This window comes from Canis aureus, chromosome 13, assembly GCF_053574225.1.
Source record: "Canis aureus isolate CA01 chromosome 13, VMU_Caureus_v.1.0, whole genome shotgun sequence".
NCBI classification, from domain to species: Eukaryota; Metazoa; Chordata; class Mammalia; order Carnivora; family Canidae; genus Canis; species Canis aureus.
In genome coordinates this window covers 9,112,006-9,181,735 of record NC_135623.1, presented here as the reverse complement: position 1 = coordinate 9,181,735, position 69,730 = coordinate 9,112,006, and the positions used below count along the sequence as shown (strand labels likewise).

General features: G+C 40.9%; 4 protein-coding genes, 1 long non-coding RNA gene and 1 pseudogene across 21 annotated transcripts in view; 4 read left to right on the top strand and 2 right to left on the bottom strand.

Annotated features, from left to right (window-relative positions):
- Positions 1–10,076, top strand: part of ZFP69B (ZFP69 zinc finger protein B) — a 12,282-nt gene extending 2,206 nt beyond the window's left edge. For 3 of the 4 annotated variants that reach the window (XM_077844538.1, XM_077844540.1, XM_077844539.1), the window contains exons 3-6: positions 2,800–2,885; positions 4,802–4,928; positions 5,191–5,286; positions 8,749–10,076. In XM_077844538.1, the coding sequence (XP_077700664.1) occupies positions 2,800–2,885; positions 4,802–4,928; positions 5,191–5,286; positions 8,749–9,914 (1,475 nt within the window). In that variant the 3' untranslated portion in view covers positions 9,915–10,076. The remainder of the gene's footprint in view (positions 1–2,799; positions 2,886–4,801; positions 4,929–5,190; positions 5,287–8,748) is intronic. The other variant, XM_077844541.1, reaches the window with a different exon arrangement.
- Positions 10,077–18,527: 8,451 nt separating this feature from the next.
- Positions 18,528–35,468, top strand: ZFP69 (ZFP69 zinc finger protein). 10 transcript variants are annotated; one of them, XM_077844546.1, is made up of 8 exons: positions 18,528–18,751; positions 19,102–19,207; positions 19,497–19,627; positions 19,796–20,267; positions 21,539–21,621; positions 27,702–27,828; positions 28,127–28,225; positions 32,702–35,468. In XM_077844546.1, exons 4-8 carry the CDS (start codon positions 20,141–20,143, stop codon positions 33,832–33,834), a joined length of 1,569 nt encoding a protein of 522 aa, XP_077700672.1. In that variant the 5' UTR covers positions 18,528–18,751; positions 19,102–19,207; positions 19,497–19,627; positions 19,796–20,140; the 3' UTR covers positions 33,835–35,468. The 10 variants fall into 10 exon arrangements, with proteins under 10 accessions (XP_077700672.1, XP_077700670.1, XP_077700668.1 ...); XM_077844544.1 differs by lacking the exon at positions 19,102–19,207; XM_077844542.1 differs by having other exon boundaries at positions 19,102–19,627.
- LOC144281799 (uncharacterized) lies at positions 31,465–37,376 on the bottom strand. Of its 2 annotated transcripts, none has more exons than XR_013350198.1 (2): positions 35,885–37,376; positions 31,465–32,998 (listed from the first exon to the last, which is right to left on the bottom strand). It is a non-coding gene; the product is annotated as an uncharacterized LOC144281799 (long non-coding RNA). The 2 variants fall into 2 exon arrangements; XR_013350197.1 differs by having other exon boundaries at positions 31,465–31,662.
- Positions 37,377–38,636: 1,260 nt separating this feature from the next.
- Positions 38,637–42,432, bottom strand: LOC144281797 (adenylyl cyclase-associated protein 1-like; annotated as a pseudogene). Its single transcript, XR_013350193.1, has 3 exons — positions 42,217–42,432; positions 39,307–41,811; positions 38,637–39,113 (listed from the first exon to the last, which is right to left on the bottom strand). The product of XR_013350193.1 is annotated as an adenylyl cyclase-associated protein 1-like (transcript).
- A 300-nt stretch (positions 42,433–42,732) lies between these two features.
- On the top strand, positions 42,733–48,755 carry EXO5 (exonuclease 5). Its single transcript, XM_077844556.1, has 3 exons — positions 42,733–42,891; positions 43,458–43,630; positions 47,218–48,755. The coding sequence occupies exon 3, from the start codon at positions 47,229–47,231 to the stop codon at positions 48,357–48,359; it is 1,131 nt and encodes a 376-aa protein (XP_077700682.1). The 5' UTR covers positions 42,733–42,891; positions 43,458–43,630; positions 47,218–47,228; the 3' UTR covers positions 48,360–48,755.
- A 9,454-nt stretch (positions 48,756–58,209) lies between these two features.
- LOC144281794 (uncharacterized) lies at positions 58,210–69,296 on the top strand. 3 transcript variants are annotated; one of them, XM_077844553.1, is made up of 5 exons: positions 58,210–58,367; positions 59,868–59,906; positions 63,969–64,095; positions 64,430–64,525; positions 67,736–69,296. In XM_077844553.1, the coding sequence occupies exons 2-5, from the start codon at positions 59,892–59,894 to the stop codon at positions 68,638–68,640; spliced, it is 1,143 nt and encodes a 380-aa protein (XP_077700679.1). In that variant the 5' UTR covers positions 58,210–58,367; positions 59,868–59,891; the 3' UTR covers positions 68,641–69,296. The 3 variants fall into 3 exon arrangements, with proteins under 3 accessions (XP_077700679.1, XP_077700680.1, XP_077700681.1); XM_077844554.1 differs by lacking the exons at positions 58,210–58,367; positions 59,868–59,906 and adding an exon at positions 65,586–65,629 and having other exon boundaries at positions 63,963–64,095; positions 64,338–64,525; XM_077844555.1 differs by lacking the exons at positions 58,210–58,367; positions 59,868–59,906 and adding an exon at positions 65,586–65,629 and having other exon boundaries at positions 64,054–64,095.
- Positions 69,297–69,730: the final 434 nt, after the last annotated feature.

Below are 69,730 nucleotides of genomic sequence, written 5' to 3'. Positions count from 1 at the left end.
AATTTAAAAAAATAAAGGCAGATGCTCAACCTCTGAGCCACCCAGGTGCCCCTACGGTGAGGAAATGTGAATCAAATGAGAGCCCTGTGCAGGCACTTAGTGGCTAGGTCAGGAGTAGAAGGCAGCAGGGAAAGACTAGGTGAGCCTGAAGTGTCTTGTGCTAGAAAGCAAGGAAGAGTGCAAGATGGACATGTATCAGCAGGTTGGGCAGTTTGGACAGACCTTTAGAAGACTGCTAAGTATCCAGATTGATTGTTAACACTGGAATAAATAAAATTCCATAAGTTCATGATGACAAAATAGAGGAAGGGGAAAAACTCATTTACTGACAGTGGTGTTGATTCATATGCTGATTTCTTACTTTGAAAATAAATTATTGTGGGAACAAGGAATAATACATTTACCTTGCTTTTGAGATCATTTTCAGTTGTTGAGGCAAAGCTTTTTACAGAAAATAGTCTGCCAATAAAAATGGAAGAATATTTATGATAGAATATTATGATAGAATATTTTACTATAAATGAAATAATGGGGAACAGGGTATTCACATGGTGCCAAAGTATTGCCCCCATAAATTACTTGCTAAATGCCAAGGAAAGAACACACCTCTCCAGTGGTGGTATCTGGGGGTCACTGTCTTAACCAAGTGTGCCACTAATGGGATAAGCTCACATTTTGTGCCTTCTGGATAATGTAGTATAAAGCACATGGTATCACCTATGAAGAATTCCGCCAAAATGTTTAACATGATCCTAAATTGAGCTTTAAGGCTGAACCTTTAAACCTTTTAAGGTTTAAAGAAAATACAAAGGATAGAGAAGGTAAACGTAGCACCATCAGACTGTTGGTCTCTTAAAAAGTCAATGTCATGAGAAAAGGGGAAGTACTATTCTAGAGAGATTGGAGATAACAGCCATTTTGAATGTGTGAATCTTGGTTGGCTCCTGGGTCAGAATAAATCCAGAATAAAAGATAATTTGAGAAGAGTTGAGGAAATCTAAATATAAATTATTAACTTGCTTAGATGTGATAAATGGTATTGTGGTTATGCAGGAGAAGATCCTTATTTGAAGTATTTTGGGGAGCGGGGGCACCTGGGTGACTCGGTTAGTTAAGCATCTGCTTTCGGCCCAGGTCATGATCCCAGTGTCCTGGGATGGAGCCTATATTGGACTCCCTGCTCAGCGGAGAGTCTGCTTCTCCCTCTCCCTTTGCCTGCTGCTTCCCTGCTTGTGCGCTCTCTCTCTGTCAAATAAATAAAATCTAGAAAAGAAAAGAAAATGAAATATTTAGGGATGAAATATCATAATGTCCGCAACTTTGAAATGGTTCAGAAAGGGGATCCCTGGGTGGCTCAGCGGTTTGGCGCCTGCCTTTGGCCCGGGGCACGATCCTGGAGTCCTGGGATCACTCCTGGCATGGAGCCTGCTTCTTCCTCTGCCTGTGTCTCTGCCTCTCTCTGTGTGTCTCTCATGAATAAATAAATAAATCTTAAAAAAAAGAAATGGTTCAGAAAAATAGATGAAGAAAATATGGCAAATATTAACAGTCATTGAATGCAGGTGGTGGATGCATGGGTGTTCAAAATTCATGATAAGAAGTGAGGGAAAAATACCAGGACAGCAATTCGTGTGCCTTAATTCCTAGTTTATATATATATTTTTTAATTTTTATTTATTTATGATAGTCACAGAGAGAGAGAGAGAGGCAGAGACACAGGCAGAGGGAGAAGCAGGCTCCATGCACTGGGAGCCCGACGTGGGATTCGATCCCGGGTCTCCAGGATCGCGCCCTGGGCCAAAGGCAGGCGCCAAACTGCTGCGCCACCCAGGGATCCCCCTAGTTTATATTTTTAATACCTCACGTTCAGCCAATATTTTGGAATTCTAGCAACCTGGCAGAGTATTATGCCTAACACTTTAGTAGATTAAAAAAAATGAACTGGATAGTTTCTACCCATATATTCATACTAATATTCAATTGAGGGAGATAATTATATAAATAAATATAATAGGAGGCAGTCTGAGAAAGATAGCAGAGTAGAGATAAAAACAAGCCTTGGAAGAGTACAGGGAAGAGAAAGCTTTCTTCGCATTAAGAGTGTTTGAGAAAACTTCACCTAAACTGGTCCAGAAGGACATCTGTTTTTCAACGAGTAGGATGTATGTTCAAGAACAGTGACTAGTTATGTGGGTTGGGTGTGTCTAGTGGATGAAGAAGGGTGTTTAGAAGGAGATAATACTTAGAGAAGCAAAGATGGACTGGTTATGGAGGATCTTGAAATCCATGGGAAAGTGTTTGGATTTTTCTTTCTTATCAGTGGGGAAGCTTTGAGGATTTTTGAACAGAGAAGTGGCCCAGTATGTCTGTGCTTTTGGACCAGTGTTGACCATTGGGAAGTATTAATATCCAAAGAAGTACACTGTAGCTCCTTTTTATTAAGGAAGCTCCAGTCAGGGCAGCCCGGGTGGCTCAGCGGTTTGGGGCCGCCTTCGGCCCAGGGTGTGATCCTGGAGGCCCGGGATCAAGTCCTGCATCAGGCTTCCTGTGTGGAGCCTGCTTCTCCCTCTGCCTCTGTCTCTGCCTCTCGCTCTCTCTGTCTCTCATGAATGAATAAAAAAATGAAATGTTAAAAAAAACGAAGCTCCAGTCTGCTCTGAGTTGCTCTAAATGTCCCTATTTGTGAATGTTTTGAGAGAGGAGCCTGAAGTTCAGCAGGTCTGCAAGCCGGTTTTCTGTTTTCGGTGGTGGTGTGGGGGGGCAAGGGAGGCAAACCTTATGGCTCTTTTCCTTTCTCAGTTTTGCTCTCTCAGGATGCTGATGAGACCCAGGGAGAAAGTTTCAAGGATGAAGTGACCTCTGCACCCTCGACAGTGGAATCTCAGGTGGGTTGCAGTTTCCTGTCACTTTAATGAAATTGTTTCTCAGATTTTAAAAGCCTTGGACTTTGATATTCTTTGACTCAATTTGCTGGATTGGATTTCCTTAGCCTGTTCCAAACCAGGCCACATTGGTTGATTTCACAGGTAAGTTTCCCACCAATAGTAAGAGGTTCCTCATAATAGAAGTTCACCATAATAGAAGGTTCCTCAGGAACCTTCTTGTTTCAAGCAAACCTCTGGCCATTTATCCAACACAATTAAAAATCATGGGGGATAGGCTAAATGGAGGATGGGCATTAAGGGGTGCACTTGTTATAAAGAGCCCTGGGTGTTATATGTAAATGATGAATCACTAAATTCTCCTGAAACCAATATTACACTATTTGTTAACTAACTAGAATTTAAATAAAAATTTGAAAAAAAATCATGTGGGTGCGTGTATGTGTGTGTAAAAGTAATGTAGTCCTTGCCCTGAAATGTGTATGTGTGTAAAAGTATGTAATGTAGTCCTTGCCCTAAAACCTCACAGATGTCTTCTGGGGGGAAAGATAAAACATTGTAAAACAAAAAAAAAAAAAAAAAAAAACATTGTAAAACATTTTAAGCGGCATGTAAAGATCAACAGAATGCAGTTCTGATATTCTTGGAGATGTATATGCTTCTTTAATGACCTTTAAGAGAGGATATCTGGTTATGTTTTGGAGCAGAATTGTAGATGAAAAGGGAAATAAACTATTGGCAGATCATGAAGGGCACAAGCTAAATAGGCTGACCAGAGAAGGAGGGAAAATTTCCAAGAGCAGTAGGAAGTGTCTGTGTATCATAAATGAACTAATCATAAAACTATTGGCACTGGCAATGGACAAAGCTCTGTGCTACCAAAACCCAGAATCAGGGAAACTCAAGAAAAGCATAGATCAGGATGCCTGGGTGGCTCAGTGGTTAAGTGTCTGCCTTTGGCTCAGGGCATGATCCTGGAGTCCTGGGATCGAGTCCCACATCAGGCTCCCTGCACGGAGCCTGCTTCTCCCTCTGCCTGTCTCTCTCTCTCTCTCTCTCATGAATAAATAAATAAATAAAATCTTTTAAAAATTAATAGATTAATCAGAGAAAATCGATATAGGAGATATTCTTAGAGAACAGAAGAGTTTTATAGTGGAACGATCTTAGCTTCCAAAATAACACAGTATAGGGTTTAATCACCTGTCTTTAACATTTCTCAGATTCAGTTTTCTAATGGGTTAAATGTGGATGCTCTTGTCAGCTCATAGGCCTGAAATGCCTTCCAGAGTTATTTATAATATATAAAAAGCATTAGAATCATCTTCATACATAAAGAATGTATTGTTATCTTACTCTTCTGGGTTCTGGGTTCTTTTTGCATTTGGTAATATTTTTAAAAATAACTGCAAGGTGGTTATGTAACGTATGTAGGTCATACATGACAGGCTCTTGTACTTCACAACACAGTGTCTGCTTTGGTCAAATCTTCCTTACTGGGCAGAATCCGTGCTCCCTCCAGAAATGCGCTGTTCTCACATACTTTGCTCACTAACAGAAACACCTAGCTAATGCTGCTTTACCCATGCTGAAATGTTCTCATTTTAACAATTCATTCTCAGCCCAACCAAAGTCCCTGTCTTGAACTCTCCCCTCCCTCCAATAGTTTTGATCTTTATTGTCCTTAATCCAAATTACCATAGACTGTTCTGAGACCTACTTTAATATTTCATGAGTATTTCTCCTTCAGCCATATCATAAGTTGCAAAAGGCAACTTAGATGTTTTCTGCACTGTGTTGTAGTCTCCTGCAGAGAGTCAGCCAACTAATTTTCAAGAGAGTGTCCAAGAAAACTTGGCTAGAATCTCTTAGCATGTAGGCAATGTTAGACCTGAAAAGGAACATATTTGATATTCTAGGAACTGTTGACCTTCAAGGACATATTTGTGGACTTCACCCAGGAGGAATGGGGGCAACTGGCCCCTGCTCACCGGAATCTATACCGGGAGGTGATGCTGGAGAACTATGGGAATCTGGTCTCAGTGGGTAAGGATAAGTTCCCCTTATAACTAGAACCTACCTGTTGTAAGAAAATCTTTATTTCTAACCAAATTACTGTGCCCAGGCTTTGGGTTGTGATACAGGTTTCTAGTTCCTTCTAAACAGCAAGTCAGGATTGCTGTGGTCTTTTCTGCCTTGATCTTTCTGCCCTAGCCCTCAGCAGGCCTGAATACCAAAGAACTATCTTTTAATTCTTGGGTTGGTTCTTTGACCTCAGCACATGCAATATTTTCTTCTTCGTGAGCAGGATATCAGCTCTCCAAACCTGGTGTGATTTCCCAGTTGGAGAAAGGAGAAGAGCCATGGCTGATCAAGAGAGTGATTTCAGGAAGTCCTAGTTCAGGTAAGAGCAAAGCAGGTGGGGCCTCTGTCATGTTTGCTAGAGAGCTCCACTTGAAGCCTTCTCCAGGCTTTGGGGAAGACCATGCCACCCGGATGGGACCCACAGGAAACCTGATTACTACTCTGCACTTGCCTCTTCTCATTAGTTTCCCTGGAATAGGGAGAAAGAGATGCCTTTCTCATCAGAGTTAGTTTTCTTGACTAATTCTCCTGTCCCAACTTTCAAGATTTTCTTGCTTTCTCCCCCATTCTGAATCTTGCCCTCATCATGGTTGCTTTCTCCTGTCCATCCAGGTATTCATGGGTCACTCCTCATTAAGTACAGCACCTTTCACCAGATTCTCATGTTATTTTATCATGGATTTCACTCTTTCACAGTTCCATTAAAATTTCTTTTTGAATCTTACTTTGTAATCCTAGCTTCAATTCTGATTCTCTTTTTAATTTGTGTAATTTAACTTTTTATTTCAGGTAACTTAGGACTCTGTGAGAAATCCTCACAGAATTCCTTCTTACCAAATCAAATAGATTTTAACAGTCTCCTTCATCTAAGAACAGCAATAATGACAGCTCTTCATCAAGCTGGCCTCCATGAGTCCTGTGCATATGTTAGCCTCATCTTACAGAGGAGAAAAAGGCGGCTCGCAGGTTAAGAAATTTGTCCAGCATCACTTAGCTACTGGTCAGTGGAGTTGGTATTTGAATTCTAATCCTTCTTATTCCACAGTTTGTGTTTTTAACAGCAGTACTCTACTCGACAGCATTGGGTTCATAGACCTGGCCACCTTCTTGGTATCTATCCTTTCCTCCACCAGCCAGTTTATAATTTTTATCTCCTCTCTCTTTCTCTTCCTGCTTTTTCAGAGTGCTTCTCATCAATATCCTTTTTAACGCAGTTATGTCATTTCCACCTCTATTAGGATAGGCTAAACTACTATAGCAGATAGACTCTAAAGTGTGGCTCAAGCAGAAGAGGAATTTCTTGCTCATAGGTCTGGAGGAACTGGTCAGTCCAATAGATAGTTCTTTTCCACCCAGTGAATTGGGGATTGATATTTCTTCCACATGGTGGCTGCACCATTCCCTAGGGCCTCTTCCTCATCTAAGTGTAGCCAGCACAGAATAAGAGCACACAGGAGCTCATCTGGGAGGTTTTTGTGGGCCAGCCTGGAGTGAGTGGTTCACATGACTTTCACTCTGAGTCACTTATGGGAGAAACCTTTGTCACTTTGCTCAAATCAAAAAAAAAAAAAAAAAAAAAAAAAGAAAGAAAGATAGATTGGGAAATATAGTGTAGTTGTGTGTCTAAAAATGGGAAGAACTGATTTTGGTGAATATCCAGTAGTGTCTGCCACAATCCTTGAGGGGCTGCTATTCTATATCTGCACAAATGCATTGTGATGGTTTTGGCTGTTCCTTGACACCGATATTCTCTATATTTTCATCTTTGTTTTATACATCCATATGAACTCTATTCCTATATATCCCTGGCATTTAGGACATTTCTGTCTGGGTGCTGTTGTCACTTCAAACCCAATACATCCGAAAACAGACCATCTTCTCTCCCAAGCAAATTTCTTATCCTGATTCCTCTATTCTTTCAGTCTCAAAGACCACATATTATGGTATCAGCAAGACTGTATCATGTTTTTCTACTCTCAGTGCTTCCCTAATTTTTCATGCTTCTCTGATATTACCTGCTAGAAACACTTCTCCTCTTCATCTTTGGTGATGCAGTGCCAAGCCAAGTCCCAGCGTCTCATGCCTATTACTATGATTTTTCGTTGTATTTGTTAATGTTTTATTGTTTTTCTGAACCATTTTGAATGTCAGATTTGACCTCTTGAAATATGACATTTATCTTGTTCTTAATGCTGAAAAGTTAAGTGACTCCTTATTCCCTATAATAAGTAGTGAAAACATTACTACTTGTTTTTTTTAAGGATTTTACTTATTTATTTAAGAGAGAGTAAGAGTGAAAGTGGGAGAGACGGGGAAGAGGGAGAGAGAGAATCTCAAGCAGATTCCATGCTCAGCATGGGATTTATCTTCACAAGCCTGAGATCATGTCCTGAGCCAAAACCAAAGTGCTTAACCAACTGAGCTGCCCACCTCTCTCTTGCTTTTTAAGTCCACCCTAAGACTTACCAAGCTATTCCCGAGCATTTTGTATGTGCTGATCCTAAGGTGAGGTTAGAAATTCCGGGGAATGAGTTTGTTGTTGTGAACAGGAAATATTGGTGGTTTAGGATGGCAGAGTCCAAAATGGATGGATGGGAATGGAAAAAGAATAAAAACTAGAGAAACTCCCTCATCTCAAGATATTGTCCCATATATACTATGGATAGACTATATAGTCTCTATCCTTAAGATTAAGATTTCATAGTATAGTTAATAATATGTCACAAATTAAGAAGACCATGTTTCACCTCCTATAGGTATAGGCAAAAATTATGAAGATTGATAAAAATCCAGTGAACTTGAAGGGAAGGGCACCCATATTGAGAGGACACATGTCTCCTGAGAGCACACATACCCAGAACCGAATAATTCCTCTTTAGTAAGTTCTATGAAGTATTGACAGGAATGTAAACAAATGTTTCTATAATGATAACATGAAAAACTGGAGACAACTTAAATATTTGTCAGTAGAGAAGTCAAATTATTATATGCCCATCAATGGAATGCATGTACTTGTTAAAAATAATGAGATAAATATAAATATACAGACATGGAAAGGGGGCCTGTAAGATATGGTTGGGTTAAAAAACAAAACAGATAGATAAATTATATATATATATATATATATATATATATATATATATATATATATATATATATATATATTTAACCTTTTTTGTGCAAATGTATATTTGTAACCATACATACATAAATACATTCACATGTACATACTTTTGGGAATATCTAAATGGATATATTCCAAAATCCTAGGAAACTAAGGGAATGGAGATGAAATGGAGAGAGGCTGTCCCTCCTATGTTATTTGATGTTTTCTTTTAATGTGTAGAAAGTATGAGATAAATACTTGAAAAAAAAACTATTTTTATTATAGGGAAGATTTTGTCATAGAAATCTGGACTTGAGACAATATGGTACAAGAATCCTGTGTTCCTTAATCTCATCTCTTGCTATCTGCCCTTACAGTGATGTTCTTTTCTTAGTTGACTTCCTTCTGGAATTCACATGGATGAACTCCTCCCAATTCCTGAAAGTCAGCCCACATATTCTAACAGCTGCTTTCCTTTGACAATTTCTTCATTTATTTTTTTTTTCCTTCATTTATTTTTATATTACTCTCTAGGGGGCAGAACTACATTTGAAGATAGCCCAAGGTTTCTATGCTTAGTACATGTTAATTTTTCCCCCTCCTATTCTCACTATGGCCATTTATTTCTTAAAGTGCACTGAATATGGGTCATTTGTATTTTGGGATTTCTTTCAGACTTGGAGAATAAAACAGAAACCAGCAAGTCCTCCTTAAAGAATGATATTTCATGGGAAGGATTACACCATGGCCTCATGATGGAACAGTCCACAAGAGGAAACACCTTATATTCCACATTGGGAAGAGTCTCCAAATGTGATAAGTTAGAAAGCCACCAGGAAAACCAAAGAATGGGTGAGGGGCAAATTCCCTTGACCCACAAGAAAACACTCACTCAGGAGAGAGGCCAAGAATCTAACAGATTTGAGAAAAGTATTAATAGCTCAAAAGTTATTCCAAGACCAGAAGGTCCTCTGAGAAAAAAAGACCGTAAATATAAGATACCTAGAAAGAGAAATAGATACAATTTAGATTTGATTAATCATTCAAGGAATTATACAAGAATGAAAACCTTTGAATGTAATATTTGTGAAAAAATCTTCAAACAGCTCATTCACCTTACAGAACACATGAGAATTCATACTGGAGAGAAACCTTTCCGATGTAAAGAATGTGGAAAAGCCTTTAGCCAAAGTTCATCCCTTATTCCACATCAGAGAATCCATACTGGTGAGAAACCCTATGAATGTAAGGAATGTGGGAAAACCTTCAGACATCCATCATCTCTTACTCAACATGTTAGAATTCATACTGGGGAGAAGCCCTATGAATGTGGTGTATGTGAGAAAGCATTCAGCCAGAGCATTGGGCTGATCCAGCATCTGAGAACTCATGTTAGAGAGAAACCTTTCACATGCAAAGACTGTGGAAAAGCATTTTTCCAGATTAGACACCTGAGGCAACATGAGATTATTCATACTGGTGTGAAACCCTACATTTGTAATGTATGCAGTAAAACCTTTAGTCATAGCACGTACCTAACTCAACACCAGAGAACTCATACTGGGGAAAGACCATATAAATGTAAGGAATGTGGGAAAGCCTTTAGCCAGAGAATTCATCTTTCTATTCATCAGAGAGTCCACACAGGAGTGAAACCTTATGAATGCAGTCATTGTGGAAAAGCATTTAGGCATGACTCATCCTTTGCTAAACATCAGAGAATTCATACTGGAGAAAAACCTTACGATTGTAATGAGTGTGGAAAAGCCTTCAGCTGTAGTTCATCACTTATTAGACATTGCAAAACACATTTAAGAAATACTTTCAGCAATGATATGTGACATACATTCAACATCAAATAATCCTCATAATGGAACAAAAGCCTCTAAATCAAAGGTTTTCTGACTTGGATTTCAAGAAGCAAGGATTATTTTTTTTTAATGACTCGACCCAGTGTTAAAAACTATCAGTTTTGCCATAATAAAGAAACTTCCTGTTACCAACATTGTCTCAGAAAAGAAAGGGCATTTTAATATTTTAAAATATAGGGAGGATGTAATCATTAGGAATAACCCTTAACATTGAATTAAGTTAGGTTTATGAAAATCTCCCAAATTTGTTTTTATTTTTCTCATTTCATTATGGGCCAGTGGAAGGTTCATCATGGCTATTTGGACTGGCTTTGAGAATCACTGTTTTAATAATCCCTTAAATAATCAGAATAAAATATAACTTTTTTATTATAGCCCTTTATATGGCTAGAAGGGGTATAAATAAAAATACTGGTTGGCTCATTTCTAGAAGAAATAATTTTTTTAAAATTTTTATTTATTTATGATAGTCACAGAGAGAGAGAGAGAGGCAGAGACACAGGCAGAGGGAGAAGCAGGCTCCATGCACTGGGAGCCCGATGTGGGATTCGATCCCGGGTCTCCAGGATCGCGCCCTGGGCCAAAGGCAGGCGCCAAACCGCTGCGCCACCCAGGGATCCCTCTAGAAGAAATAATCTTGAAGCTTTCTAGAATTGATAGGTAACCTACTACACATGAAATACTGAAGTATATTTTATGGCTTCTTAAAGGGAATTGGCAAACTTCATAAAGGGCCAGATGGTAAATATGTTAGGTGTGGGGGGCATATGAGCTCTGTCAGAACCACTCAACCCTACCGTGTTAGCGCAAAACCATCCAGAGAAATCCATAAACCAGGATATCTCAGCTTTTGCACTGTTGATATTTTGGGCCAGATGTTTTGGGCAGTTGTCCTGTGCACCATAATGGGTTTAGCAGTATATCTGCCCATAAGTTGCCAGTAATAGAGCCAATAATTCCCCCGCACCTATCGTAACAACTACCAAAAATGTCCAGATGTTGCTAGATGTGCCCTGGGGATCAAGATTGCACTTGTGAAGTACTTGAAAACCACTGAATAAACAAATTGAGTGTAGCTCTGTTCCAGTAAACAATAAACTTAATGTAAAAAACACATTTGGTCACATTTAGCCTGAGAGCTGCAGTTCACCATTCCTGCTGTAGAGTACATAAATGACTGCCCCCAAATAAGCACAGCAAGAATAGTGATCTTATTGGGTTATTTTTTAAAAATCTGCTTCACTGGAACTTTTGATATGTCCTGCTATAATGTCTTTAACCATAGAAATTTTATATAGTTTCTGAAATACTTATAGCAATCTACCATAAAAACCTGAGGAGGCTTATCATCACTTATTTGACAATGCTTCCCATGTGATTTGACATAAGCCTAATAGTCAAAAAGACTTCATTTAGAAGTTGAGTTTTGGGAGGTTTGTCTGAAATAGCAGATTTTAAAGTACATCCCTAAATAAGCTTACATTTTATTTAAAAACAATAATTGGGACACCTAGGGGGTTCAGTTGAGTGTCGGACTCTTGATTTTGGCTCAGATCATGACCTTAGGGTCATGAGATTGATCCCTGTGTCAGGCTCCATGCTCAGTGGGGTGTCTGCATGAGATTCTCTGCCCCCTCTCCCCTGCTCATGCACATGCATTCTCTCTCAAATCTTTAAATAATCATCTGCTTAGCCAAGGTGGCAATATGTTTCTAAAGGCAAATACAGAGGATTACATCATTAATAAGAGCTTAATGTTGAGAAGATTTGATTTTAAAGACAAAATATAAAAACTTTGTTTTTCTAGGCTGATATAGAATAATCTTTGTTTACAACTTTAATAACCCAAGAAAACTGCGATATTAACAGAGGAAAACCAAACTCCAATCTTATACTGGTTTATACTTCCAATATCAAAACTCATCTTGGTAAGATGAAGTTTTAAAAATATTTGAAAGAGTGAGAGTGAGAGAGCGCGAGCTGAGGGTCGGAGGGAGGGAGAGGGAGAAGCTGTCTGTTGAACAGGAAGCCTGACCTGAGGCCTGATATCAGGACCTCAAGATCACAACCTAAGCTGAAGGCAGACGCTTAACCAACTAAGCCACCCAGGTGCCCCAACAAGATGAACTTTTAAAAAAATCATACAGGCCTTCCTTTTTCTTCCTTATCTCCCATGTTGATATATATTTCTTGAGACAAGGACATGCAAGGCACTGCTTGGATCTGAGTTTTTGTGGTGGGTGCTGTGATATGCTGACCAGAATCCCCACTAGGAATTACAGACTGTGTAGAGAATGTGGCCAATAGTCCTCAACTCTCACCTGCTATCAGGGGTTCTCTTAACTGAAGACAGCTGTCTTGTCAAAGGGCATACCCTCTGCCCAGGTTGTTAACATCTAATGACCATTATAAAAGTCCAGCCATTTTGCCCCATATTTAGGATGGTCTGAAGGGTAATCCAACTTTTAGAATTCCTCAGAGAGTCAATCAAGGCTTCTGTTGATATTGTCTCTCTTTAAATAACCAGTCTCACTTTACTTGCATCACATCTGTTTATTCTTAGATTATGCATAAAACTTCATGAGGCATCAGACAAACTTCTAAGGTTTTTCCCCTCTTTCCTGACAAATTTTGCAATGGAGATAACATGAACTTATTTGAATTTCAGTAAACATAGGTAGAATAAAAGTTTTGTATATAATGCTGATAATTCTAAAGACATTTCCATTTGATTAAGCCAACAACCTTAAATTAGCTTTAAGACTGATTATTTTTAAAAAAAGACTAAACATTTTCCAAGAGCATGTGAACTTATAAAACATTTGGGTTAGTTTCTATCTTTGAGTTTTAGAATGCCCAATTCCTACAAGCACTTGCTTTAAACCAACTAAATAGAGATCTTTTATCAGTTAATTTTAGCAATACCACCTGGAGATAGAGAAAATATCTCACATTTATAACATACATGGACACACAAGATGCAAGCAAAATCTTAAAGGCCCAATTTTCAAATCTCTCCTTTTTACAAAACAAATCTAATGGCAAGATGGTATTGTAATTTAGGGATCCACTCACTGGTCATTTTTCTCTGTATTGTGGCCAAGCAGCATTATGAAAAATAATTGCCCAACTTTGGAGAATACAGCCCAAAGGGTTGCATGTGGGGATCAAATTGTTGTTTCCCATTTTCCCATAGGAACATAGCCACTTTTATCCAAAGATACCAAGAGATGCAGTAACAAGCAAACCAAATGAAACCCAACCTCTGTAAGCCTCAGTTTCTCCCCAAAAGTCAGGGCTTCACTGACTCAACCAAACAGCTTCCTCATCAGCTTTTTAGAAAAGGAGGTCAAAAGAACCCCAACCCCCTATTTGGAGGCATTGGAAAGGGAGGAAAAAATAAGATCTAAACCAAACAGGAGAAAGAAAGAAGCTCACATGCCCTCCATATGAAATCCTCAGCTAGAGACTTCCATCCAAACCAAACCCAAAACTGTTTCCTTGCCACAGGAGTTAAATTAAGCTGGAGGCGCCCAATCAGGTTGGGGCCCCGGGGATGGTCCCCAGGACAAAGAGCCTAGACAGCTGTTAGGACCCATCACCGGGCTCCTGTTACAGGCTGAGGGCTGATGAGCCATGGACAAAGAGCTCCTCCCCAAAATGTAACCAAGCCCAAGTTCACCCATCTAATGGACAGCAAAGACAATCAGACATTGAGCATGCAGCAAGGAAAGGAGATCGGAGGGCAAATCTCAAATCCACCTCTCCCAAGGAGAGTTGGGGGAATTTAAAGGCAAACAAAAAGGGTAAAAAGTTGTGGATGTGCTTATTAGCTTGCAGGTGCAATTAGTACCATCAACACTTTGGTTACTGGTTTCACTAGTTTTCTCAGAATATTGAAAATGTAGGGATCCCTGGGTGACGCAGTGGTTTAGGGCCTGTCTTTGGCCCAGGGCGTGATCCTGGAGACCTGGGATTGAATCCCACGTCGGGCTCCCGGTGCATGGAGCCTGCTTCTCCCTCTGCCTGTGTCTCTGCCTCTCTCTCTCTCTCAATGTGTGTGTGACTATCATAAATAAATAAAAATTTAAAAAAAATAAATAAAAATTTTAAAAAATTTATTAAAGTAGAGATTACTTTTAAAAAAAGGAAAATGTAATTCTTACTGGCAGGTGGTGTTTGGAGGTGGGCAGGGGATGCCAATCTGGACAATTTGGTATGTAATATAACAGAGCTAAAATCATGCTTCACTGTCGTCCATTTCAGGGATAACACAGTATTATTTGGGTTATTTCGAGTCTTCCTTGTGTGTGCTTTTATACAGTTAGGATCATGGGTTAGCTGCCTTTGGAACTAGAATTGTTCTTCACTGAATATTAGGTAGTGCTCAGATCCTAAACCTTCATGGCAGAGTGGTCAAGAGTTTGCATTCAGAAATCATAAAAATATGTATTCAAATTCCAACTCTAACTCTTCTAGCTTTGTGATCTTGGTCAAACTCTTTTTTTTTTCATCTGTCAAGAGGCATTTTTAATAGACACCACACAACAGGTTTATTATTTTTTTTTAAAGATTTTATTTATTCATAGAGACAGAGAGAGAGAGAGAGGCAGAGACACAGGCAGAGGGAGAAGCAGGCTCCATACAGGAAGCCTGATGTGGGACTCCATCCTGGGTCCCCAGGATCACACCCCAGTCTGTCGACGGCGCTAAACCGCTGCACCACCAGGGATGCCCCAACAGGTTTATTATGCTAGGTACCCGTAGCCACTCAAAACCAGAAATTATTAATAATGCATTTTATGCTCTTTCAGCTTGTGATAAATACTCATTTATGAAAACACAGAGATATATAAAGAAAACAAACAGGACAGAACCCAGATATACCAACGTGAAAACTTTGATGTAAAAAGACAACACTGTGGGGCACCGGGGTGGCTCATTTGGTTAAATGTCTAACTCTTGGTTTTGGTTCAGGTCATGATCTTGGGGTCCTGGGATAGAGCCCCGAGTCAGGCTCTATGCTCAGCAAGGAGCCTGCTTCTCCTTCTCCCTCTGCTTGTTTGCGTGCTCTCTCATTCTCTCTCTCTCTCTCTCTCTCTCTCTCTCTGCCAAATCAAAAAAAATCTTTAAAAGAGAGTCTTTCTCTCTATCCCTCCCCCTCTGCTCTTCCCTCTACTTGCCAGTGGCTCTCTTTTTCTAAAATAAATTTAAAAATATTTTTAAAAGACAACATTATGTGATTCCATTTATATAAAGTATCAAAAGTAGTCACACTCATAGAAACAAAGTAAAATGGTGGTTCCCAGGGACTAGGGGGAGGGGAGTAACAGGGAGTTCTTGTTTCATGGGTATAGAGTTTTAGATTTTCAGAAATCTGAAAAAGTTCTGGAGGTCTGTTTCACAATGTGAATACAGTTAATGCTATGGAACTGGACACTTAAAAGTGGTTAAGATAGTAAATTTTATGTGTGTGGGGGTTGTTTTGTGGGTTTTTTATTTTTTATTATTTATTTATTTATTTAATTTTTACCACACACGTGCACTCAATTTTTGGATGTACTTCTTTCCAGAGGATGCACTCTGGTACCCAGTCTGAAAAATTCTTCCAACCCACTTGTACCAACCCCATATCACTTCACTGACTTTCACTGGTCACGTCCTCCCTTCCCTCCCCACCCAGCAGCAAGCACCCCCTACTCCATATATGTATGTCAGTAACACATTTCCTCATGGCAAAAGCATTTTACAAGTTGGATTACCCCCTGGATCCCGACTTTCTATATATATTCTTTTGCCATCTCTTAGACACCTTGTTATGGGCTGGATTGTGTCCCCCCAAGCCCTTGCCAAATTCATATGTTGAAACCCTAACCTCTAGTGCCTCAGAACTAGACTGATTGAATATATTAATCACTTTAAAGAAGTGATTAAGATAAAATGAGTCATTAGGGTATGCTCTAATCCAACCTGACTTACAAGAAGAGGAAATTAGGGCACACAGAGAGACACCAGGGACCTGTGAGCACATGGGAGGACACTGAGCGAGGCAGCCATTTGCAGCCAAGGAGTGAGGCCTCAGGAGAAACAAACTCTGCTGATGGAGGCAGGCCTGTCTAAGGATCCAGAGGGGTTCCTGCAGGACCAGCCAAGAGGGTCCTCGGCTCTGCACAGGACAGAAATCAAGCTCGAGCCAGGAGGAAGTGAGAGCAGAGGTTACTGAATAGTGTAAGTGACACAGTATAGTTGGCAGAGTGTCTGGGAGCCTCAGAAGAGGAGCGGGGAGTTTCTACGTTGTTTGGGGTTATGTGTTTATATTGGAAGGAGGTCCAGGATATGTGTGCCTTTAGGAATCCAAGTCTCATTAAAGGTGACTGTCAGGTGAACAATAGCTGTTATTCTAGAAATCACTGAAGACAGGGGGTATTGACGCCAGTGTTGACAGAAGGTTATTCAAAGCTAATGTCCTGGAGCTCAGATCTCAGTTGTTCTTAGATGTTATCAGGTACATGGGGGCCTAGGACGAAACTCAGACGGTAGTAAATTTTCTTGCTTCCCCTCTGGAGTGGGAACATATAGCTTCCTCGGTTGACTCAGATGCAAGGTGAAATACAGAACATGAGGAAATGGGGCCTAGCAAAGCAACAGCAGAGATGGAGCCTTCCTAAAATGGATCCCCTTCGGGGAATCCCTGGGTGGCTCAGCGGTATAGCGCCTGTCTTCGCCCCAGGGAGTGATCCTTGAGACCTGGGATCGAGTCTCACATCAGGCTCCCTGCATGGAGCCTGCTTCTCCCTCTGCCTGTGTCTCTGCCTCTCTTTCTGTGTGTCTCATGAATAAATAAATAAAATCTTAAAAAAAAGTAAAATGAATCCCCTTCAGCTTCCCTATCTCTGCTGAGACCTGGACCCTGGACTTCCAGCCTTGAACTGGGAGAAAACAAATTTCTGTTGTTTAAAGCCACTCAGTCTGTGGCATTTTGTTGCGGTAGTCCTAGCAAACTAATGCACGCCTTTAAGAACATTAAAAATATAGATTTCAGAATTTTTTTTTCTTTTTTCTGAGAGGGAGAGAGAGAGGGAGACAGAGGGAGTCTCAAGCAGGTTCCATGCCCGATGCTGCGCTGGATGTCACAGCCCTTAGATCATGACCTGAGCCGAAACCAAGAGTTGGATGCTTAGCTGACAGAGCCACCCAGGCGGCCGCAGACTTTATAGTTTTTTAATTTAATTGTTTTTGGAGGTGGGTTGATATAAATACATATCCCAGCCCCGCTATTATCAGAAAGATAAAGTCCTCATTATCCCGTTTCCACACGCTGCTCCCTCATAGCCCTCACCATCATGTGGGGTGACCTTTACCGGTCACCTGTTACCTATTAGGTTACTGCCTATTACATATATATATATATATATATATATATATATATATATATATATATATATATATATATTTTTTTTTTTTTTTTTTTTTTTTTTCTGTTAAGAAGAAAACCACTGGTTCAAAATGGGGGCACTCAGGCCAAGTCATTAAACCAGGGCTTAGTACGCAAGCTAACTGCAGCTCTAACCACCCCCAGGAATGTAGTCAACCAGGAATCTGGGGCTCTGGCACCGCTAAGCTCACATGTCACACGGGCCTCCCCAGCCTCGAGAGGCAAACGAGGTAATCCACCCAACTGCACCTCCAGCTTTAAGCCCTCAGACAAGGGGACCTCCCCTGGAACAATCTTTTTTTTTTTTTTTTTAAGATTTTATTTATTTATTCATGAGAGACACAGAGAGGAGAGAGAGAGGCCGAGACAGGCAGAGGGAGAAGCAGGCTCCATGCAGGGAGCCCGACAGCCTCCAGGGTCACGCCCTGGGCTGGAGGCAGGTGCCACACCTCCGAGCCACCCAGGGGTCCCCAATCTTTTCTTCTGCTAATAACTTCCTCGCCCCACCCTCCGTCCTATAAAGCCCTTCTATTTCGTCGGTCGCTACCGCTCCCCTCGGCCTCCCAGGTGCGGCTACCCCATTCACGCACGGGCGGGGCCGGGCAGCCCTGCGGCCGCACTGGGTTGGGTCTCTCGTTCGACATCATCACCTATTCGGTTCCTCACGGGCGCGGATCCCAGGAGGCAGGGCCTTCCTGATCCCCGCCCCACGCTCCGAGCCAGCGGAGGCTGAACGACAGGTGGACCAGGCCGCTCCGGCGCCGGGTTTTCGGACGCGCCGGCTTCCCGGGAGGGGGCGGGGCCTCGGGGCGGGGCCTCGGGGCGGGGCCTCGGGCGGGCTGGGGGCGGGGCCTGCGGCGCGCGGAGCCGCCGGAAGAGGCGCGCGCCGGGGGGGGGCCTGCGCGGCCGCGGGGGGCGGGGCGGGGGCGCGGGGCGACCCGGGCTGCGGCCCACGAGGCGGGGCGGCGCGGGGAGCGGGCGCGCGAGGGCGGCGGCGTGATGCGGGCCGGCGGTCGGCCTTAGGCCGGCTCCGCGGGGAACCGGGAGGAGCCGCGCGGCCGCGGCGGAGGCCGAGGTCGTGCGGGCTCCCGAAGGAAGGCTGCGGGGTCGCGGGGCGCCTGGAGGGTCGTGGGGAGCGGGGGCATGTGGTCTGCGGAGGCCGGGGGAGGACGAAACCCGCCGGCGCCCGGTCCCCCGAAGAGGCGGCGGGTGGCGCCGGAAGGCTCGGGAGCGAGCGCCCTCGCCGCCGCGTCGGATCGCAGCCGCGTGCGGGGCCGCGCTGGGCAGGCTGCGCGGGGGCTGCAGCCTGGGTCCCGGGAGCCCCGAGCCCGGCCAGCTGCCAAGTGATGCTTCGGAAGTGTCCCCGCTTTGGGTAACTGGACGTTTACTTTGGGTGCTGGGGGCAGGATGTGTCCCCGGGCAGCGGGGTGCCGGGTGCGGGGTGCGGGATGCGGCTCCTTTCTGTGCTAGGGCCGGGCGGGGGAGCCCCGAAGCTACCTACCCCCTCCTCACAAACTTCAAGAAGTTGGGCCGGCTCCCGTGCGCGGAGCCCGGACGTGCGTGGGGCCCGGCTGTGCTGGACCCGGTCGCTGCGGAGGCACCTGCTCCGGGGCCGGGGCCGGGGCCGGGGCCGGGGCCGGGGCCGGGGCCGCGGCGCGGGGGGCGGGGGTGTTGGTGGAATGACAGGATAGATTGGAGTTGTTTGCACATTTTTCCCGTTAGAAGCGGCTCTGCAGTCCTCCTGATACTCCGAGTCCTGTATTCCCTCCATCCGAACCAGTCCCCCTCCCAATTTTAACCTTTCTGAAGCCAAGAGGCATCTTAACAGGTTAAAAGGACTTGCCGGATGCCGGGCATCTGCGTGGGTGGGGACGCATCCATCGGGCGCTGTTTGATGCTGTGAAAATGCAGCGGTGTGATTATCCCATCACTTAGGACACTGGAACTTTACACTTCGATCTCCAGTTGTCTTTAAAAAAGCAGCTTTAAAAGATAATGCTGTGATGCAGCAGGACCGTAAAAAGGTTTATAGGAATATTTACTAAGGGTTTGCTGTCTGCCTGACATGGTTCCAATTCCTGTCACAGCCTGGTAGAGTATTGTTATCCGCTTTGTAGAGGTGAAGAACCTGAAGCTCAGAGAGTCGCAGAGCCTTAGAGATTTTAAATACAGCTGTCGGGATTTTAACCCAAGCCGTCTGGTTGGAAAGCTTGGCCTCCTAACTCCGAAGTCTGTACCCAGGCCGAAGGTACTTGCAGCTTGCAAGGAGGGAAGTCAAGGCACGGTTTATGCTTGTTTGTAGATCTTTGGCTGTTTGTGTATGTGCGTTTGGAACTCGGGGACAGCCACATCCAAGGGCATTGATTGTACTTATCCCCACATTGATGCCAAATCTTTGTTTTTGGATCCTTTGCAGTTTAAAATTTATTCCTGCAAGCTCTGGAGTTCTTACTATGTGATTGGTGCTTCTGGTTCCTTCCTCTTCTGCCTTTTGCTCCCCAAGAAGAATACAGAGCATGCGCTCAGGCCTCCTCAGCTGGCTGCCTCCCCGGGAGGCAGTGCTTAATTTAAGAGTGAAATCAGTTTTTCAGAGTTGTTAAATTCATAGGAGCCCCCAGCTTCTGGTGATGTGGGGACACACCAATGTCCTGAGGGCAGGAGATTGTGCTCAGAGGAGTCGACACCTGTGAAGCCTCTCAGTACACATCTGGCAGTTCTCTCCTGAAGTGGACAGGCCCCATTGTGGGGGGGGGGCATCGTCATGCTGCAGCAGCTCCTCATCACCCTGCCCACGGAGGCCAGCGCGTGGGTGAAGTTGCACCATCCAGAGAAGGCCAAGGAGGGGGCGCCCCTGTGGGAGGACGTGACTAAGATGTTTGAAGGAGAAGGTGAGAATAGGCTGTTGAAGAATTCTTGCTTTGTGTGTGAAAACTTCATTTGGTGTGTATGCTTCATTGAGGTGGTCTCTTGGGGGGGAAATTGGGGAAAAGCCTTTGGGGTTCGTGCTTGTGGCTTTTGGGAGGGGGATAAGTATGAGAGGAAATGTTGGGCTGTGAGCTTGGGCTCCTTGCACCATGTGCGCCATGCTGCTGCCTTCTCTAGTCCTCAGATCCAGCGCACAACGGTGTCCCCACCAGTGGCTCCCAAATATATGTGATTCACCGACAGTGGGCCTACAAGTTTCTGCCCCCTAAAGCCCTCCCAAGGTCTTCCTTCATAAGTTTTGGTCAGTTTGTCCCAAAGCCAGTGTTTTTCTCAAGGAGCAGTTCCTTTTTCCTGAGAGGAAGGAATGCCATGCTTGGTTACTCTCAATTTACAGGAGGTCAGTGGGAAGCGTGTCCAAGGTTACATATTACCTGGTGGTCTGGTCAGGACGGATAGATGGACAGAGGAATGTGTGTGTCTCATGTGGTCTCTTAGTTCATACCTTTAACGCTCTAAGTACAGCTGACATCTATTCTAGTTGCATCGGGCAGGGACCTTGCTAAGCACGTAGACCAATGGAAAAATGAATAATGTTTTCCAGTGCTATTTATTAATTGATGGAGAGAGACACATACCCACATCAAAAGCCTAAGAAAATGCTATGATAAACTTCTTTTGGAAGACGAGACAAGAAACATCCTTCTGATTGCTTTTATTGGAGAAATTTTCACAAAGCAGATAGCATTGGATTGGGCCTTGTAAGATGTCTGAGTTTTTTTGTAGAAGATTTGGGGAAAGGACGCAGAATGTGCCTTGAGTGGTTCACAGAATGGAGAACATCCTAGTGTGAGGGCTAGGAGCATGGTCAGTGTCCATGTAGGACGGATAAAGGCTGGTGGATGGCGGGAACTAATGCTGGGAAAGCATGCTTCAGGTGAGCGCCCTGAAGTGCGTGGGAAGTGTGTGGATTTTTCTTTCTTGCCAGAACCCTTTGAACGGAGCAGTGGCCCGCTAGATCTGTGCTTTTGGACCAGCGTTGACCATCGGGAAGTAGCAGTGCTCAAAGCAACGCACTGCAGACCCTCCTCATTAAGGAGGTCCCACTGCTCTGAGTTGCTCTAAGTGTCCCTTACTCTGAATGGTTCGAGAAGCCACGTTCAGCAAATCTGCAGGTGCTTTTTCTCTTTGGGAGATTTGGGGAGATGCAAACCTCATGACCCTTTTCCTTCTTCAGCTCTGCTCTCTCAGGATGCTAAGACCCAGGGAGAAAGTTCGAAGGATGGATTCACCTCTCGGTTGCCAGCAGCAGAATCCCAGGTGGGTTGCTTTCCTTTCATTTTCTTGACCTCCTGCTTGGTTTTTAAGGCTATAATTTGCCTTTTCTTGTCTTTCTTTTTTTTCCCCCTTTGGTGTGAGGGTGTGTTGGGGCTAACAGATCCATTAGAGGGAGCTCCATACAAGCTCCTTTTGTACAGACAACTGGGCTACAGTGGTGGCCATTCCCCTACTCATAGTGGCTTGTTTGTGACCAACATCTAGATTGAACGCTGCACTAATTTCCATAGAGAAAGCAAAATAAGTGATAGAATTCTAGCGCCTAAAACCAAACAGATACCATGTGGAGTCAAAAGATGTACATCAATTTTTTTTTAAGTATTTCATACTCAAAAGCAAACTATGTTGAGGAAGATGAAAGTTCTGAAATCCTTAAGTGCTGTACACATATCGCTGGTGAACTTCCTAGGGTGACCGTCAGTATAATATTGGGAGCAGAGGTCACACTGCACCCCGAGAAGTAAGTGGGGAAGCAATGGTCTGTCCACACAGCACACGTTAGACAGGATGGGCAGTTATAATGGGGTGTCCTCACTGCTGGCTGGAAGCATAGAAGCCAGAGGAAAATTGCAGGATGAGTGACAAAGGAGGACTATTAAAGATGAGATATTATTCGGTGACAGAAGAGTTTTAAGTGAAAAGAACTTGGGTTCTGAGATTAGATGGTATAGGATTTGAACACATCTCTTGTATTTACTTACTCGGTGATGGGGGCAATTTTCTTTAGCTGTTTACAATCCTGATATCCTTGGCTGGTTCAGATGCTCATTTTAGGATTGAAATGCATTTCAGAATTATTTGGTAATAAGAAAGAAGTTATAATAGTCTAATTAAAGTTACCTCTACAACTCCTAACTGGGAAATGAACAAGGGGTGGTGGAAAGGGAGGTGGGTGGGGGAGTGGGGGCGATTGGGTGACAGGCACTGAGGGGGGGCACTTGATGGGATGAGCACTGGGTGTTATGGTATATGTTGGCAAATTGAACTCCAATAAAAAAATTAAAAATAAAAAATAAATAAAGTTACCTCTACATTGCACTTATCTGGAATTCCTGGCTTCTTGACATTTATCAAAAACTGCTGGGATTTTTAGCACTAGGAAAAGATTAATTTTCTTTAAATTGAGGTACAATTTACCTATAGGAAAATACACTTAAGAAAGTATATAGTTGGGCAGCCCCGGTGGCGCAGCGGTTTAGCGCCGCCTGCAGCCCGGAGCGTGATCCTGGAGACCCGGGATCAAGTCCCACATTGGGCTCCCTGCATGGAGCCTGCTTCTCCCTCTGCCTGTGTCTCTGCCTCTCTCTCTAGCTGTGTCTCTATGAATAAATAAATAAAATCTTTTTTAAAAAAAGAAAGTATATAGTTTTATTTTGGCATGTGTATACACCATGTAACCAAAATATAGATCATTTCCACCATCTCAGAAAGTTCCCTCATCCCCCTTTCCAGTCAAAACTTTGCTTCGTTCCCAGTAGAGAGGACCTGGGACCTCTGTGTTATTTCTTTTTTTTTTTTTCTTTTTTTAAGATTCTATTTATTTATTCAAGAAAGAGAGAGAGGGGGGCAGAAGAGACACAGGCAGAGGGAGAAGCAGGCTCCATGCAGGGAGCCCGACGTGGGACTCGATCCTGGGACTCCAGGATCACACCCTGGGCGGAAGGCAGACACCCAACCGCTGAGCCACCCAGGCATCCCCTCTGTGTTATTTCTTAACAACTGTGAGTCAATCGGAGAAGAACAAACATTATGTGTTCTCATTCATTTGGGAAATATAAATAATAGTGAAAGGGAATAGAAGGGAAGGGAGAAGAAATGGGTAGGAAATATCAGAAAGGGAGACAGAACATAAAGACTCCTAACTCTGGGAAACGAACTGGGGGTGGTGGAAGGGGAGGAGGGCGGGGAGTAGGGGTGAATGGGTGACGGGCACTGAGGGGGGCACTTGCCGGGATGAGCACTGGGTGTTATTCTGTATGTTCGCAAATTGAACACCAATAAAAAATAAATTTATTATTAAAAAAATAAAAAAAATAAAGGCAAGAATGTTTCCAAGCAAAACAAACAAACAAACAAACAACTGCTTGGGGATCTATAATGATCTCAAAATAAAAAGGTTTTAAAGAGAATTTATATTCTGCAGTTGAAACCAAATGTCCATTAGTTTCAGTTGGCTGATAGGTTGTTCAAATCTGTATCCCTGATGCATCTTTGTCACTTGTATCAATTACTGAGAAAAGAGTCTTCAAATCTTCATCTCTCTCTCCCTTCAGTCCTGTCAATTCTGCTTTATTTTGAATTCTGTTAGATGTGTTCATGGGTAGGATTGTTGTCTTGATGAACCAACTGTTTATGGGTCTTCCTTATGACTGGTAATATTCTTTCTGCTAAGTCCACTTTGTCTGATTTACTGTAGTTCCTCCAGTATTTTTATTAGTTCTTGTTCGTATGGCATGGCTTTTTCAGTTCTTATCTGTGTCTCTACATTTAAAGTCTGACCTTACATACAGCAGTTCTTGCGTGTTTCGTGCATTTGCAGTTACCATAATCGTTGACACAGTGGGATTAAGTGTGTGGTCTGGTTCTTTGTCTGCTGTTCACCCATCTTTGTTTCTTTGATCCTCTTCTGCTTCCTCATGGATTGCTTAGTTTTTTAGTATTCCACTTCATGTCCTCTGATGACTTTTTTAGCTGTACTTGTGATTCTCTTTTAGTGGTTGTTCTGGCCATTGTAATACACGTTTTTAACATAGTTGAAATAATATTGAATTAATATTACACTGTTGAATAAATATTATACAGTCAAATTAATACTATACTGTTGAGTTGAATTAATACTAATACTATACTTTTAGATTAATTATTACACTGTTGAATTAATATGAGACTGTTTCACATATGGCATGAAAGCCTCATAATTCCATTTACTCTTTTCCATTCTTTGTTTTTTTTTTTTTTTTTTAATTTTTATTTATTTATGATAGTCACACAGAGAGAAAGAGAGAGAGGCAGAGACACAGGCAGAGGGAGAAGCAGGCTCCACGCACCAGGAGCCCGATGTGGGATTTGATCCCGGGTCTCCAGGATCGCGCCCTGGGCCAAAGGCAGGCGCCAAACCGCTGCGCCACCCAGGGATCCCTCTTTTCCATTCTTTGTATATTGTTATACGTTTCACTTTACATGTTAGAAACCCCACAGTACATTGTTCTTATATTTATTTTTTAATTTTTATAAAAGATTTATTTATTTATTTATTTATTTGAGAGAGAGAGCACACACATGCAAAAGTGGAGGGATGAGGTGAGGGAGAGAGAGAATCTCAAGCAAGTTCCCCACTGAGAGCACACTCCCCTCTTTTTTTTTTTTAAATAGTAAATTGTTTTTAAGAAATTAAGAAAAGAAGGGATGTCCTGGGTGTCTCAGTAGATTAAGCATCTGCCTTTAGCTTAGGTCATGATCTTAGGTCCCAGGAGGAGCCCCATGTGGTGCTCTCTGCTTAGTGGAGAGTTGGCTTCTCCCTCTCCCTCTGCGCTTCCCCCTGCTTTTGCTTGCTCTCTCTCTCTCTCTCTCAAATAGATAATTTTTTTAAAAAAAGAAATTAAGAAGAAGAAAGAGACCAAGTCTCTTCAGATTCTATGTAATTACCAATAGAAGCACTCTTCATTCCTTCTTTTATTTTCAAATTTCTAACTGGCATCATTTCCCTTCATCCATAGGAATGTTTAGCATTTCTGTAACGTGGCTGTTCTGATGCATCCTCACAGCTTTTGCTGACCTAAGATGTCTCTCTTGTCTTCCTACCTGAGGATCTTTTGCTGGATATAGAACTCTGGGATGACTTTTTTTCGTTTAAGCACTTTAAAAGTGTTCCATGATTATTTAGCCTGTATGGTTTCAGCTGTTAATATTCTTTCCCTCTAGGTGACATGCGTTTGTTTGTTTATACCAACCTTTCTTGTTTTTTTTTGTTCCTCCTTTCCTACCTTCTTCTGGCTACCTTCATGATCTTCCCTTTTGTCTTTGCTCTTCCTCAGTTTTACTACAATGTGCATAGGGATGATTTTCTTTGAATTTACTTTTTTGGGGGTTTGCTAAGCTTCTTGTATCTGTGGCTTGACTTTTCTTTTTCATCAAATTTGGAAAACTTTCCACCTTTATTTCTTAATTTTTTTTCAGCCCATTCTTTTATCTCCTTCTGAGATTCTAATTATATGTATATTAAACCACTTGGTATTCTCCTAGAGTTTTGTGGGTTTTTTTTTTTTTAAATCTTTTTGGTGCTTCAGTTTGAATAATATCTATTCAATTAATACCTGTCTTAAGTTTCATGGATCTCATCTTTGTCAGGGTTCAATCTGCCTCTAAGTGTGTTCAGTGGATTTTTCAGGTATTATAATTCTCATTTGTAGAATTTTCATTTAGTTCTTTAGCATTTCTCTCTCTGTCCTCAATTACTCCCTATTCTATCCTTTTTTTTTTTTTTTTTTTTTTTTAATGAGAGAGCAAGTGGGGCCAGGATGGGGCAGAGGGAGAGAATCTCAAGCAGGCTCCACACCCAGCAGCTCAATCTCACAACTCTGAAATCATGACATGAGCCAAAATCAAGAGTCAGACACTTAACCAACTGAACCACCCCAGGGCATCCCTCTGTCCATACTTTATGGTACATTTTTTAAACATACGTTTAAATAATTTCTTTAAACTTCTTGTCTGCTAATTCCAATGACTTGGTCACCTATGAGTTTCCTTCTATTGATTTTTATTTTCTTGTATCAGATTTTCCTTCTCCTTCACATGTATGACAATTTTTTATAGTAGTTCAGATATTGGGTATTAAAGAACAGTAGGGGATGAAATATAGTTTGTTTAGTTCTGTTTATTTCCAGGAGACTAAGCCCTTTCCTCTGTCTGGTGGTTAAGGTGAGGCACTGATTATTCATATTCCCCCTACAGCTGTGACTGAGCTCTGGCTGAGATACAGCTTTTATTTGATTGAATTCACTTCTGATGAAGCCAACTACAAAAGCCCACGCTACCACAGCTAGGGGGCTGATCTTTTTCAGCTCTTCAAGTATTGAGCTAGGCTGCGGTTACACCACAGTTCCAGTTTTGTCATCTTTGCATTAAATTCTAGTGGGGCCCCAAAATTTAAGTTCAGCAGGAATGCATTGGTTGTGACAATAAATGCTTAAAGCCTTTCCCCTCCCCCCCCCGATATCATCTCCTACTCTTCTTTCACCACCCTCTACCAGTGATGCTGTTCAGTCTCCTGTTCCTTAGACAAGCCAAGGATGCTCTCCTTTATTTTTATTTTTTTATAAATTTATTTTTTATTGGTGTTCAATTTGCCAACATATAGAATAACACCCAGTGCTCATCCCATCAAGTGCCCCCCTCAGTGCCCATCACCCAGTCACCCCCACCCCCAACCACCTCCCTTTCTACCACCTCTAGTTCGTTTCCCAGAGTTAGGAGTCTCTCATGTCTGTCTCCTTTCTGATATTTCCCACTCATTTTTTCTCCTTTCCCCTTTATTCCCTTTCACTATTTTTTATGTTCCCCAAATGAATGAGACCATAATATGTTTGTCCTTCTCCAATTGACTTATTTCACTCAGCATAATACCCTCCAGTTCCATCCACGTCGAAGCAAATGGTGGGTATTTGTTGTTTCTAATGGGATGCTCTCCTTTAGGTCCTTTGTACCTGCTTGGAATGCCCTCCCTTCAGGTTTCCACATAGTTCTTCCTCACTGAATTCATGTGTCTGGTCACATATCACCTTTTCCCCACCACCCTGCATAAAAGATTCCCCTCTACCCTCACTGTGATTCTCCACCTTCCTCCCTTATTCTGCTTTATTTTTTTCTAAGGCACATAGGACCATCTGATTTTCTAAATATTTATTTATGGTTATCTCTAGAGGATCTTCAAACACATCCAAAGGAGGATCCCAGTAAAACTAGTTTAGAATCTTCTCTCAGACCTTGGAATACTGTTAGAACTCCTTGGACCTTGATGGAAGTGGTCTCTTGTCTGAAAAGGAATATATTCAATATTCTAGGAACTGTTAACCTTCAAGGATGTATCTGTGGACTTCACCCAGGAAGAATGGGGACAACTGTCCCCTGCTCACCGGAATCTATACCGGGAGGTGATGCTGGAGAACTATGGGAACCTGGTCTCAGTGGGTAAGGATGGGCAAAACATTGACCCAGAAAACCTGAGAGTCATTATTTTTAAATTATTAAATGTTGTGGATCCCCTGGAGCTTGGCCTTGGGTTCTGTATCAGAAATGTCGCATTCCTTGGGGGAACAGCTTTACTTGGTAGAGCTAGAGTAGAAACATTCTGTGGTGCCCCTTTCCATCTGAAGAGACCCTGAATACCAGAGGATAGAAGTTCTGGGGATGGTTCTTAGAACTCAGCATAACATTCATGTTTTGGTTTTTGTTGTTGTTGTTTGTTTTTGTTTTTTTACTTTATAAGCAGGATATCAGCTTTCCAAACCTAGTGTGATATCCCAGTTGGAGAAAGGACAAGAACCATGGATGACAGAGAAAAAGGGCCCAGGAGATCCCAGTCCAGGTGAGACAAAGACAGATAGTACATTTTAATATGTAGGCTGGAGGATCCCTGGGTGGCGCAGCAGTTTGGCGCCTGCCTTTGGCCCAGGGCGCCATCACGGAGACCCGGGATCGAATCCCACATCGGGCTCCTGGTGCATGGAGCCTGCTTCTCCCTCTGCCTGTGTCTCTGCCTCTCTCTCTCTTTCTCTGTGTGACTATCATAAATAAATAAAAATTTTAAAAAATAATATGTAGGCTGGAGTCCCTGAAGTCTTCCCACAGCCCCTGGACAGGACATGCACCACACTTGACTTTACCCCCTCCCTCTGTCACCTCTTTCCTTCATCTGACCTTGTGAAGGTCTCTCCACAGTTGGAGGGAAGGGGCTCTTGTCTTCATTAAAGCTAAACTTGACTTCCCTCTTTTCTTCAGTATCCTGAACTCTGAAATGAAAGCTCCTTTCTCTAAGCAGTCAGATATACATGGCCTTTCCTCACAGAAAACACATCTCTCTTCAGAACTGACTGCCTTCGACAGATCTTTAATTTTCTGTCTTGCGTTCTATTTCCACTTTTCACCAACTTCCATTTCACAATTTCAGCTTTGATTCTCACTCTTTTTTTTTTTTTAAAGATTTTATTTATTTGAAAGAGAGAGTGCACAAGTGGAGGGGAAAGACCGAGAGAGGGAGAAGAAAGACCTGCTCCCTCCTCAGCAGGGAGCCCAACATGGGGCTCAATCCCAGGACCCCAGGATCCTGAGCCGATGCAGATGCTTAACTGCTTGAGCCACACAGGCGCCCTGATTCTCACTCTTTTAAACTCATGTATCTGTTGAATTTTTTTGTAACAACTGCTATATGAAAATTCTTGCAAGAGAAATTGCCACATGATACCTTCTCCCCAAATTCAGTGGTCTTTAATCAACCATCTCCTTAGACTTTGCTTTACCATGAAATATTTCAGGTGTTCACTAAGGCATAGAGAACATTGTAACAAGCTTCTATATAGCTTCCACCTAGACTAAGAAAAAAGAATTGAGGCCCTGCAGTTACCTTCCTACCTTTTGAAATAACCAACTCTTCAGTTTAAATATTGTCATTTTCACATGTGTCTTCATACTTTTATTACATGTGTATATCCTAAAACAATATATAGTATTGTTTTGCATGTTGTCATTCTTTATATAAATGGTATATATACGTCTACTTTTTTCATTCAATGTGGTTGATACTGTTCTAGCTCTTTTATTTCATTTATTTCCCTTGAATTAATAAACCACAATTTATCAATTTTCCTATTAATATACATTTATAGTGTTTCTAAAATTGGGGGTTACCAAAATGCAGTGTCTTCCTATGTATGTCTTCTTGTGTACATATGCAAGTATTTTTGAGATGTTTGGTGGGAAAAAAATTGTTGGGTTGTGGTGTATATGTACCTTCATTTTGCTTGAGATTACCAACTTGCTCTACAGAGCAGTTGCACCAATTTGTACTCTCATCAGCAAGCCATAAGTTTCCAGAGCTCAGCATCTTTGTCAACACTTGGCTTTGTCAAACTTCAAAATTACTGTAGGGGCACCTGGGTGGCTTAGTTGGTTGAGCATCTAACTCTTGATTTCAGCTCAGGTCAGGATCTCAGGTTCATGGAATTGAGCCCCATGCTGGGCTTGATGCTCAGCATAGAGTCTGCTCCAGATTCCTTCTCTTCCTCTGTGACCCCCCAAGATAAATAAATTTTAAAAATCTTTTTAAAAATAAAATTATTATAAATTTTTAGGTGAATATGGTACTTTGTCTTTCATTTTCCCGATTACTAGCAAAAGGAGCATACTCTTCATGTTTATTGACCAGAGTTCCCTGATGTAAAGTACCTGTTTGTATCCTTTGTCAATTGTTCTATTATCTTTTTTCTTGATTTATAGAAAAGTTATATGTAATATATATTATCTTATATTTTTAAAATTTGGTTTTTCGTATTTAGAGTTAATTGACCTGGAATTATTGTATATGTAGTGTGATGTGAGGATCTCCCCACATGGATAATCAGTCCAGGAACCATTTAATAGTGAATGCCACACTGTTACCTGTCAAGTTTCCTTATATATTGGGTCTGTTCTAGGCACTCTTCTGTTCTTCGATTCTATCCCTACTCTAATGCCACACTGTCTTAATTACTATTATTTAATAATGAAACTGAATATCTGGTAGAGGTAGTTCTCCCGCTTTGTTCTTCAGAATTGCCCTGGTTATTTTTTTAAGATTCATTTATTTATGTGCATGTTGACCATGTCTATGTCTTCCTCTGTGAGATTTCTCTTCATGTCTTTTGCTTATTTGAGAGAGAGAGAGAGAGCGCGCACACAAACAATGGTGGAGGGAGGCAGAGGAAGAGGGAGAAGCAGGCTCCCCAGTGAGCAGGGGACCTAATGTGGGACTCTATAATAGAATCCCAGGGTCTACGACCTGACCCAAAGGTAGATGCTTAACCAACTGAGCCACCTCGGTGCCCCATCTTGGTTTATTCTTAGCCTCCATACAAAGTATATAATGATGCACTAGATTTCACACACACATGTGTGTACACACGCAAATACTCTAGTGTATTTTGATTGGAATAAAATTGAATTTGTAGATCAACTTTGGGGGGAATTAACATTATGATATTGAGTTTTATTATCCGGAAACATGGTATATTGCTCCATTTATTGATATTTCCTAACTTTTAAAAATAAAGCTTCAGAATTTTCCCTATAAAGGTCTTGTACATATTATATCTCTTGTTAGATTTATTTATCTTGAAGACCTTATATTTTGTTATTGTAGATGGTATATATTTTTGAATTATGTTTTCTGTTATTGATATGTAATGGCACAGTTGATTTTACATATTGATCTTATAGCTAGTGACCTTGCTTTTGCCCCATTATTAATTCCAATAATTGGTTATATATTCTCCTGGATTTTTTCTTTTTTTCTTTTTTAAAGATTTTATTTATTTATTCATGAGAGACACAAAGAGAGAGAGGCAGAGACACAGGCAGAGGGAGAAGCAGGCTCCATGCAGGGAGCCTGATGCAGGACTCAATCCCGGGACTCCAGGATCATGCCCTGGGCCAAAGGCAGGCGCTAAACCACTGAGCCACCCAGGGATCCCCTTCTTGGATTTTTTCTTTTTAAACTTATAATAATGAAAATAATAAAAGCTACCATGATTTTCATCTAGATGATCCAGTCCCTTTAAATAATAATAACAGTTTGATTTTAGTAAAATGTTTAGTTTTATGGAATAACAAAAACTCCCAACTTGATTCCAAAGTTAAACCTCCTCTTCTTCAGTAGTTTGGTCCTTCTTCAGGCTTTGATACTGAATTGGGGAAGGGGCCATAGATGGCTTCTCTCTTTCCCTGTCTTCTTCTCTTCCCGCTCACATATTCAGGAGTAGAATCAGAAGTCTATAGAACATAGACTCTATTATTGCCTTTAGTCATTAAGAATCTGGAAGTACTAATGATCCTTTTGTGTTGACCAGAAAATCTTATTAGAAGTTATACCTTTCAGGCTATAGTTCTATCAGTTGAAATATAGGTAATGGATACAACAAATTATCAAGTAAAAAAGCCAGTCAGAATTTTAAAGGTTAAAAGATATTTTCAGGGGCACTTGGGTGGCTCAATCAGTTAAGTGTTCATCCCTTGAATTTGGCTTAGGTCATGATCTCAGGGTTGTGAGATTGAGCCCCAGTGAGCATGGAACATTCTTAAGATTCTTTCTCCTCTTTCTCTCCTATTCACCCCCTCAAGAAAAAAGATATTTTCATACAACATAGCAATAATAGCAACATAGTATGGTTTCTTACAAGTCTCCCTTCTAGAGACAGATTAATAACCACAGAAAATAGAACAATGTAGATATTAATACAAGTTTCAATAAAAGCTTAATGTTCTTATGAAAGTTCTTAGTTCAGACCTTATTTTTTGAACAAGCATCTCCTGCTGGTGTGGGGAGAGGGATATCTTTTTATCTTTCTGAGATTGTTTTCCAAAAGTAGTTGTCAATTTAAAAAGACATTCATAAGACATAGCTCTGAAATGTCATTGTTTAGTATTAGAAAGAACAAACAGGTCTAAAGGGCTCAAATTTTACTCTCTATATAAAATCATACCTTTTCCTTATTTACTGTTTCTTAGCTTTTAACATTTTCTCTTTTGTAAGAATATAGTATATGATAGGTAAACAAAAAATGTTAATTGACTTATCAGTAAGGCTTCTAGGCAATAGTAGGTTTTTTGGGGAGTCAAAAGTTGTACATGGGTTTTTGTACTGTGTTGGGGTTGGTATCCCAAACCCCATGTTGTTCAAGAGTCAACTGTAATCAAAATCTTGTGCTTTATATGTATAGTTCTCTAAATTTCTATTTCATACTCATTACAATAATTAATTTTTCAAAGCATAACGAATATGAGTTATTTGCATTTTTTCCAATTCTTCCAGACTTGAAGAATAAAACAGAAACCGATGCATCAACTGCAAAGAATGACATTTTCCAGGAACAGTTATATCATGGTATTATGATGGAAGGGTTCCTGAGAGATGATGTCATCTATTCCACATTGAGAAAAGTCTCTAAATATGATGGTGACTTAGAAAGGCACCCGGAAACCCATGGAAGAGATGTAAGGCAAGCCATCCTGACCCACAAGAAGAGTGGCCAAGAAACTAACAAATTTGGGGAAAATATTGTCAGTTCAAAAGTTATTGTAGAGCAGAGGCACCGCAAATGTGATACACCTAGACAGAGAAACAAATACAAATTAGACTTGATCAATCATCCAAGTTACATAAAAACAAAAACCTATGAATGTAATATATGTGAAAAAATCTTCAAACAACCCATTCATCTTACTGAACACATGAGAATTCACACTGGTGAAAAGCCTTTCAGGTGTAAGGAATGTGGAAGAGCCTTTAGTCAAAGCGCATCCCTTACTACACACCAGAGGATCCATACTGGCGAGAAACCCTTTGAATGTGAAGAATGTGGCAAAGCCTTCAGACATCGCTCATCTCTTAATCAGCATCATAGAACTCACACTGGAGAGAAACCCTATGTATGCAATAAATGTCAGAAAGCTTTCAGCCAGAACATTAGCTTGATCCAACACTTGAGAACTCATTCTGGAGAGAAACCCTTTACATGCAATGAATGTGGGAAAACCTTCCGACAGATTAGACATCTTAGTGAACATATAAGAATTCACACTGGGGAGAAGCCCTATGCATGCACTGCGTGTTGTAAAACCTTTAGTCATAGAGCGTATCTAACACATCACCAGAGAATCCATACTGGGGAGAGACCCTACAAATGTAAGGAGTGCGGGAAAGCCTTTAGGCAGAGGATACACCTTAGCAACCATAAAACTGTTCATACAGGAGTGAAAGCATATGAATGCAACCGCTGTGGAAAAGCCTACAGGCATGATTCATCCTTTAAGAAACATCAGAGACACCACACCGGAGAAAAACCTTATGAATGTAATGAATGTGGAAAAGCCTTCAGCTATAATTCATCACTTAGTCGACACCATGAGATACACAGGAGGAATGCCTTTCAAAATAACATGTAAAAATAGATTATTCAACATGAGAGCAAGAGCTAACTCTAAATCAGTGACTCTGTGCTTTTTAATTACATGATTCTAAATTTGAGGAATTGATATCATGATGCCAGCTTTTAATTTTGTCCATTGTGTAAATAAATAGTACATTGACTCCTGTAGATAACTACTATCTACTAACATCTCCATACAAAGTACTTAATCAAGAATAAAGGATGTTATGTTCCTTCAAATTAAATCCAGCATTATGGAAAATGCACATGTAATTGTTATCTTTCTGATTTCATGTGGAATAATTATTCACGTGCATTCACTGATTTATAGACAACGATTGGGAAGAACTGTTGAAAATATCACCACCCCTATTTTTTAAGTAAATTTTTATTTTTTTTAATGGGGAAACTTAAGAATCATGTAAAACTCAAAAGGCATAGACAGTTGTGTAAGTGAAAATCCTTTTCTTATATCCTCCACCATCAAATTTTTTATAGAGGGAATCACTTTTTATAACTAATTATTTTGTGCACCTGTCCAGAGATTTTTCTATTTGTATGCAAAAGAATACAAATGATGCAAATGCAGACTTTTTCTTTTTAAGCATAAATGACAACATTTTGTAAACACCTCTGCACATTACTTTTGTAAACACCTCTGCACATTACTTTTATTAATTAACCATGTATCATGAAGGTCATTACATATTAGTAGACAAAGTGCCTACCCATTCTTTTTTTAACAACTGTGTAGTATTCTGTGGTTTGAATGTACTTTAGTTTACTTAGCCACTTCACTATGGTCGGACTTTGGGATTTCCAGTCTTTTGTTGGAGTGAATAGTCTTAAACCTTGTCTTTATTTCTCACACTTGTAAGTATATATATATATATCTATGTAGGGTAAATTCTGAGAACTGGAATCTCTGTACTAGAGGGTATGTGCATTTGTATGATGGATATTGCCAGACTGGCTTTCATGCAGACATTGGACCAACTTATTTGCCTGCCAGCAAGATAGAGAACTGTAGGAGCCACCTGATGCTGAAGTATGTCCTGGACCAACTGCCCTTTCAATCATCAAAGAATTATCAGTTTGTCTCACTAACTTAGCGCAGAAGTACCAGCTGAGCTGCATCCCCAAAAAGAGCGGTGCTTGCCATTCCTGGAGCCAGAGAGGAATCTGAATCTTCCTGAACAGCAGCCAGGCCCACCAAAATCTCAGCTGGAGGAGAAGGCCTTTTGCCATCAACTGCTCTAATGCCTGACTTCTGAGGCTGGAGCTTCTTGATCAATGAGAGTCCGTTTCCATCTGTCTTAGCAAGTAAAATCTTGGCTGTCGCCCCTCTGATGGAATGGAGGGACACTGACAGTTGAGTCAGGGTACTTAGGATAGCAGGGTGTGCCATGGATGATCAACTGCTTAGCATTTTATAGGATGGTTATGTTAGCAACTTATAGTTAACACACGTAGGAAGACAGAAAAGAGGTAGGGTGTGACTTTCTAATAAGCATTAATGAATGAATGAGAGCATTAATTAACATTGCTTATGTTGTGAAAGCTGAGCACCAAGATCAGGACCACATGGTTTTGTACATGTTCATTTTTCCAGCCTGGTAAACGTTTATTAAAGTTTTAGTGACTCTGAAATGTTAATGGATTTCCCCTCCTCTCCATCCCACAGCCACTACTCCAGTTGTAACCAAAGCCAGGCACCTAGATCCTCCGTTGTAGGTATTTTTTTAAATTTTTTTAATTTATCTATGATAGTCACAGAGAGAGAAAGAGAGAGAGGCAGAGACATAGGCAGAGGGAGAAGCAGGCTCCATGCACCGGGAGCCCGACGTGGGATTCAATCCTGGGTCTCCAGGATCGCGCCCTGGGCCAAAGGCAGGCGCCAAACCGCTGCGCCACCCAGGGATCCCCGTTGTAGGTATTACTTTATAGCTCCATCTCTCATTTTTCTCCTTCCTATGGGGGCTCAGACTAAACTCAGGAGATATTCTAACAGCGGACTGGAACTAGGACCTGAAGCACTTCAGAAAACCCAGGCAGCTTTCTCTCACCTTTTCTGCTTGTGTCTTTTTAAGCACCTTGCTGCAAATCAGAGTTACCATCAGCTCCAGATTTTACATACATTGTTTCCATCACCCAGGAAAAAAATGCTGTCTTTCCTTTCTTACTTCCAATCTTAAAATCCTAGAGAAGGTCTCTTATTGGCCCAAACAGGTCAAGTACCCAATTCTAAAGTCAATGGTAAGACTGAGAACTGTGGGAACCTTGTGGATTGTGTAAATGGGGTGGGGGGTGGGATGGCTGGAGGTGCAAGAGAGCAGAAAGAGTTACTGTTTATAGAATTCCAGATTCTAATTTGTTCTTCAACACTAGCTCATAGGATCAGAATTTTAGAACTGGAAAGGGTCTAGGAATTTACTTAATTAGAACTCCTCACTTTATAGATGAAGACACGGAGAGTCTCCTTTAATTACTCATGTCCTTTACTTGAGTTAATTTTTTGAGCATTTTTTCCTCCAGGTTTAGCTTAGCTTTCCAAATACTTGCCCTTAACGGCTATGCAAAGCTGTTCTTTGCCATTCTAACAGTTTTATTTCTTAGATCTGCTACTGCTTCAGGAGGTCTCTAACTTTAGAGCCTGTCCATTGGTTTTGCCTGTTATTGCTGTTCATTCTGGTTATCTTACAGGCACTTCTTCCTCTGCTGATCGCATAAATGCTCTTCCCTGGGGCTGTGTCCTTAGGCACATTCTTTTTATCAAGCCATACATTTTGTCTAACTGGTTTTGTTAACATCTCAGCACTTTTTAAATCTCCACCTATGTCTTAGGAATCTCTCTTGAGCTCCAGAACATACTCAACATCCAACTGAATATCTCCATTTGGATATCCCATTGTCACCTCAAATTTGTCTAAAACTCAGGTCGCCTGGGTGGTTCAGCGGTTGAGTGTCTGCCTTCAGCTCAGGGCATGATCCCAGGGTCCGGGATCGAGTCCCACATTGGGCTCATTTGGGGGAGCCTGCTTCTCCCTCTGCCTCTTTCTCTCTCTGTCCCTCATGAATAAATTTTAGAAAAAGGTTGTCCAAAACTCAATCTTTTCAATAAAATCTGTACCCTCAATACAGTGGTACCACCCTCCATCCAATTCTCCAGTTTAAACTTTCCCCACTTCTTGTCCATCACCACCTTCAATCACTAAATCCTATATGATCTATTTGGATCTCTTCACTATCTTCCTCTTCATTCCATTGTCAGCTCTTTTGTTAGGCTGTTAGCACGTTCTAACGTCTTCATTAGGGTTCCAGTGGTTTTTCTATAATACAGACTCATCTTTTTTTTCCAAGTTTGGCATTAATCTGATTCTATTTCCTGTATAACTTTAAGTACTTAAAGATTTATTTCCACAGGCCTCAGAAAATGGGTAGAGGTTACGGGACAATCTCCTCCCACTAAAAAAGTTGCATATTTTGGTAAGTGTCCTAGAGAGAAAAACTGTAATTTACATCAGCAGTGCTGTGCGAGATTCTTACATAAGACCCAAGACCACGGGAACCCTGGGTGGCACAGCGGTTTGGCGCCTGCCTTTGGCCCAGGGCGCGATCCTGGAGACCCGGGATCGAATCCCACGTCGGGCTCCCGGTGCATGGAGCCTGCTTCTCCCTCTGCCTGTGTCTCTGCCTCTCTCTCTCTCTCTCTATTACTATCATAAATAAATAAAAATTAAAAAAAAAAGACCCAAGACCAGGCTGCAGTGGAGACTTTAGTCCTTTGATCAGGTGCCCGGACAGAAACCAAAAGCAGTTGAGCATGACAGGGCAAAGGAGGCAGTGAAGGTGGAGAGGCATCTAGCATGGAAGGAGGAAGGAATTCCAGATTCCTCCTCGGAATGGTGGGTTTTCCTTTTCTTTTCTTGTCTAAGTTGTCTCTATAGGAAGGTGCTGGGCAGGGACCCACCCCAGTGAAAGGAAGGGGCCAAGACTCCTTTAACTGGCCTGGGTGCAGGGCACTGCCAGCAGCTGATACAGGAGAACCTGCACTCTCAGGTTCAGGCCCACCCAGGGTGGAATGCAGAATAAAACGAATGTTTAGAGGAAACCATGTTGCTTGGAATGCTAGATGGCCAAGCTTCAGCCTTTGGTCCAGTGCAACCCCTGCCTCACTGGTCAGCAGTGAAAAAATTAGTTTGGTTAGAAGAACAGCCTAGAATCACACCAGCCTCTGCTACCTTCATGCTCAGTGTTAGAAAAAGATGAACTGGGGGGTCCCTGGGTGGCTCAGTGTTTTAGCACCTGCCTTCAGCCCAGAGCGTGATCCTGGCACCCAGGGTCGAGTCCCACGTCAGGCTCCTTGCATGGAGCCTGCTTCTCCCTCTGCCTGTCTCTTTGCCTCTCTCTCTTCTCTCTCTCTCTTTCATGAATAAAATATTAAAAAGAAAAAGATGAAGTTGTGTGAACATTCTGATTGATCTGTTAATCCCTGGGGACTGCTTTATTCTTCCCGAAAGACTGTTGGTCAAATAACCCCCAAAGGCTGAAAGCTAAAACACACAGTCCTGGTGTGCGGTTCCCTAAGAATGGACTGGGGGTGTGGTTGGGGTGATAGGGAAAAGCCGTACCTTCCTACAGAAGATCAGCTGACCTGCTCTCCTGCCCCAAATCTCAGCCTGAGGTATATTTCAGCGAAGGCAGGTAGCTGGGCTTCTCAGAGCAGAGAAACTGTTTGTTTATTTATTTATTTATTTATTTATTTATTTATTTATAATTTTAATTTATTTATGATAGTCACACACACACACACACAGAGGCAGAGACACAGGCAGAGGGAGAAGCAGGCTCCATGCACCTGAAGCCTGACGTGAGATTCGATCCCGGGTCTCCAGGATCACGCCCTAGGCCAAAGGCAGGCGCTAAATCGCTGCGCCACCCAGGGATCCCTTATTTATTTTTTTAATCATTTTTTTAAAGATTTTTATTACGTGGGACTCGATCCAGGGTCTCCAGGATCACGCCCTGGGCTGCAGGCGGCGCTAAACCGCTGCGCCACCGGGGCTGCCCAAGAGAAGCAGTTTAAGAGCTGAAAGGAAATCTAGAAAAGAACTGTCCTGATACAGACTTATCCCATGATGTGAGGGGGAGGGCAAAGAACCCAGTGGCACTTTGCTTATCCAGCAATTTCTGCCCATTCCATAGGATCTTGAACTGCTCAGGGACTGGGAATTCATTAAAGTCACTGCCTTCTGTAGGATTAAAGACAATCATCTCAGAAGATTTGGCACTGAGCTGTCTGGGTGGCTCGGTCAGTTAAGCATCTGCCTTCAGCTGGGGTCATGGTCCCAGGGTCCTGGGATTGAGCTCTGCATCAAGCTCCCTGCAGCAGGGAGACTGCTTCTCCATCTGCCCACCCTCCTGCGCTTGTGCACTCTGTCCCTCTCTACTTTTCTCAAATAAAATCTTTAAAACAAAGATTTGACACTATCTTGCAATCCAGGGAATTCTTGCTCAGGTAAACGTGTCAGCCATCTGTTTTGCTGATGGAAATCGTTGGCACTTTACCCACTACTTGAACTTTGACATCCCTGCAATTGGTTACCTTCATGATGCCCACCATATCATTGAACACCAGACCGAGTTTCTTACAGTTACCTACTGTAATTGACTTAATTTTGTCCTTGATTTGCAATGTCATGTTGACACACTTGGATATGTAAGCCACCTGTTTCAGCTCTGTGTCATCATCAATCACTAGGTTAGAAACATGCTCCGGATTTCTCACTCTCCACTTCTTGCCCTCCAGTTCAGGTACAGCCAGATCCTTCTGTGTGGTTGGCTTAGGGGATGGGCTGACTCCTGGTTTAGGTGCAGAGAATGGCTTGGGGTCGCTTCGTACTGGACCACTCTGGGCCTTCAGGGCGGGGTTCTTGTGAGTCTTCACGTCATCAGATACATGTTTCAGGGCATGTGTGATGCTCTTCCCCTGGTTAATTTATGCAACAGTGCTGGGAAGCAGGCCCATCTGAGCCTGAACAGGTGGCTGTGGGGTGCGGGGGCGCTGCTGGAGGGAGGAAGAGGACCTAATCCAGCAGAGGGTCCAGATGGCAATCCACCAAGTTCTGCCACAGACTCTGTTTTGGTCTAGGCCAGTCCAGTGGTATAGAACTCAATGTAAGCCTGTAGCTCAGTCCATATACTCAAGTAAGCTTTGACCCAGTCCCCGTGCTTCTTATCAACATCTGTCTCCTTGAGGACTCAATCTGTATAAAACATGGCAACATTGTTCCTTTCTTTCACACAGGGACCAGGCTTGGGAGCCACAGTCACCCAACCCAGGGCCTGGATACTATCGCTGACAGCTGACAGGTGATTGAACAACTTGCTGCTTCTGTTCATCCTCTGGAAGGTTATCACTTCTTGGATCTGCTCTGAGATGGGTGCCAACAAGTCAGAAAGCTTACTGCCTGCTGGCTGCTGGCACTGAGAGGCTGCAAACAAGAGAGCTTGCTCCAACTTCAGACCCGTGTGGACCACCTCCGCATGTTACTACACCATCTCCTCCAACCTCTTCACTGATCTTCAGGTACTCTGCTCCAGGACTGGCAAGCGGTGAGTCAAAGGCTTGCACATATGGAGCTGCTCCTGCTTTTGGGGCGCTGTCTCCATACCCACAGTGCATGTCAGAGGCATGGGATACTGCCTCCAGGCGGCCCACTGCCCTCTCCAATCTTTCCACCAGCTTTTGCATGTCGGCCATAATGTGCCACCTGCTCAGAGCTCCGCCTCACCCCTGGAGTTGGACTCATGTCTCTACCCTCTCCACTGTTGCTAGAGTGATCATTCCAAAACACGTATTTAATCAAACTTAATCTAATTAATTGAATCACATTGCTTAAAACCCCTCAATGGGTTCTCATAACTTGAAGATAAACCTCACCTTCTGTATTCTTCTTTTTTTTTTTTTTTGTATTCTTCTTAATACAGAACACTTGGCACAGAGCATTACTTATTTTTCTGGCAGTGGCTCCCAAACTTCCCCTCAAGCATATTTTGCTCCAGTCATAAAGATCTTATAGTCTTATAAATATTCCATACTATTGCATGGTTTCTGGTCTTCAATTGTGCTACTTTTCTTCTTTCTGTCTAGTTTCTTTTTTAAAAACAAGTTAAAAAAAAAGATTTTGTTTATTTATTCATAGAGACACAGAGAGAGGGGCAGAGACACAGGCAGAGGGAGAAGAAGCAGGCTCCATGCAGGGAGCCCGACGCGGAACTCGATCCAAGGACCCCAGGATCACACCCTGAGCCAAAGGCAGACGTTCAACCGCTGAGCCACCCAGGTGCCCCTCTGCCTAATTTCTTTGTTCAGTTAGCTCCTACCTATCCTCTCAGATTAAATCTGAGTCACGTCATCAGGGAATACTACACACAATTTATGCCTTCTTGGATGAACACTTGACTTTTTGGCTGAATTTACCAAATATAGAGATAGGTCTTAACTCACAGGATTTTTAAAATCAAAGACTGACAACATGAGGTTGTAATTTTATATTATTCTGGGACCAGTGTGTAAGACTATGGTGTCAGTACAAATACAGTATTTTCTATTTTATTTTTAAAGAAATCTTTGCCTTACTTGATGGGATGAGCACTGGGTGTTATTCTATATGTTGGCAAATTGAACACCAATAAAAAATAAATTAAAAATTAAATAAATAAAAAAGAAATCTTTGCCTTTTTTGAAGTCCAAACAATAGCTCACGGTATCATATTCCAAAAGCTTTATAGTTTAGCTTTTCACATTTAGGACTTTAATACTCCTGGAATTGATTTTCGTGAAGAAGTAAGAGGTTTCAGGTTTCATTTCATATACTTTTTTTCATAAGGATACCCTATCATCACAGAGCCTTCACTGAAAAGACCATTTTTCTCCGTTACTATGCGATGGCACCTTGACCGTAAATCAAGTCTCCCATACGTGATAAAACTGTCAAGAAATGCAAGAAAAAATTAAAAAAAAGAAAAGGAAAAACAAAAACAAACAAAAAGAAATGCAAGGAAGAGACTGGGCAAGGTCAGGCTGGTGGTTTGCTCAGGAAGGGGGCACGGGAGGGTATTTGGAAGGGGCTTGCCACTTCTCTGTTTTTGATCTAACGATGACATATCTTTTCAATACTTAAATTTACCTTTATTTTCTTTTTTTTTCTATTTTTTTAAATTTTTATTTATTTATGATAGTCACAGAGAGAGAGAGAGAGAGAGAGAGACAGGCAGAGGGAGAAGCAGGCTCCATGCACCGGGAGCCTGATGTGGGATTCGATCCCGGGTCTCCAGGATCGCGCCCTGGGCCAAAGGCAGGCGCCAAACCGCTGCGCCAGCCAGGGATCCCTACCTTTATTTTCTATGTCAGACTAGAGCTGTGTTATAACGGTTAAAAGACGGGCGCCAGCATCTTTGCAAAGGGAGTTCCTGGGTGTTCTCAGCCGGGAGGGCGGGCGCGAGGAGCAGAGGCGGCGCGGGGCCCCGGGGAGGCGAAGCCAAGGCCGCGGCACTGAACGGACAGCGGCCGGGGCACGGGCACACGGGAGACGCTCGGAGGCAGCCGGGAGCCCCGCCGCGGGGACAGCTTCCGGGTCAGGCCGCAGCGCGCTTCCGGCCCGACTGAAGCCACACGCACGGCCAGCGGCGCGCAGGGACCGTCGCCCCGCCCACCGCCCCATCTCGCCCCGCCCACTCCCGCCCCACCCTGCCCAGCCCCGAGCCGACCCCGCCCCGTCTCCTCGCCCCGCCCCGCCCCGCCCCGCCCCGCCCCGCCGCGAGAGGGAGTCCGCTTCGGCCGAGGAATCGCGAGGACCAGGCGGCGCCGCGGAGGACTCTGGGAGGGGGCGGGCCCGGGCGGCCTCTGGGCATTCTGGGCGTCCTCCCCCGGCGGGGCGGGGCGGGGCGGGCCGTGGCGCGCGGGGCTCTCCTGCTGCAGCGGCGCGGGGTCTGCCCGGGCAGAGTCCGGGAGCGGTCCCGAGGCCGCGGCGGAGCCGGGTGGAGCCCGGGACTCGGAGGAGCAGCCAAGGTTAGGGCAAGGCCGCGAGTGGGGGTGGGGAGCTGAGGGGCTGCGGTGCGGAGCGCAGGGGAGTGTCGGCACTGTTGCCGCGGCCCCGGGCGGGAGCGGGTCCCCGGGCGGGAGCGGGTCCCCGGGAGGGAGCGGGTCGCGTCTGCCTTCGCAGGCCAGGCTCCTTTGGGTTCTGGACCTTTCGCGGAGGTCCACTGGGACCCCTTCCCGAGGCCGACGACCCCTTGCTGTCTCCCGCTCCTACAGGACGTTGTAGGGGGTGCCCAGTAAACTTTAGGGCAGGCCCCTAGGGACTTCCTGGGGCGACAGAGGTTTGGGGCGTCTGGAAAGGTCTTGGCTCAAGGCAAGCGCTCGCGGAGCCGACAAGTCCGGGCTGCACCCAACAGGTCAGGATGTTGAGGGTGAAGGTCGTGGCAGTCCCACAGGCAGCAGGAACCCTTTAGAGAAGTAAAGCCTCTCACCTGAGGTCTCTGCTGAGCACTTGGGCTGAGGTTTGGGGCTGTAAGAGGGACCTGATCTTGGAGCTCCTGGGGGACTTTGGTTATTCTTGACTTTTTTGCTTGCAGGGAGCAAAGATTGGATTAAGTAACTGCATCCGGGGTGTGGGGAAAACGAAGAAGTCATGAAGAATTTGACCCAGGAGCAGGCCAAGCATTATTACCTAGCATTTGGGACGGGCAACAGCCTCTGCCCTATGAATCAGAGAGAAGGGAATGCTGCAATGTGATGGACTGATCAGGTGAGAAAGGACCAAAAGTCCCCGTTCTGGACAACACGGTGCAGAGTTGCTAATCTGGATTCTTTAGTGCAGACCTGGTTTTTCAGAGCTCCTTCCTCCTCCCCTAGCTGTGTCATTGTAGCATTCTGCACTTCTGTTGAGCAGAAGAATCAGCCAAGTCCCAGGGAATTAGGTTTCCTTTCTCCTGAAGCTTAATCTCATTTGTCAGGGGGAATAGAGTGTCCCATCTCTTCCTTGGGAAGGGGAAGGAGATCCACATTGGTTGAATGGTAGCATGTATATAATGCGTTATTATGTTGGGTAGCTGAGTACCTTTGGAAGGGAGTACTCTTAAGTGTCAGTATCTTCAGGAAAAGGAAAAACTTGCCCAGAGTACTCATGAGGCAAGTAGAATTCTACTAAATACCACTGACCTAGGCAGGTTAAGATTTATAATCTAGATCCATTGGACCCCCAGACTCTTGACACTGGTATCGCTGGTATTTCCCACACATTTCATTTCATTCACTTACCACCTAATAATTGTTGCCGTTCCTATGTACTACCTGTATCGTTATTTTCATATTTTAGCTTTTTTATTTTTTTTTTAATTTTTTTTTAATTTTTTTATTTATTTATGATAGGCACACAGTGAGAGAGAGAGAGAGGCAGAGGTATAGGCAGAGGGAGAAGCAGGCTCCATGCACCGGAAGCCCGACGTGGGATTCGATCCCGGGTCTCCAGGATCGCGCCCTGGGCCAAAGGCAGGCGCCAAACCGCTGCGCCACCCAGGGATCCCTTTTTAATTTTTGTTTAATTTTTTTTTGATTTTTTATTTATTTATTTATGATAGTCACACAGAGAGAGAGAGAGGCAGAGACATAGGCAGAGGGAGAAGCAGGCTCCATGCACCGGGAGCCCGACGTGGGATTCGATCCTTGGTCTCCAGGATCGCGCCCTGGGCCAAAGGCAGGCGCTAAACCGCTGCGCCACCCAGGGATCCCTTTTATTTTCATTTATTTAAAAACCCAACTTGTTCTAAGAAACACTCTCTATGAAATTGTGCATTTAATGGAAACTCTAATAGCTTTATATTCTGAGATACATCTAACAATGTTGACCTTTGTACCATGTAAAATCACCTCATGTCCGAAGGATATAAACTGCATTTAGAGAAACAATGCACTGCATCATGCTCTTGTCTGGATTTTTTTCTGCATGGGAAAGTGCAGGCAACGCATCTCAGTCTAAATTGTCCATCCCCAGTGTATTGTTTTCTTCCTTTAGATGAATAATTCCACACAGAAGGCCCCCTTTTTGTGTCTTCTGTACAAAACATTTCACTTAACCTGTTCAGGGCTACCCTATTTTCAGTATGTAAAAACAAGTACAAAGTCCATACCTTTCAGGAGCTTACTCTCTCTTTGGGAGTTAATACTTATACATGAAATAATCTAAATCAGTACTGTCCAGTAGCACTTTCTGTGATCAGGGAAATGTTCTGTATTTTTGACTTATGATGTGGGACCCACTTGCTACATGTAGCTGTTAAAAGCACTTGAAATGTGCATAATGCAACAGAGAAATTGAGTTTTAAATTTTATTTCATTTTAGTTAATTTAAGTAGCCACATGGGGCTAGGGACTACATATTGGCCAGTCCAGGTCTAAATATTTGAAATGAAATGTTTTCAAGGTCAGTTGCTTTGGATTTAGTGCCCTTCCCCTTGAGGAGGGGAACACTCCAAGTGTTTTTGTTTTTTTTTTTTTTCAAACGTACATTTTAATTACCATTTAGCTTCAGTTTCTTGACAGAGGGTAAAGATTCTCTCCAATTTTCAGGGACTTCATAATCCAAATAACATTACTCATTTTAAAACTGTCATTATCTAAGGCACATTTATAATTTAAGACACTTGTACACATGTGCAGCTTCTGTGTTTTCTTACTATTGAAGTACCCTATAAAGCAGTGACTTTATAGGATATAAGCAAAGGTCTTCTCATTCTGTTACTTTTGTTCATTGCAAATAACACCTCTGTTTTCTTTCATTAGGGACATTTAGATTATTTAAAAATGAGTTAAGTACAACCATAATGTTAATGCCATTTTCATGGTATCATTTCTTAAGCTTTTAATATGGGAGTTGGCGCATTCAGTTTATTCATTACTTATTAGATTAGCAAAGAGGAAACTTGGCTCATAGTTACCTCAATCAGTTTGAATTCTGTGTCAGATTATTTTCCTGGCACCCAAAGTTAAATACTGATAGACTGGTCATACTTCATTTTGTTTCATTTTGTCTCTATGCTAGGTTAGATATGTCAGGTTAGGAAGAAGGCTTAAGTATATCTTTACAAGATAATTTGCCTAGTTTCTTAGGATTAAAGATATTTGAGAGACAAAACAGATCAAACATGATGTGTGGTCTTTATTTCCTGGTTTAAAGAAAAGCTGCCTAAGACATTTTAGGGGATTTGGGAAAATTTGAATATGGATGGGAATATTAGGTAATTATTAATTTTGTTAGATGTAATAACAGTATTATAATTAATGTAGGAGAATGTCCTTATCTGGAAATGTATGCTGAAGCATTTGTATCTCAAATGTTATGATATCTATAATTTACTTTAAAATAGCCACACAAAAAAAATACACACGTGAAAGATGCAAATACAGCAACATGTCAACAGTCATTTATTTAGGTGGTATGTATATAGATGTTCATTGTTCTATTTCTCTGTATGTGTGAAATTTTTTGTAGTAAAAATTTCAGAAAGAGTACCTGTCCCACAGTAGAGTAGTGAGATATTGGATGGGAAGCACTTGGCTTGGTGTCCAGCACTCAATAACTGCACATTAAAATATTCACTATTATAGCAAATACAGTGGTATTTTATAGTGCTTATTGACAGATATTTTCCTTCGCAAGCTAATTTCTTGTGGAATGAAAAAATAAACCTGCTGGAAACACCAATTTCTGTAATGTTTGGAGGGTAATTTATAAAATCAGTTAAGGGTAGAGCAGAATCCACTAAGCTTTTCCTCCTTGCCATTTCCTTAATAGAGCTTAAATATAAAAAGCAGCTGATTTATTCATGTTGCTGTGAACATCCTCTCTCATTACATCATGCCATTAATTTGTGTGTGAGCCGATCTACTTATCTATAGTTAGTCTTTGAATTTTGCCATACTATGTTCCTGAGAGCTATACTTAAATTAAAAACAGTCATTGTGGAGCTGATTTTTCTCAAGGAAAATTTTGTAGTTGACTTTTATTTTCCTAGTCAAGGACTTTGTGTCAAAGGAATCAAAGAAGTAGACATGGTTTTACCAACATTGCTCCAACATTTACAAAAATCTATACTCAAAATAATGTAAAATGCCCCCAAGTAGTAGAATATTGAAGCAGAAAAGGCAAACCTCAAATCTCCTTTTAAATGAAGAAATTGAGGCCAAGGCAACTCTGTTACACTACTAATTGGTCGTAAATAGATAGGCTTCTTTAAAGAATGTAAATAGTTACGATTCTTTTAATCTTATTAGAATCTGACAGTGCTTTGGAAAAAATTTTTATGTGGATAATACATTTTTTTTTAACATACGCAGTGCCTTGTGCAATGGCAGAGACTGGGGAAGAGGTGTCGGCAGAAGAGGTGTCAGCAGAGGCCTCAGGGTTCTCAGACTTGAGTGACTCAGAGTTTCTAGAGTATCTGGACCTGGAAGATACTCAAGAGTCAAGTGCTTCACTGAGCAAGCCTGGCCCTTCTTCTGAACTCCCTGGGAAGGATGACAAGCTCATAAGCTTACCAAAGTGGAAAAGAAGATTGGATGTCTCATCACCTATGGAGCGATTCCACCTTAAATACTTGTATGTCACTGACCTGTCTACTCAGGACTGGTGTGAACAGCAAATGGTATATGGGAAGGAGCTTCCTGGTTTCTTGGCTCCCGAGAAGGCAGCTGTTTTGGATACCGGTGCCAGCATCCACCTAGCTAGAGAACTAGAAGTTCATGATCTTGTGACTATCCCCATCACTACTAAAGAAGATGCTTGGGCAGTGAAGTTTCTGAATATATTATCAATGATTCCTATCTTGCAGTCACAAGGACGCATCAGAGAGTTTCCAGTGTTTGGAGAAGTGGAGGGTGTGCTGCTTGTTGGAGTAATTGATGAGCTGCGCTATACAGCCAAGGGAGAACTGGAACTGGCTGAACTTAAGACACGCAGGCACCCTATGCTCCCTCTGGAAGCCCAGAAAAAAAAAGACCGTTTTCAAGTCAGCCTATACAAATATATCTTTGATGCCATGGTTCAAGGGAAAGTGACCAGTGCTAGCCTAATCCACCACACAAAAATATGTCCAGATAAGCCACTGGGACCTTCAGTGCTGAGGCAAGCCCGGCAAGGGGGCTTCTCTGTGAAGTCCTTGGGCGACCTTATGGAGCTAGTTTTCTTGTCTCTAACACTGTCTGACCTCCCACTTCTTGATATCCTGAAGATTGAATATATCCACCAAGAGACTACCACTGTGCTGGGTACAGAGATTGTGGACTTTGAAGAGCAGGAGGTGAAAAGCAAAGTGCAGCACTATATGGCCTACTGGATGGGCCACCGAGAGCCTCAAGGGATTGATGTAGAGGAGGCTTGGAAGTGCCGGACATGCAGCTATGCAGATATCTGTGAGTGGAGGAAGGGCGGTGGGATGCCCAGCTCCATTCTAGAGCCCCAGGCCAAAAAAGTGAAATGAACAGAAGGGTATGCCTTCAGGAACTTTGATCCTTCCTGCTCCTAATATACTCAGCAGAATAAAAGAGGGCCAGTCTTTGAGCTTGGCTCTCACGGAGAGTGTTCTTATTTTGGATCTTTTTATATTTCCTCAAACTCTGATGACTAAAATCATGACCAAGATTCAGGAGTGAGTGGGAGGAATCTGGGATTATATGGTCTCTGGAACTGTGTGTGAATTGCCAAGAAGACAGTTGCTCATCATGACTGGAACAAAAGGTATCCTTTAGCCATCATTGCTTTCCTAAGAAGATTCTAAAATTTCTATTAAGTCTCTTCCCTATTTTTTTTTTCTTAGTCAAAGCTTTCTGCATTTTATATAATAAAATAAAATGAAATGCTGTCCAGGTCAGTTGAACTGATGTTTTGTTTTTTGTTTTTTCATAATCTCAATCTTTCAAAGATGACCACTATAAATAGTTGTGTGTATGTTATTCTATGCCTTTAGTACATAAATGTATTTCTGGAGCAGAATTAGTGGAATGAGCAGACTGAGAATTTAAAATAGGCATGATAAATATGCTCAAAGAAATAAGTGAAAATGAAGCAGGAGTAGAAGACCATAAAAAAATGAAAACATTAGATATAAAAAATACAATACACAAAGTAACATGTAACATTTACACCTTATAATACCACACCTCAGGATATGCCAAGAGAAGCTCTTACATACATACAACAGGAAATAGGAACAAGAATACACTCTGTAGTAGTTTTACAGTAGTAAAACCAGAACCTAGAAACTATCCAAGGGCTTATCAGAAGAGTGTGGATGATGTACAGCAGCTAAAAGAAATGAGCCACAGCAACAACGTGGGTGAATCTTAGCACAATACTAAGTGAAAAAAACAAGCCCCCTGAAGTTGCATATAGTGCAGTGCCCTTTTAATAAAGGGAGAACCAACAAAAATAAAAACATTTTAAGAAAAATGTAAAGATGGTGGAGAGGAATCTCAGCGTATTTTAGAAGGTGGTGGAGCCCTTACTGCAAACATCGCCAAAGAGGCTAGTGGAAAATGATTTGGATATCATCCAGAAGGAAAAAAGCTTGTTTATGCAGATACTACTAGAGAATTTGCATAAGTAGATGGAGGGGGAGAAGAGTTTGTAAGGGTAGAGGTTTCTGTATGAACTAGAAGAACATCAGAACCATGATGAATATTGTTAATGTGACTCCATGTCTACATGAGCTGGTAAAAGTTGAACATTTTTGGAGTTACAGTAGATTACTTCTGGAGGGAGGCACCTGGGTGGCTCAGTGGTTGAGCGTCTGCCTTTGGCTCGGGTTGTGATCCTGGGGTCCTGGGATCGAGTCCCATATCAGGCTCCCCACAGGGAGCCTGCTTCTCCCTCTGCTTGTGTCTCTGCCTCTCTCTGTGTGTCTCTCACAAATAAATAAAATCTTAAAAAAAGATTATCTTTGGAGGTGTTCTGAGCTACATATAAACTTTTCTTATGGATAGTGGGAATCTTGTAATGATAATTCTCATTTACTGAATGAGTATTATGTGCCAGGCACTGTACTAAGTACTTATATGATTAAATCTATATATCCATTATTATCTCCGATAAGGGAATCAAGGTTTTGAAGGGTTATAAAATTTGCCCAAGATCCTACAGTTTGAAAGTGGTAGACTAGCCTAGATATGTCTGAAATGCAGTGCTTATGCTCTTAACCATTATACTGCAAAGTATTTTTTGCTGTTGTTAAACCTCCTATTCTATATCTTATTCTAGGCGTAGGAAGTTTGGAATCCAATTGGGGGCATAGTAAATAAATTGGACTTTATAGGATAAATAGTGTTAACAGTCTTCAAGAAAACAACTTGCTTGGGGTTCTATTGGCATCATCTCCGTTATACTAAAAGCTTGAAAAGAGGGGCATCTGGGTGGCTCATTGTGGTGTCTGCCCTTGGCTCAGGTCATGATCCCAGGGTCCTGGGATTGAGTCCTGCATCAGGTTCCCCACAGGGAGCCTGCTTCTCCCTCTGCCTATGTCTCTGCCTCTTTCTGTGTGTCTCTCATTAAAAAAATCTTTAAAAAGAGGGAAAAAAAATCAGTTGGTTTCAGATAGTGATATTGTCAGAATTCAATCGTTCTGTAATTCAGTAATACCCTGAGCTCTCAAATCCTTATTTTTTAAGAAAGATTTTATTTATTTATTCATAAAAGAGAGAGAGAGGGAGAGGTATCTAAACTCTAAATTATGGAGCTCTTCTATATTTGCTCAGTGAGTGAATAAATGAAGAGACATCATAAAAAAGCTCTTCCTTGATTTAAAAAAAAAAAAATGCTTCCTGGGCCAGAGAATGGATTGAATACTTTAATTAGGACTAGATTCAACTGTTTATAGTAGAATTTGCTAAAAACAATACTGGTGAAACAAAATTCACATTCATTTATTCACATTCATTTATTTTATGACAAAGAACCTATATATAGTTAGTCTAGGTCTGAGGTGGCACTCCATAGTGTCAGGGACCCAGGTTCCTTCTCTCTTGTTCCTCTAGCATCAACAGGTTATCTTCCTACTTCATAGTCCAAAAACAGCTGCCCAAGTTCCAGTCACCCATACATATTCAGCATAAGGCCGAAATATGAAAAGGGCATTATGTTGGATACACTTTCTAAATTTGCACCACCGTTTCCACTATTCAGATAAGCTGGGAAGCTGAGTGCTATTTATTGGTAATTTGTATTTCCTTTAAGAATTGACTGCTTAGGGATGCTTGGGTGGCTCAGTGGTTGAGCGTCTGCCTTTGGCTTGGGGTGTGATCCCATCATGCTGGGATCGAGTCTGTGTTGGGCTCCCCACAGGGAGCCTGTTTCTCCCTCTGTCTGTGTCTCTGCCTTTCTCTCTGTCTCTCATGAATAAGTAAGTAAAATCTTAAAAAAAAAAGTTGAGGGCAGCCCTGGTGGTGCAGCGGTTTAGCGCTGCCTGCAGCCCAGGGTGTGATCCTGGAGACCCAGGATCGGGTCCCCTGTTGGGCTTCCTGCGGGGAGCCTGCTTCTCCCTCTGTCTGTGTCTCTGCCTCTCTCTCTCTCTGAATAAATAAATAAATAAATAAATAAATCTTAAAAAAAGAGAGAGTTGACTGCTTACATTTACTGCACATTATGAATGAAGATTTTAATCTTTTAAAATGATTCTTAAAAGCCAGTTTATTGCATGTCTTTTAATTGCCTCGATGGTAGATTTTTCTGGTTAAATAATACATGTTCATTATAGAAATGTACTAAGATGTAAGGAAGAAAGTATTCTCTTTAAAATGTTTTCAACTATTGCTTTTCTGTGTAGGTTATTCTCTGTTTTTATTTTTCTCTTTCTGCAAACTGTTACATATATTTCTATTATATATACCTCCTGCATCTCCCTACTTTTTCTCATTATTTTATACTCTGTCATTTTCTTTTAGTACTGAAAATTTTGTGCTTTCCTTCAACTGCTTCAACTTAGAAAGTATTTCTTTGTTTAGTATTCCTCTGTTCTCTTCTGGTGTGCCTGTTATATGTAAAATTTCCTTGACCTGCCTTCTACATCTATTATCTTCTCTTTCATATTTCACTCTTTTTGTTTTCCATCTTTACATTCTAAGACTTCTTTTACCCAGGAGTCTAGTTAACTGAGATTCCAGCACTTCCAGTTTCCACTCTTCTCTTCTATTCAAGTAGCCATTGAAATATTTTGTCCAGTGATTTTATTTTTCATGTCCACCCCCAAGCATAGCAAGTATGGTAGATGCTTCAGCCTGAGTATCGAGCTCATCAGAAAGACCATACAGAAACCTTATAAGTTTGATTGACATAGTGGGGATTCAAACAGAGATGGATCTTTGCTATAAAGAAAAAATTCACACGGGAGAAACTGTAAATGTGATATATATATATGGTAAAGGCTTCAGCTGTAATATAATTCTTCATGTCCTGAAAAGAGGAAAAAACCATTTAAATGTGAGGAATGCAGAAAAGTTTATGTGCTAACTCAAATGTTCATATTCAACAGAGAATCCATATGGTTAGAAACCCTACAGGTATGGTGAATGTGACAAGAGCCTCAGGTAGAATTCAGGTCTTCAAGTTCTTTGGAGAGATTACATAGGAGAAAGGGCCTCTAAATGTGTGAAGAGAGGTAAAGGTTTTAGTGATAACTCAAGACTTCACATCCGTCAGAGTGCAGGTGAGAGAGGAACCCAACAAATGTGTTGTGCATGATAAGAGCTTCAGCCAAAATGCAAATCTTTCTTCATGTACATCAGAGTCCACATATGTGGTAGTTGTGGAAAGGCCTTCAGTTAGACTCAAGTCTTCACATTCATCAGAAAGTGCATTGCAGAGGAGTTTCAGGAGCTTTGGCCAAAACTTAGATGATCATGGGGCACCTGGGTGGCTCAGTGGTTGAGCATCTATCTTTGGCTTAGGTTCTGATCCCAGGATCCTGGGATCGAGTCCCACATCAGGCTCCCTGTAGGTAGCCTGCTTCTCCCTCTGCCTGTGTCTCTGCCCCCTTTCTCTGTGTACCCCCCATGAATAAATAAATAAAATCTTTTAAAAAGCTTAGATGATCATAATAATCTTTTCACACATCGGGACCTATGAAAAAGTGAAGAATGTATCAAGATTTTTAGAGTGCAGGTCTTCACATTCATTGCATAGGCCATATAGGAGGGAGAGCCTATAAAAATGAAACTAATAATACAATAATAATATGGAACTTTAACAGCCCACTTACCTCAATGGATAGATCATCTAGACAGAAAATCAATAAGGAAACACTGGCTTTAAATAACACATTAGACCAGATGGATTTAATAGGTACATACAGAACACTTCATCTCAAAACTGCAGAATACACATTCTTTTCAAGGGAACATTCCCTATGATACATCACAGGTTAGGTCACAAGATAATAAATTCAAGAAGATTGAAATCTTATCAAGTATCTTTTGCAACTAATATAATATCAAACCAGACACCAATTACAAGAAAAAACTGGAAATAACACAAACACTTGGAGACTAAACGCCTGCTGCTAAACAAGTAATGAGTCAATGAATAAATCAAAAAGGAAATAAAAATTAAGACAAATGAAAATGGACACTCTGCATTCCTAAATCTATAGTATGTAGCAAAAAGCAATTCTAAGAGGGAAGTTCATGTTGATACAGGGTGACCTCAAGAAACAAGAAAAATCCAAAGTAAATAACTACACCTAAAGGAACTAGAAAAAGAAGAATAAACAAAGCCCCAAGTTAGTATAACAAAGGACAGAAGGACAGAAATAAATGAAATGGAGATTTAAAAAATGGCAAAGATCAATGAAATGAAAAGCTGATTCCTTGAAAAGATAAACATAATTGGTAAACCTCTAGGCACACTCATCAAGAAAAAAAAAAAAGAGGACCCAAGTAAAACCAGAAATGAAAAAGAAATTACAACTGACAGTACAGAAATATAAAGGATCATAAGAAACTACCAAGAACAATTATATGCCAACAAATTGGAAAACCTAGAAGAACTGGATAAGTTCCTAGGAACATACAGCTTTCTAAAACTGATTGATGAAGAAATAGAAATGTGAATAGACTAATACAACTGATGAAATTGAATCGGTATTTTTAACCCCTCCACACAAAAAAGTCTACGATCAGATAGCTTCATAGGTGAAATCTATCATTTAAAGAAAAGTTAGTACTTCTTTTCAAGATATTCCAAAAAATTAAAGAGGAAGGAATACTTCCAAACTCAGGTCAACAAGTACATGAATAGATCCTCAACATCACTAATCATCAGGGAAATGCAAATCAAAACCACAATGGAAAAAAAAACCCACAATGAGATCACCTCACACCTGTTGGGTTGGATATTATTTAAAAAAATGTTTAAAGAAGAAATAACGTGTTGGCAAGGATGCAGAGAAAAGGTAACCTTTATACACCGTTGGTGGGAATGTAAAGTGGTGCAGCCACAACAGAAAACAGTATGGAGATTCCTCCCAAAAATTAAGACTAGAACTACCATGTGATCCAGCAATACCATATCTGGGTGTTTATCCAAAACAAAACTCAAAAACCAAAACACAAACACCAATTTGAAGAGATACATGCACTCTTACTTTCATTGCAGCATTATTTACAATAGTCGAATACAGAAGCAATCTAAGTGGCCATCAACAAATGAATGGGATAAAGAAAATGTGTGTGTGTACAGACATACACACAAATACACACACAAAATGGAAAATGGAATATTAGTCATAAAAAAGAATGGAATCTTGCCATTTGTGACAACGTGAATGGACCTAGACAATATTATGCTAACTGAAATCAGTCAGAGAAAGACAAATACCATATGATTTCACTTACATATGGAATCTGAAAAACAAAACAAATGAACAAATAAAACAGAAACAGATCCATAGATATGGGAAACAAATGACAAATTCCATGACACATTTATGGAAATAAAACTATAGACAATTACACATTTATTTGGAATTGCAAATATTTATTTGGCACCTATTATGTTCCAGGTTCTGGAGATACAGTCATGAACAAAACTAAAATTCTACTTATACCAATTCCAATCTGTGGGTTTTTCCCCACCACCAAACAATTTTCTGACACCACCTGGTGATAGTGTCAGATCCCACAGATTAAGGAATCAGTCCTACAAGTCTGGCTCTCTCTCCCAACCTCAGATGCCAGTCACAAGTCCAGATTTTCACCTATGCTTTTAACCCACTGGCTATATATTAGAGCTTCCAACAACTCCTCCTTGGGTTTGACCAATTTGCTAGGTAGCTTATAGAACTTGGAGAAACACTTTATTCTCTAGATTACAGTTTATTAGAAAAGGATATATAACTCAGGAAGAGTCCATGGAAGAGATGCACAGGGCAAAGTATGGGGAAAGTGTGCCGAGCTTCCATGACCTTTCTGGGTCATTACTCTCTCTGTCCCTCCATGTGTTCACCAACCCAGAAAGTCTCTTGAGGCTTCATTACATAGGCATGATTGATTAAGTTATTGGTCTTTGGCAGTTAATTCAACCACCAGCCTCATTCCCCTCCCCAGGAGTCAGGGAGTTGGAACTGACCTCCCACCCTCTAATCATATGGTTGGTTCTCTTGGCAGCCAGCCAGCCACCCATCCTTAGGTACAGTCCAAAAGTCACTTCATTAATACAAGAAAAGACACCATTATCACTTAGGAAATTCCAAGAATTTTAGGAGCTCTGCATCAGAAACAAGGATGAAAATGAAATATATATTTCTTCTTATAAGTCACAATATCACAAAACAAAAATATATGCTTTCCTAGAACATATATACAATGAAAGAAAGAAAGGAAAAAGAATTAAGAGAACTCAAGGATGGCTCCTAAATTTTTACTTAAATAATGAAGTGGTGATGGTATATGTATTGAACTAGAAGTGCTAGAGTGGGGGATAGATGGAGGGAGCAGGAATCAGTTGGTTTGGAGATGTGAAGTTAGAGGTGACTCTTAGATATTTAAGGGGAAATTTCAGGTAGGCATAAGGAATTAGGGGTCTGCTATTCAGGGGAGAAATGAAAGCCGGAGAATACAGATTTTTCAGTCATCATTACATAAATGGCGTTAAAGATCATGGGATCAAATGAGATCATTTAGGGGAAATTTTCAGAAAAAGTCCCAAGGTCAAACCCTTGAGTATTCAAACATTTGGAGGTGGAACAGAGGAAGAGTTTTAGTACAGGAAATACAGAAGTATTCTTAGTGAAATGAGAGAAACTAGCTTTCTTGACATGTTATAGAAACCAAGATAAGGAAGTGTTTTAATAGTGTTGAATGCTGTTGAAGTCTAATATGAGGACAGAATTGGAATTTCATTGGTAACTTTACAAGATCAGTTTCAGGAGAGAAGAGTCAAGAAGCCATTAGAGTGAACTGCAGAGAGAATTGGGAAAAAATGTGAACAACAAGAAGCAACTCTTTAGGAAAATTTTTCTACGAAGGAAAGTTAGGAAATGGTGCAATTGCTCAAGTGGGCTACAGATCAAAAACGGATTCTTTTTTTTTTTTTTTTTTAAGTAGACTTCATGCCCACCCAGCACAGGGCTTGAACTCATGACCCTGAGATCGAGACCTGAGAAGAGATTAAGAGCCAGATGCTTAACTGACTGAGCCACCCAGGCACCCCAAGCAAAGATGTTTTTTAAAAATGATATATAAAAATATGTTTTTATGACACTGAAAATGCAAGTCAATGGCTAACTATATCAAGTGGGCTGTTACTGCTACCAAGCAACAGTACTATATTTCCTTAATCTTTTTTTAAAGATTTATTTATTTATTTATTTATTTATTTATTTATTTATTTATTTATTATAGACATAGAGAGAGAGAGAGGCAGAGACACAGGAGGAGGGAGAAGCAGGCTCCATGCCAGGAGCCCAACGCGGGACTCCATCCCGGGACTCCAGGATGGAGCCCTGGGCCAAAGGCAGGCGCTAAACCGCTGAGCCACCCAGGGATCCCCTATATTTCCTTAATCTATTCATGCTCCCACATTCCTAAATAACTAACATTAGAATCTCAGATGCCATTGATTATAAGGTACATAAATATTTCATATACTCTAAAAAAAGAAAAAAATGCTCCAGTTAAACAATGGCATGGCAACATTTGTAAGACAGCAATTTCACATATGTTAAAATATGAAAAGTGTATTAGAATCAATGTAATAGAGTATTTCTTTTCTCAAATGTCCAATACCTTCCCTATCTTCATTTTTCAGCTTCCTATTTCACTAAGAAAACAGAAGCACTCAGAAAAGGACATCCTCATTCTCCTACTAACAAATCTGTATGCCTATCTGTCTGTAACCTATAAATTCTGCCTCTCTTTTTATTTCAATCCATGAGTGGTCCATACTTACAACTTATCCTTCTGTTGTGTACTGGATTCCACCCCCTTTCTCCTGAAGGACTTTCTTCCTGCAATCGTCTTATGTCTCCTGTATTGTCAATTTCCTCCTCTACTCTATCATTTCAGTTAGCATACATAATATAATTTCTTCCAGCTTAAAAAAAAATTCTGGACCCAAAATCCATATGCAACGACAGCTATCTTTTTCTTTAAAAAGCCAAACATCTAAAATAAAAAAAAAAAAAAAATAAAGCCAAACATCTTACAAGTACTTTCTATATTTGCTTTGTACACTTTCTCCCATTCTTTTATCCAACTCTTATAAAATCCTTATCAGATTTAATCAAACTTCTAACACTACACCAAAACGGCATGTTTTAACAGTCTCCACCATGCTAAACCCAATGGTCAAGTCTTAGTTATCATCCTACTTGATTCATCAATAGCATTTAACACAGTGGATCACTCTCCACATCTTGAAACATTTTCTTCCCTCGATTTTGCAGATCCAAACTCTTCTACTTTTAAGTCTGTCTCACACATTATCCTCTCTCAGTCGTCTTTCTTGGGTCCTCTTTATTTCCTTTGTTGGGACCTAAACTGGAGCATTGCTAGAAGAAACTGAACTAAGGGTAGATTATTATTTTACACCATTGATTTAGATTTTCTTGTTTTAAAAATTCTGATGTCTTTTATATTTTTAAACTAAAATCCTATATACACCTCCCTTTTACAAATAAGCATGGTTCTCAGGGAAGCCCCAGAGATACCAACCCAGGAATCTCCTCCCTAAGAGGCAGATGCTCTGACGCCTTCCGGAAACGAGCTCACAGGCCTTATGGGAAATGTAGTCCCCTATGACTAGCCGCACCGCGGAGGGACCTGGGAACCTGGGCGTCACTTACTTCCGCACATGCTTAGTGGGGCGGCAGCCGGTATTCCGTAACCTTCCGAGCTGCGCGGAGTGAAGGGAGCGTGCGGCTCTAGCCGCGAGTCTCTAGGAGATCTCTGTAACCTGATCTCTTAGAAGCAAAGCTGGGAGCGTGGCGGTGAAAGGCTGGCAGGTATGACTCTGCGGAGCCTGGGGACGGACGGGAAGGGCGGGGAGAAAGACAGAGACCAGTTTATTGGCTTACCAAGCCGAAGACAAAACTTCTCAACCCCCACGTGCGGCGATTTGGTGTTTGGGCGTGTGGGTCCTGTGCAATTCTGGAGTACTTCAGAGAAAGCAAGAGGAGGGTCTGACTGCCACTCATTGGATTCCCAGATTCCGGGTGGGCTGGGACAGACTCAGTTTGCATTCCTGCTCCAGTAGGTAGAGGTCACTGTGTAGGAGCATGTGCATCAGGCTGTTACCTTTTCTGGTTGCAAGAACATCGTTGGCCCTACCAGAGCTTGCAAAAGGTAGTATTAAACCATTCAAAGGGATCTAGGAAGAAAGCTTTTCTAGCGAAACTGCTATTTGTGTATTTTCACAACAATAATCTGAAGTGTTCTCTCCATTTTGCATATGAATTAACTGAAGCTGAGAGAGCTTAAAGTACTTGCTTTATACTGAAGGCTTAGTAAATGGAAGAGCTGAGATTCAGACCCAGATGAGTTCTCACCAGATTTTTTTTTTTTTTTTTGAGCATTGTTGACACACAATGGTACATTAGTTTCAGGTGTACAACTTACTGATTTGACAAGTTTATACATTGTGCTATGTTCACCACAAGTGTACTTACCATCTGTACCCCCCCCCTTATTTCACTATTACAGTATCATTGACTGTATTCCTTATGCTTTGCTCCAAATTTATTCTTTTTTGCAAAATAGCACCCTGCAAAAAGAGTTGAGTTTATTCTCCTTCTGAAATATTTGAGCAATGAATGCTAAGTAAATTTGGATTTGTAGTCTTTTTTTTTTTTTTTTTAAGAGTCTCTTTGAATCTGCAGATCTTCCAGTGAACACTGTAAATAAAGTTGGGAGTCCCTTTTGCATATTTTAGTCTTTCTATGCCCCCAGTTTTGCTGGTTGGAATTTCTAAAAACCAATACTGCTCTCTTAGGAGACGGTGAATTTCCAGGGAGGGGACAGGTTTAGAGTTTAAACTGAACATGCTCCAGCTTAAAAAAAAATCCTGGTCCAGCCTTCTCAAGAAAACCCAACCTAACTTGAGCTTTCTTATCCCAGCTTCAGAGCAGAGATTTCCAGAACTACTGAGTTTCAGAGACCAGGCTTTTAGTTAGTCTTTTAACTCATTTGTTATTATTTTCTTAGGATAAATTTTTGGGAGGAAAAAAATGTCCCTGGTTCAGAGATTAACTGCTCGCTGTTAGATCAGCAGGACAGAAATGTACAACACTTATCCTACCTTCATATATTCATAACAGAATCACCAGTCAAATTTGGTGTTTATAAAATATGGACTTTTCTGACATCGCCTAGAATCCTCATTCTCCCACTAGGTGGCATTTACTGAAACTGCAATGTGAGTCCTTCTTTTCTGATAGTGCTTGTTTTCTACATTCTTTCTAGTTTTTCATGCCTTTCTATTCTTTTTCCCATTTTTACTTTCATAGATTTCTGTGTAAGAGCTGCAGAAAATGATCAGCTTCCAGGTAAGGTATCCATTTATTTAGTCATTTAAATCCCACAAAAATCTATATAAAAAGGAAATGTAAAGACAGGGAAAAATGTGGATTGAATAGATCATGTCCATTAGAAAATTTGATTAAGTTGATATCCAGGTCACAGGGGCTGCACATAGTTGGAATAGATTTGAGTTGCATATGTGGACCCAGTCTTTATAGCAATCACAGGAAATTGATAGCCACTTAAAAGTATTGGTATTATCTGTGAAGATGAAGCAAAAACAATTCCTCAGATAAGTAAAGATATTCCTGATTCAATTCTTTGAAAAATATATCTTAAAATGGGTGTTCATAGAGATAATATTAAAAATAACATTCACAGCAACAACCCTGTGATAAATTTAACATCAGATTTCCTTTGACTTCCTTAAAGTGTTTCCCAGAGTAAGCAGAGAACATAGTGCCAACAAGCAGCACTATTTGAACTTAATTTGTAAGTTCAAGTACATAGCCTTTCTTATATTCTTCTGGACCCATATGTAAACTTTGTACCTTTTCCAGCATCTCCTGGTATGCTCCAGCATCTTGTCTTCCGTGTGAATTTTAGAATCAGCTTGTCAGTCTCTATAAATGGGGTATATTAGGTGTTATAATTGTGATTGCAGTATACTTTTACATTAATTTTTAGAGAATTCATGAGTTTTCAATAATGTATTCTCCATTTAATCTTTCATACAAGTCCTTCTTTACATTTTTATAGATTTATTATTATAATTTCTGTACATTTCTTGTAAAATTTACTCTTTTGGTTTAAGTTGCTGTTGAGAATGGGATGAATCTTTTTTCATTATATTTTCTAATTGGCTATTTTGGTGTATAGGAAAATATGCATTTATCTATTTGACTTTTTGTCAACTTACAGAACTCTTATTAAGTCCAAGATGTTTTTAAGTGGTTCTTAGATTTTCTAGATAGACAGTCATATACTCTTCAAATGGAGTTTTGTTTCTTACTGCTCAATATATATGTCTTCAATTTTTTATCTTGTCTTATTGCAATGGACAGGACTTCTAGGAACTATAATTTTCAGGTGTAATTACTAGCCAATATCTTTTTTGTTCCAATTTTAATGGGAATAGTTCCAGGGTTTCATTGTTTCCTGTTGTATTTCGGTAGATAGTTGGGTTTTTTTTTTTGTTTTGTTTTTTGTTTTTAATCAAGTTAAAAGACTTTAGCTTGTTAAGATTGTTTTCATAAATTGGGAACTTTTTGCTTCATAAATGTTTCAAAATGCCTATTGGTAAAATAATATATTTTGTCTTCTTTAATATAGCAATTTTAGAGAATTTCTAATACATTTCTTAATACTGAACTATCTATGCATTCATAAGACAAACCCTAACTAGTCTTCTAACTTTTTAAAGGGCCAGATAGTAAATATTTTAGGCTTGAAGGCCATACTGCCTCTGTGACAACTATGCAACTCTGACTTTGGAGTTGAAGTAAATGAATGGGTGTAAATGTTCCAGTAACATTTTTTGTACAAAAACAGCAGGTCAGTACATGGATTGTAGTTTGCTGACCCCTGTTCTATGTGGTTTTAACTATCTCCATGATAGACATGTAGTTACATGCCTTTTTAATTTCAGCTTAAGTTAGTTAAATATGATTTTGGCTTTATGGTTGAGAGGATATATTTTTATCATGTTAAAAAACGCCATTTTCTATTTTGTTATGGTCATATGAGTCTGACATGTTAACCTTATAGCCCTTCTAACTTACGTATTTACTTTGTAGTGTTTTACAGATTGTAAGATCTCTGAGACCAGTAATACCTTTCTTCTTTTTTGTATCACTAGTGCAATGTCTGATAAGTCCTTATTAAACATTTTATGAGTAAATGAATGAAGGACAAATAAGAAATATTTTAAATAATTTTAGTGAGACATAATTAAAATAGTACAGATTGACCCATTAAAGTATATACAGCTCAATGGTTTTTAGTCTACTCACAAATTGTAAAACCATCTCCACCATCTAACTTTAGAATATTTTCATTACCCTCAAAAGAAACCCCATATTAGCAGTCATTCCTTGTTTCTTTCATCTCTCAGCCCTAATTTGTTTTCTATTTCTATGGATTTGCCTTTTCTGAACATTTAATGTAACTAGGACAATATAATATGTGATCTTTTTTTATATAAATTAGATATTTTTAAAGATTTTATTTATTCATGAGAGACAGAGAGAGAGAGACAGAGAGAGAGAGAGAGAGAGACGCAGAGACATAGGCAGAGGGAGAAGCAGGCTCCATGCAGGAAGTCTGATGTGGGACTTGATCCTGGAACTCCGGAATCACGCCCTGAGCCAAAGGCAGAGATCACCCAGGTGTCCCAACATGTGATCTTTTTTGACCATCTTCTTTAACCTAGCACAATATTTTCAAGGGTCATTGATGTTATATGTATCCCAAATGATATTACATTATATGGATATACCTCATTTTGTTTATCCATCTATTCATCAGTTATGGATACTCATATTGTTTTCACTTTTGGCTGTTATGAATATTTCTCTGTGAACATTTGTGTACAAGTTTTTATGTGGACATATATTTTCAACTTTCTTGGGTGTATACTTAGGAGGAATTCTGGGTCATATGGTAGCTCAGTAGTTTACATTTTGAACAACTCTAAAACCGTATTCCATAGTTGCACCATTTTACAACCCCATTACCAATGTATGAGAGTTCCAGTTTCTCCACATCCTTATTACCACATGTCATTGTGCATCTTTGATTTTAACCATCATAGTGGGTGTGAAGTGATATCTCATTGTGGTTTTGATTTGTGTTTACTAATAATGTTGAGCATCTTTATACGTGCTTATGGACCATGTGTGTCTTTGGAGAAAGTCTGTTCAAATATTTTGCCCATTTTTAAGTTGAGTTATCTTTTTATTGTTATGTTGTAAGAATTTTTTTTTTTTTATGAGTGGGAAATATCAGAAAGGGAGACAGAACATGAGAGACTCCTAACTAACTCTGGGAAACAAACAAGGGGTGGTGGAAAGGGAGGTGGGCAGGGGGTGGAGGTGACTGGGGGGGCACTTGATGGGATGAGCACTGGGTGTTATGCTATATGTTGGCAAATTGAACTCCAATAAAAAAAAATTTTTTTAAATAAAAAAATTAAAAAAATAAATTCAAGTTAGTTAAAAAAATAATTTTTTAAAAAAATATTCTAGATACAAGTCTCCTCTCATGGTTTATGATGTGAACATATTTTATCCCATTCTGTGGGTTGTCTTTTCACTTTCTTGATGCTGTCCTTTGAAGCACAAAGTTTAAATTTGATGATTTCCATTTTATCTGTTTTTTCTTTAGTCACTTATACTTCCTGTCATGTCTAAGAAACCACTGCCTAATCCAAGATCAGAAAGATGTACTCCTGTGTATTCTTCTAATAATTTTATAGTTTTAGCTCTTGCATATAGGTCTCTGATCCACCTTTAGTTTATTTTCACATATAATATGAGGTGTTTGTATGTGTGAAGAGGATCTAGTTTCATTCTTTTGCATGTGGCTATTTAGCTGACCCAACACCATTTGTTAAAAAGACTATTCTTGGGGATCTCTGGGTGGCTCAGTGGTTTAGCGCCTGCCTTCAGCGCAGGGCGTGATCCTGGAGTACCGGGATCGAGCCCCACATCAGGCTCCCTGTATGGAGCCTGCTTCTCCCTCTGCCTGTGTCTCTGCCTCCCTCTATCTCTCTCTTTCTCTCTGTCTCTCGTGAATGAATAAATAAAATCTTTAAAAAAAAAAAAAAAAAGACTATTCTTTACCCAGTTGAATTGTCCTGACACTAGTGAATATTTTTAATGTCATTTTTGTTTGTTTGTTTCTTTTTTTTTTGTCATTTTTGTTTCTATCACAAAGTCTATTTCTGAGTCAAGCATATAAAACTTATCATATATAACTTTTTAAAAACTCAACAATAAATATGATATAATCATAAGAGGCTGCCATGATTCTCTTGCAAGTCCCCAAATTATGCACACTGTAGTTTGAAGATCAATATGCTGTTACAGGGATCAGTGACATTCCAGGATGTGGCTGTGGACTTCACCCCAGACGAATGGCAGCTGCTTGACTGTGATCAGAGAACCTTGTATTGGGATGTGATGCTGGAGAACTTTAGAAACCTCATCTCAGTGGGTAAGGACAGTGGGTGATAACTCTTCAGTTTAAGAATATACTCATAAGTGCCCTTCCCTTAGGACTTGTGGAAGCTGTGGACATTCTGAAGCTTTCCTAAATTCAGCCCTGAATGTTAGTGGTCACAGATTCTTAATCCCCTTTGAGATCATGCATAAACAGATAGTGTGTTTATGCTTCTACCTCCCAAATGGAGGAACAGGGTCTTTTCTGTTCTAAAGTCTGTTTGTCATTCTTTCCAGGCCCTGAGACTCAAGGAGGCAGACCTGAATTGTGAGGTAGTCGTTTGTCTCTAGCACTTTGTCTCCAGTTCTGTGTTGTTTCTCATGAACAGGGGACCCAGTTACCAAAACAAAAGTGATCTTCAAGGCAGAGCAAGGACAAGAGCCATGGATGGCAGAGAGAGAGCAGCCATGTTGGCACTATCCAGGTGAGTGAAAGAAAACCAGGCAGATGAGAGTCCTTGGAATTGAGATTCCAGTTGATCAGTGAGGGACAGGTACCTTTAAAGCAACTCTTTCAGGAAGCACCTCTTAAAAGCCCCACACCTTTGGAAGTGACTGGGTGCACTTGACATAATATCGTCAGATCCCCAGATGACACCTTCGCTGTCACTGCCCACATAGCTGCTCTTTCTCTTTGCCAGCTCTTGTATGGAGGGATATCCCTCTCCCCTGTGCCCTGGCTCCCTGCACCTCCTGTTCCATGTCGGTCCTTCCTTTGTTCTTTCAATTCGTGTAATCCTCATTCTTCTTCCTTCCTTGGTGTATTCACAGTTGTTTTCCAAACATCTGGTTCTTGTAAGGTAGTCAGGTCGTGTGGGTTTGAAGTCTTACTCCACCAGTCAATATCTAACCTAATTATTTTGTAGCACAACTTTATTTATAAAACAGGGATAATGTTAATCCTCACCTCTGGTTTCTCTTAAAGATTATACGAGTTAATACATGTAAAACCCTTCAAATAGTTGGCATATAGTAAGTGTTCAGTATATGTTGGTTTTTATTTCAAAACTTTAGTAACATTATGCTCTAATTATTTCCCCTTTTCAAAAAAAAGTCTTCTCTTCGTATAGCATATACCCTACCTGTGTTTCCCACCATTGGTCATCTTTAGTCTACTGCTGACTTGTGGTATCTACCTTATTGTGCATCTCTGCTTCACTTGGTAATACTGATGTCACTTGGAAATTCCCCAGCTTCATTTGAGTTGGTTCCTTACTAATCTGCGCTCACCCTCACTTACTCCTTCTCCATTTGCTTCTTGCCTTCATGGCTACCTTCAGAACTTCTTTCACAGTAGCTCCCTTGGAAATTACATCCCTCTGAAGAACTAACATGGTTTTCTTTGTGCTCCCTGTGGCATCTCTGCCTCTCCAGTTTCCCATTCCCATACTCTTCCCTCCCTGGCCTTCATCGTTTTTTTTTTATTTTTGTAGTAACCATTATTCAGTATTCTACCTTCATGTTTCTGTTTACATTATAATAAAGGTGTAATGACTGGCCTGCTGCTTTGCAATCTCCAAATCACTATGGTAAGCAACTTAGCTTTTTTCTCTCAAGGATGTCTCCTTAAATCCTATTATGACTTATTACCTATGATTTCAACTACCAGTTGTACAAGACTGATAATAAAATAAAATTTTATTTTTCCACAGACCCCATAAGAGACATGTATTTTAAGTGATTAAGACACAAATTAAGTGTATTTTAGGTCCCTTAGGATCCCAACTTCTAATGACATAGACCAAATGAATTTTAACTTCTGATGTGATGTCTAGACTGTTCATGATTCTATATTGCCAATTCCATTCTTTTTCTGGTTTATCTTAGATGTTCCTGCAAGATGTATCCAAATCATTACATTTTCCTTGTTACTCTCCTAACACAAATTATTTCCTTATACCTTGTATTGTGATATATAAATGGCTTTTAAGGCCCTCTTTAGTGTGATTCCATTTTATTTAACCAGAATGGTCCATCTTTTCCCTATGCCATGGCAATTGGGCTCTTTAGCAAACTTTGTACATGATTTTCTTCTGAGCATCAGTTCTTTTGATGCTGATGTGCTCTACCTAACTAAGCCTAACATGCTATTAAGTCTGAATTCAATCTTCTCTTTCATGGCAACTCCAGCCTAGATTAATCTCTACTTTCTTGGAGCCTCCTATGACTCTATCATAAAAACTTGATATATATTCTCTTAGTTTTTTTTTTTTTTTTTTTTTTAACCCTGTGGCTTTAAAGGCATGTTTTCTCGTGATAATGCCCTGAAGAAAAAGTCCTGTACCATTTTAAATTTTTACACCATTGCCGAGCACACAACAGATATTTGATTAACATTTCATTAATTTACTGTTATAAAGTCAGCCACTGTAGGGATGTTTCTTATTCTTTCAGTGAGGCTTTTTTATGTTTCCTGAGAATGATTCAAAGAAAGCAAAAAATCTCAGGAGTGGGGAATATAATCTCTTCTCCCTAGTTTTTTTTTTAAGCTTATTTGTTTATTTGAGCAATCTCTGCAGCCAGTGTTAGGATTCAAATGCATTACCTTGACATCACAGGGCACATGCTTCTCTGACGGAGCCAGCCTGGTGCCCTCCCCTTTTTAATGGAGAAGTGGTTGGAGATTTTTTTTTTTTTTTTTTAATGATAGGCACGCAGTGAGAGAGAGAGAGGCAGAGACACAGGCAGAGGGAGAAGCAGGCTCCATGCACCGGGAGCCCGACGTGGGATTCGATCCCGGGTCTCCAGGATCGCGCCCTGGGCCAAAGGCAGGCGCCAAACCGCTGCGCCACCCAGGGATCCCGTGGTTGGAGATTTTTAGGGTTTTGAGGATGAGAATGAAAAAATGTGACTTCAGCAGCTTTTTGGGAACTAGTTTGTTAGGTAGATTGAATGAAAATGTAAAAACAGTACTTGTCAAATGGAAATATGACAAATGGTCATATGTAGGAGCTTTCCCCCTCACTCCCCAAAATAAGAAACACAAACAGAACAAAAGCAATAGCAAGCAGACTGACTTTGTGCCGGGGCTTACAAGTACATGGGAGAATGAATCTCAGCTGTTGGAGAGTTGGAGCCCTGTCTAAAGGCATGTCTTATCTGTGATTTGGTTGGAGTTAGAGGACTAGAGATGTTAGAATGTTCCTGAAGGTAACTGCCATTGTGCCAGGTGATTAAGAGGAAAAAGAGATATGAATGAGGGACATGGGGAGCTGTCCCACCAGGGTAATCTAGGACTGAAGTGGTGAGGACTCTAGATCTGCCATCTCCAGATCTAATTTTTCCTCTGCTATTTTCGCCTAGCTCCCTAGTCTCTCCTTCCTCGTCACCTCATCCATTGGTCAGATCTCCACAGTGGGAGATCTATCTCTTCATGTGAGATAACTGTGTATCGATGCTTGTGCCCTATTCACTGTGACTTGTGTCTATTTCATTATCTTTCCATAGGTCATCTATTCTCATTATTGTCTATCATCTGATCCTACTTCCTCTTTGGCAGTTTTATTCTTAAAGCTCAGGAGCAAAGCAAATACAGGGTTTGTTTCAGAATCAGATACTAGATTTGAAATAATGTTTGTTTCTAAGATTGTTATAGAAAAAAGTAACTAGGCATGTTTTGTTGTACTCCTTTTTAGAAGCTGATTACATGCTTGTTGATGAATCAGAGAAGCACCAGGAAAAGAAAGACAATTTTTTGAATTCAGTTTTGTTCACATTCAATAAAATTCTGACTATGGAAAGGCTCCATGATTATAACATGAGCACAAGTCTTAATCCTACAAGAAAAAAATCATATAAATGTAAATCATATGGGAAGAGTTTGCAACCTACTTTAGACTTGCTTAATTATAATGGATGTTATACTGGAGAAAACTCATATGAATGCACCGAATGTGGGAAAGCCTTCAAAAAGAAGTTTCATTTCATTAGACATGAAAAAAATCATACAAGAAAAAAACCCTTTGAATGCAGTGACTGTGGGAAAGCCTATAGCAGGAAGGCTCACCTTGCAACTCATCAGAAAATCCATAATGGAGAGAGACCCTTTGTGTGCAACGATTGTGGGAAAGCGTTTACGCATAAAGCACAACTGGTAGTCCACCAGAGACTTCACACTGGAGAGAAACCTTATGAATGCCATGAGTGCGGAAAGTCATTCACCTGGAACTCCTCCTTTACCCAACATGTGAAATCTCATACACTTGAGAACTCATTTAAATGTAAGGAATGTGGGAAAACCTTCAGGTATAGCTCATCCCTTTATAAACATTCTAGATTTCACACAGGAGAGAAACCTTACCGATGTATTGTATGTGGCAAAGCCTTTGGTAACACATCTGTGCTTGTTACACATCAAAGAATTCATACAGGAGAGAAACCATATGGGTGTATTGAATGTGGAAAAGCCTTCATCAAGAAGTCACATCTCCTTAGACATCAGATAACTCATACAGGAGAAAAGCCCTATGAATGTAATAGATGTGGGAAAGCATTTTCCCAGAAGTCAAATCTTATTGTACATCAGAAAATTCATACATAATATTTATGTTGTGAATATGATAAAGCCTTAAATATTAGATTAAGTCTTATTAAACAGATTTCATGGTGAGAAATCCACCAATTTGAATGGAGTTGGAAGACTAGATTTCCATAGAAAATAATGTCAATCATGTTCTGGAAGTGATAATAAGGTTTTTACAGAAAAAGATCACAGAAAACATCTATTTGTAAATAATAGAGCATAGAGCTTAGTAAGCATCAAGGAATCTGTGAAAACTGCATTTATTATCTCTGACTTTTTTATTTTTATAAAATTATGGAATTATACAAGTGTGAGTATAAAATGTTTATGTATTACATTAAATTATATCAATCAAGGGTGAAGTGCATGTTTTTTTCTTCCAATCCTAACAACATGCAAGTGACAAAATGTGGTTTAATATGAAATATTAATTTCAGTAACTCTATCCATTTGCTGGCACTTTTAATGGGCAAGGCAGTGTTACAGCATCTCAGTCCCCTCTTCAATTATAAAACTTGTTAAAAGATATTTTCCTATGTATGTAAACAGCAAAACAAACAACTTAAGACACCAAATGAGAGGGAAAAGCAGTTGTATTCTGGATTACGATAAGTATTCAGTTGAGGAGAATAAGTATTTAAATAAGTTTGTAAATAAAACATTTGCACTTCAGATATTCCTGTTCGTTTCTTTGGTGTATCTACATAAAATATAAGCTTAGCTCAAGTGGTGTTTAACAGGGGTACCATCTGTATTTGATTTTAGTAGAGTTGGGTGTCATGATACTTTGCAACTTTGGGGGAGTGAGGTTTTGGGTATGTTTTTGTTTTCCTGTAAGAAATTGATAAAGGTTTTTGTTTCTTTTGCCTTCGTGGATGTATCTTGCAAGAAGTTACTATGGCCGAGTTCAAAAAGGGTGTTGCCTGTGTTCCTCTCTAGGATTTTGATGGAATCTTGTCTCACATTTAGATCTTTCATCCATTTTGAGTTTATCTTTGTGTAAGGTGAAAGAGAGTGGTCTAGTTTCATTCTTCTGCATGTGGATGTCCAATTTTCCCAGCACCATTTATTGAAGAGACTGTCTTTCTTCCAATGGGTAGTCTTTCCT

Excerpts from the sequence above, each read along its gene's own strand:
- LOC144281794 (XM_077844553.1), top strand. Across the intron at positions 64,096-64,429 it reads TAGAAACCTCATCTCAGTGG|GGGACCCAGTTACCAAAACA; the intron begins GTAAGGACAGTG and ends TCTCATGAACAG. Across the intron at positions 64,526-67,735 it reads GCCATGTTGGCACTATCCAG|AAGCTGATTACATGCTTGTT; the intron begins GTGAGTGAAAGA and ends ACTCCTTTTTAG.
- ZFP69 (XM_077844549.1), top strand. The coding sequence starts at position 20,141 with ATGCTGCAGCAGCTCCTCATCACCCTGCCCACGGAGGCCAGCGCGTGG. Across the intron at positions 20,268-21,538 it reads TAAGATGTTTGAAGGAGAAG|CTCTGCTCTCTCAGGATGCT; the intron begins GTGAGAATAGGC and ends TTCCTTCTTCAG. Across the intron at positions 28,226-32,701 it reads CCCAGGAGATCCCAGTCCAG|ACTTGAAGAATAAAACAGAA; the intron begins GTGAGACAAAGA and ends CAATTCTTCCAG.
- EXO5 (XM_077844556.1), top strand. The coding sequence starts at position 47,229 with ATGGCAGAGACTGGGGAAGAGGTGTCGGCAGAAGAGGTGTCAGCAGAG.